We start from the raw sequence: 72,089 nt of genomic DNA on the forward strand, positions 1-72,089 counted from the left end.
TTCTCAATTTCTGCTTTTATGTTCACTAACTATAAAAAAAAAAAAGGAAATGTTAAAGTATTTTTTTATCTGATTTCACATCTTAACAACTATCAGATCATCGCAACCATCTGAGAAACATGTACTGCTCTGTCTACAGTAAAATTTTCAGTGGTAACTGTTATATTGCTGTATTTTAGAGATTCACAACAAGTAATTTCCTCAACTGCCCTAAGAGCTGTGGAATTTCTTCCTCTTTGTACAGTATATGTTCAGTTGGAAATGTTGTTATTGTAGTCACCATCATGGCTTTTACTGGGCTGTAACTTGAAATAATAACTCATAAATAACATTTGGATTCAGTTCTATACCATGTTCATTATCTTTGCCATACTTTCTTGGCTCAGAAGTGTTATTTGAACCAGGATAAAGGCCCATGGTTTAGGTGCACAGAAAGTAATTTAGCTATGAGAAGACAGAGTTTATACAATGTCTAATTGCATTTCTCTTAGAAAAACTACACATACTTTGAAAATGAACTTCAAACATGTTCTGGTTTTCCATGAAAATTAAATTATTCACTTGAACTTATTTCTGTATCTCGTTAACAAAAAAAATCAAAATCTTTTGGCTGTCATTTGCTATGAAATGAAAACTACTTCTGTTTGAGACTAAGCTCACGTGATCTGATCTTGAACTGTGAGGCACTTTGTGCAAATGAGATTGCTTTGAATGAATTCAAATCCATTCTCTCCAAAGTCCCACTGGGGAAATAAATGTTTGCAATACATTTTTGTGAGGCTTTCCCAGTTCTTTTACTTGCTTGGTTGAATTTTCATTAATTGTTCAGTGTCTGAATGAGACTCCTGGGCAAGTATACATTTTTATTTTATTTTATTTTATTTATTTTATTTTTCTCCATTAGAAGTTTTCTTGCTCAGTTTCTCTTTAAAATTGTTTTATATATATATACATATATATGTATATTTGTCCTAACTGTAGGAATTTTCTGTGTCCTTTACAGAAACCCATAACAAATTGGAAAGCTGAATAACAGTACGCCTTCATTCTCAGGTCCAGAGGTCCAGTAAAATTTTCCCTGCTCTGGTAAGGCTTCTGCCTAGAAATTTCCACAAGAGCTGCCTAACACAGGTTTTCAAAGGTCTATGCTCATCATTGTGCTTATTGAAGCTTAAAAGAGCAAAAAGACGCCTACGGTGTGGTATGCATTTACTTTGTTATAGGCATTAATGAACTTTCTGAAAGTGTTTTCTTTGCAGTCCTCCATACGGAGCTCACGGGTGCCAGTAGAACCCTGGAGGTTGGTGATGCAGTAGGCAAAGCTATGCTGTGAACCACATCACTTGTTCCATGTGTTCGCTGAGGTTCTAGCAAAGTGTTGAAGAACTGACTAAGATGTGCAGTGAACCTTTTTCAGGTTGAATTCCACCAAACTCATAACGCTTTGTTTGCTAGTTTTCTGCAAAGGTCTGAGTTTCCATTTACGCACCTGATAAAGACAATAAGGTGCAGTCTATAAAAATAAAAGGAAGAGGTATCAACCTAAATATTCCTTTGCTCTTGTTTAAACACTGCCAAAGTCATTTAATATTTCCATGCCGATCAAGCTAGAGAGAACGTGAAATGATTTGAGCTCAAAGGCTAAGATACTGAGATACTGTTTTCTAAATAAGGAGTCCTAGTCTCCAACCTCTGCTTTAGCACCACGTATTTTCTTCATTGTTTATGTGAAATAGAGAAATAATCCTTAAAGCACCCAGTCTTCTCTCCAGATGAATATAACAATTGGAAAAGTGTAGTAATAGTTTCTCTTAGCTCTCTCTGTGGTCTGGGACTGTTCTAGTGGAATTTCTAAACCTTGATCTTTTTAAGTTTGAAGAGGAGTTGTGTTTCTATTTTTGGAAGGTTATATTTTTAGTTGAATGCTGCAACAAGTCTTTTGTGATTTCAGTGCCAAAGAAGAAGATTTTGGGGGACAGGAATATCGTCCATGTGATCTGCTTGTTATTTGATGGTGGAATTTTATCAAGGGGTTCCCAGGAATCCTCTAAGAGCTGTGCCGAATTTGAATGGGTTTTCTGCTTGTGTGCATCTGCCTCATTAGTTTGCCAACAGTCCTGAAATTCTTGGGAGGACATTCATCAACAGTATAAACCAATTTATGGCAGCAGAGTTACAGTAGGAAGAGATTGGGTCTCCTGCCAACGACCTGTTCTGTCACCAAACTGTCACCAATATGTTGATTTTACCAAATTATTTGCCTTTTGCTCAACTAGGATATCTGTTTTGTCTCAAGAAAAGCAAGGAATTACTCAAAGTAAGCAGAGCCTGTAATGTTCAAATATTATGCAGACATATTTAGATACAAACCATGGTACAACTGTACCTGTACTGTCATGATGGGACCTGCACATAGCCCCCTTGTCCCTGTGCCCGGGAGAAGAGCCCAAGCAGCAATGCCCATGGGGCACTCCTACCAGAGTAGGTGCTTGGGGACCAGCACCTCGGGGAACAGTCCATAAGACCTTTGTTCAACGGGGCACTGCAGCCAGAATTTTCAGGGTGTGTATGGTTCCCTGAGACAGCAATTCAGCGACTTCTTGGAAAGGCTGGACCCTATTCTGTTCTCTAGGTAAAAAGCTGTTGCTAATCAAACCGTTTGAAGCATTTGAAGAATTATCATAATCTTCCTTATCCAGATGGAAAAAATCACGAAGCATGCAGATGAGTGTAGGAAAATCACCACCTGACACTCAGCTAATGAGTAACTGAGCTGGGAGTGGGGCACAGACATGTGGGTCTTTGCTCTGAACACGCATGTGTGCTTCAGTACACAGAATGGTGATAAGGGCACATATTTCCGTCTGAAGGAACAAGGGCTGCATCTTTCAGATCTCCTTTCAGAGAAGGGAGGAAACCTCAGCAGGCATCTGCCTTATCATATGTAGAAGGTAAATCAAACTAGTTTCTTTTTCCCAGTCTTGAGGGATGAGTCTTTGAGTACAGGATTCCCCACAACTGCCTCTAAAAAGTGCTCAGACTTCCTCCTTCTTTCTGTATGACCATGGCTGCACTGAAGAGCTCCCATCTTGCTGAACAGGATTGCAGAGCGGTTTCAGACATGCAAATGCAGCATCTGGGGAATACAGGAGGGCCAGTATGCTCCCATTGGATCTTTGGTAGATGTTCTTCCATGGCAGTTAATGATTATGTTCCTGCCTGAACTGGTGATCTGCAAGCAGCTTATTGCAGGAATTAAGGGCTCCAAACTGTAACTTAAAGTAAATGTTTGATACTGGAGCATTGGAGGGAAAAATAAAAATATTGTGAAGCTGTAGAAAAAGAACTTGCTCATCAGCACAACTCTCAGGGAGCCACCTATGACCTCCTAACAAGTTTTTTTTCAAGTTGTATGTGATTTAATTAAAAACAGTCCTGTTAAAAGCTGATAGATAAATGTTTCTTCCTAAATGACTACATTTTGAACAGTACCTAATTTCCTAGGATTTTTCCTAGACTCTAGTCTAACCTATATTCCCGGGCTTCTAGTAATTCTTCTTACCGGCTGTCAGAAATGAATCGGCTCTTAATTCCTGGAAACTAAAGCAGGACACAGCAGAGACCATGCTGTTCCAGTTCTTGATTTAATAGAATTCTTGGTTTTCTTTATGGACCCTTGGTGTCCCTGACTGAAGAGCCTTCTCTGTTCCTGCTTCTTAGAGTTCAATATCACATCTTGACCTGAAAGCCCCATTGTTGATATCCTTTGTAGGTAAATTAAAATATACTCAGCTGGGAAACCTGCTGGTTAACCCTCTTGTGAGACCTTTTTGTTCAGTGCTTTCATGCTCTCAAGTTGCATAGAAAATGTGCACTAGGTGATTGATAATATGAGATTGCAGCACTGTGAATTCAGGAAAGCACTTAGGCAAATGGTTATATTGATAGCAATGTGATTGCAGAAATGCTTAAATGAAACTCATGGCCATATGCTTTGCCGAACTGGAACAGCTAAATGAAGATATAAAACTTGGAAAACAGATATGCACAAACAGCCCCCCCAGACCTCCAGAACCATTGGTATCTTCATAATTCATGTGAATTTGTTATGTCTCAATATGCGCTCATAAAGCAGCATACTTAGCAATGTTAAGAGGGATGTTAGAATTACATTTCAAGAGCTTGTTTGCACACATGCAGACATGCATGATGTTGTTACAGTGAAATGGAGAGGATGAGATAGCTAAATACCAGGGTGTGTTTCAACAACGGTCAGTGAGAGTGGTGGCATTCAGAGATGAATGGTTCCAGGAGAGCCCTGTGTATGATTGATTTTGTGTCTTTTAAGTACTGACTAAGGAGAAGGGAACCATTCACTTGGTGCTTAGAGGGGTCTCCAGTGGGAGGGGAAATATTCAGGAAATTAAATAAATTTGTGGAAAATTCAAAACTACAAGTGACACTTCTCAGCCATCTCCTTATTACTGAAAAATAGCTTATAAGTACAGTAACAATATGAACTAAAAGTTTTCCTTTGGAAAATAGAGATTTAAGGTTATGATTAGATCTGTTGTAAGGAGAAGGCAAAATCTAATTCCATGTTAAGATTTCATATTAAGATTATGATTGAAAACTCTTCCCTGTAAGCACTTTTCCATGCTATTCTTTCATCTTTCTCTTATGATTTTGACATTTCTTGTTAGAATCCCATGAAATCTGTTTATATTAATATTAGAATTAATAATTCATAGTTCATTCCTGAAAAAGTTTCAGTGATCATAAATTTGATTCTCTCTTACAATTATTTTAATAAGTCTTTTCCGCATTTGGGAACATTTAATGACTTCATGTGGTGATTAAAGCAGAAATGATAGACAATGGGAAGGTTACATGAAGGTTCTAGAAATAATGATATGGAAAAAGAACAGAATAAAACTACTAAGTCATGCAACACGGACAAACGTATTGTCATTTTATTGCTGTTTTTCTTTTATTTAGAGAACATGCTGAGTAATACTGAACGAAAATATTATTAATTAACTAGCCATTCCTTGGCTACAATAACCATAGTAACTAATTTTAGCCCAAAGAGTTTCTACAATCTGCCTGTAATTATGTATGGGCCTGCTATTGGTAGATCGGTTAGCAAACAACGCAATGAGCTGATAAGAGCAGAGAATAAAGCATTGATTTTGAGTTTGAGCTTTACAACTAAGAGCAGCAGATGAAGGAAGCAGAGGGGCTTTAAGGTATGTCATCCAATTTATTGCATCCAAGTTACTGGAGACCTTTACTTCTCTACTGCATACAAGTCACGCAGTAGAACTTTTATAAATTAGAACTGTTATAAATTATAAATCCATGTTTTTGAAGTCTCAGGTCTTGGGGGAGACCATGAAAATGAAAAAGCTGAAATATAATGCTATGGTTGTTTGTGGATGGTGGGAAGAGTTTGATGACAAGGACTTTAATAATATTCTAGTTTTCAGAAAAATAACTGTCACTTGTTAGGGCTCCTAGTGGACCTGTATTCTGACAATGTTAAAGGAAACTCAGGAGAGGAACTGCTGGATTATCATTTGTTCATTATAAAGAAGAGGCCTTAAATATATACTTCCCAATATACAGTGTAGTTTCAGACTTTAAATATGGTATTCCCTGGGGAAGTAACAATAATCATAAAAATGGCTAGCAATTTTGATATCACTAGAGAAAATGTGAATAGCACTATGCTATTTAGAAAAGCTTTTTAAATATTTTAAATAATTATTTTTAATTAAGGAAAAGGACTTGTATCTAAGTATTGCCTTCACTATTCTGGGGATGGTTGATGTTTCAGTATTGCTTTTCCTCTCTATTCATTCCTGTGGCTGTGGGATTTCCAGGAATAGGGATGCTGGTGGGGTGATAGAATATATTTGTAGGAAATGAGAGGTGATGAAGTGCAACAGATTTAGTGTTATTTCACACACACGCACACACCACACACAACTTTTACTAAAGTATTTTTCTTTTGAGTTATCACTAAAACCCTTGAGTGTTTTCATATGCTAGTGCAATGCACACATATTCCTTCACTTTCTTACTTGAGCTAAAAAGAAGGTATCTCTCTGTATTTAAGGCTGTTTTATAAGGCTAAATGTTCATAACCGAAGGTAAAATGCAGTTGCTGCTGCCAATGTAGATTGATCTGGACACTGGAGACTAGTTTTCGTTAGTTTTATTGTTGGTGTGCAGTTCAACATTAATAGTACCATGTTGTTCTGTGTGTGGGGCTGAGCAGCTGGCTCTGCAGACAGCACACACCCCTTGGCACAGCACGCCGTGCTCCACTGTGCCTTGCAGAGAAGCGATACCGGGAACAACACAGGTTTTAAACAGCAGTTTGAGGCACTGACTCCACCTACATACTCTCTTTCATTTCAGTTGTGATTTCAGCAGCTTCCAGAGTACCTCCTGTGGTGGTTTCTTCTGCCTTGACTACCCAGCAATGTCTGTGAAATCCCACGGGTTTATAAGCACGCTATTTTCTTCCACTTGACAAATAAGTAACTTACCCTGGCTCCTATGGCTAGTCTTTGCCAAGTGTCACAAGTGTGATATGCTATTAGAGGTCATTAGCGTTTTTTTTGTTAACTACCTTTTTTCACAAACCAACATCCTCCTTTATAAAAGAGGAGGTAGTACGCATTTGTTCTAAAGAAGGAAATAAACCCTGCAGAATCAGACAAACAAACAAATAAACAAAAATGCACAGGGATTTGTTTTTAGTTTCTGGAGTTTCAGTAAAATGTAAGAAACTTCATAGTTACTCTCAAGTGAAAACTCTGATTTGTGAGTATTTAAAAGTGGTTTATAGCGAATAAAACACATTTCTCAGTGATTTCCCATGAGTGTAATAATGCAGTACTCTATGCTGTGTGAATTATCCTGAACAGGAGATTTATTTTTAACACCAGTATTAGGCGACATGTTTTAAAAACTAAAGAATGTATAAACATATATTAATTACAATTAATAATGTAATTTATAGAGTTTTCAAAGCTATTACTTTTGTTTTACTTATGCCAATGGTGTTACTCTGAGTCTAGATGGGCAAGAGGAAGTTCAGTGGTTTGGAAACCACCCTGATTGCCCTCTTCTGTCTGGTGACGGTGGTGGCCATTGTCCTCATTGCGCTGTTAGCATCAGGACAACCTGGAATCAAAACAACAGGTAAGTACTTGCCATTTGTATTACCAGATGAAAACTCTTCATCAGGAACTGCTCAGCTCTGCTTGCTGAGGTGATCATGAATCCCATGCAGCTCCAGGAGCTGCCTATTGGCATCATTTAAATCACCATTGAGTCAGACTTCTCAAAAAGCATTGACGTTCAAATGAAAAACAAACAAACAAACAAACAAAAAAAAAGCGGAAGCATTGCTCTGCTCTTCTTTTTAAAATCAACGTATTTCCTGTGGCTTTCAGTGTAACAGTTATATTCTAAATGGAGGCTTAAGGTGCTTTTGTCTGAGGCTCTAATTCAAGCTGCCTGGATGAGCAGTATTTCATGGGAAGGAGCATACATAAAGGCAGTTACACACCACCATTTAAAAAAAAAAAAACAAAGAAATCCTTCTGATTTTAATTCGGTGTAAATTTTTTACAAGAAGCGATGCATATTGAGTTATATGACTTACCAAAAATAGGATTACTCTATATCTTAAGAAATAAATTTATCAGTGTTGCCCATATGTGCAGAAATTGAAAGTGAAGCTCTCCTATCTTTATCTGGAATGTACAATGTTTCAAATGTAAGGTAAATCACAGTAGCAATATTTTAAATTCATTTGAGTCTATTTTAATGTCTAGAGTTTCCAGATGGTGTGAAATATTTAGCAGAAGCACTTAATGATTTAAAAGGTAATACAGATATTCCTAAATTTTGGAAATCCTGTTAATAACCCCTTATTTTATTTCTCTGGCAGGATTTACACCAGTATGTCCGGACATATTAGTAACAAAGAGAATTGACTGCATCCCAGATCAAGTAGCAACAAAGGTTTGAAAACATTATAGAAAAAATTACAAAATAGAATTTTTCACAAAAAGATTCATGTTTAATTATGAAAATTTACTTTTTCTCTACTATATGGTGGTTTTATAACTTTTTGTTGTTGTTTTTGTCTCTGAACATCTGAATGCTTTGCGGGGAATTTAACTCCTGTATAACTAATTTTAGCTCTTTGTCATAAGGTTTGATTTTTCTAGCCACTGTGGCAGTACACTGTGAAGGGTTGAAGACCACTGCCAATATACTTCCCAGCAGTTTGGCTTTATGATAAGTGGGAACAAAATTAGGCAAACAAGAAACAGTTAGAAAAATTCACTGTTTTCAACAATTTTGCCTAAGCAATTTATTTTTGTCTGGTGGTCAACTATTAGCATTTACAATAAAGCATATTTTAGAAATAGGTCAAGATGCACTTTACACAGATGAACATGATTTTTATAATGCAATGAACACTGCCAATTTCCTTTCAGAACTGATTTGAATTTCACTTTCTCTCTTTCTTGGTTGTTGTCTCTCATCTGAGCAAGCACAGTGTTTAGAAATGACCTTCTTGCTTAAGAATCCATGAGTTAAGTTTTCCAGCGAAAAATAGCATCTTAATTTTTTAGTCCTCTCACATTCAGAACATTTTTATGGTGGCTGTTATAGGAAGGCTATTATTGAGGCTATTATTGTTATTTTTATAATCATTATTATTATTAATTTTATCATGGATGTTCTTATTTTCTGATGGAATCTGATGGGTGCCTGCCATCTTTCTTTTCATCATGGGGTGCAGTTTATGAGAAAAGACAGAGAGTATATTATGATATGTGATACTTACGTCATTCACAGAGGTATAAAAAATGATTAATCAACTGTTTCAATCTCTCAGTGAATTCCCAATCCAATTCCAGAAAAGACAGTTGTTAATGCTACTGTCATGCCACAGTATGCATTATGATATATAGTTCAATAAAGTCCTGCAGGTTAACAGATTAGTAAAGGCTCAACTCACAGCACGTTCCTGTTCTCTTTTGGTTCCATGCCCCAGGAGCAAGCACGCCACGATAGATGTCATGCAGATCACTTTAATCTTTAATTACGACCTTTGAACCAGTCACCCCACATTAAGTGCTGCACTTATCACAACGGAGGAAAATAGTTTTGCTCTGGTTGCAACTGCAAGCCTTTTTGTAAATCTGACCTTGTCTTTTGCCCTTGGTGATTAGGAATAATTAAAAATAATCAAAATACAGTTACCAGAAAAAAATGGGGGGCCAGATGCAGATTTGAACACAGGGGTACTTGCTCTGGAATTAGAGGTAAAATAAATGATTCCTAAATCTGCACTTTCCTTAGTGAATACTGGGCAGCAGATTTCAGAGGATTAGAGTTAAGGATCACCTTTAATCTGTGCCCTGAGCAAAGCTGAAGAAAGCCTGACACAAGCCAGAGTCCCACCCCGGTGTCTCTTCATTCCTTTATAAATTTTCACCTGCAAGAATTGTTGTCCTTCTTTAGACTTATTCTAATACTGCAACCAGCAGAGCTTTAAACCTACAGGTATCTGCTTAGGAAAGAACTCTTCTGTAGTGGTTTCCATTAGTGGATTTCAGAATAACGAGCATCTGGGAACATTAGGCTTTCCCTAAACTCATGTAGCAGGTTAGTGTCTGTCTTGATTTCTTTATGCACTGACAATGTCCTAGATGAAACTAGGATTGCAGAATAGAAAAATAGAAGTATGGAAAGCAAGTAGATATTGATTAACCAGCCACAGGATTGCTGAAGATAGAAATCCTGAAAGAAAGTAGACATTTATTAACTATTCACTGCTGTGGAAAATTGTTGCAGAGTTTTATTAGACAAGGAAAAAAAAAACAACCTGTAAGCAGAGCTAGTATTGTCCAGTCCTAGATTGATACCTTTGGAAGCTTGAAGGGAGACTGTATAGCTTGTTGTTTCAAAACTATCTTGCTTGCACAGGTTTGTTTGGGTGCTCAGAAAAGAAAAGTTTTAGTTCAGCACATAGCTTAAATATTCTTTTAGTCTTTGGTGCTGAGTTCAATGTTCAGAAGCCACCTCGTTTTGTACCCCACCATAAAACTTCTCCCTGTATCCAGGATTTTTTTCTAATTAAGCTTTGACTTTCTTTCTGATTTTATTGCATATTGGTATCTATTATGCTGTTTTTATAGCTCAGAGGCTGCGATAACCTCCCATCTTTATTTATATTAATGATAACTTTTATAACAGTCTCAACAGTATCTTTGTTTGAACTCTGTTCCTTCCCCTGTGTCAGGTGTAACCAATCTTTTACTTCTGAATTTACTTCCTTATGCAGCAAGCTCAGGATGCCACAAAAATACAGGAATGTAGTTTACACAACTGCTAGAATAAGATCTAGCTAGAAGGCCATCACTGCACTGTAAAGTAACTGCAGAAGATATTCAACAGGTGTTCATGAGAAGTAGCTGGGAAAAAGAAAAGTGTATTTATGAAGTTGGAAAAGGAGATGCTTGAACTACCAGGCTTCAGGTTAATCTGTTGTTCAAGCTATTCTGTGTTGCAGGGGGTACCCACAGGTCTAGGAAGGGATAAGAAGATTGAGGTAATAACTCTGTTGCTATGTGTTTAGGATACTTCCCCTAACTATGAGGGAAATGAAGTAAATAAAGTTTCTTTGCTTTGAAGAATAAAGCTGCAATCTCTGCAGTCATGGAAGGGATGGGTGCTTCTTCTCATTTACTTTGAAATAGTTCATAACCTGGGAAGTAGGGAACTCTCATGGTGGGAGTTGAGAAGGTGGAAAATGAGCATGATGTTTTACACAGCCTTAGAAAGTGCATTGATTTGTGGATCATGGGGAAGAAATTGAGTTACTGTATCTCTCCTCCAACTGTGTTTTTGTTTGAAAACTAATGAAAATGAGAGCATACATGTTTTCTAATGTGAAGAGTTCGTGACAGAGAGACAGACATTTATCTGTGTGGTGAATCTTGGTTTATCTTGAGTGGTTTTGTGGAGATTTCTGTGCTCAGTCCAATCACTACGAAATAAATGCATAAAAATGTCTTGGGCCAGTGAATCTGTGAACTCCGTCTGTGCTTTCTTTGGCACTTGTATTATTTCTGCGCTGGACCTGGCTTAATTTTCTCTATTCAGAGACTGTATTTGACCTGTACTGACTAAATTGGGCTCTATAACCCCAAAAAGAGTGACATATGCACCAGCAGCAATAGTGATTTTTGCACATCTCCACCTATATCATGCTGCAGAATATTTTAAGTAAATATGGCACAAATATATATATATATTTGAGCACAAACAAACAGCTTCTGCTAGCACACAAGTGGAGAGAGAGGTCTTGAAGACCTATATGTTGGATTTGGGTGCCTGAGGTCACTCATGGACATGGCCCTTTGCCCTCAGTGGAGCTTCTTGTATCACTGCTGCCCTTCGCCCCAAGTAATTTGTTGTTATTTTAACATGAGAAAATGTGTGAACACTTATAGTGGTGTATTACTCAGATGTTATCTTCAAACATAAAACTCATGCAGGTGATCTGTGAATAAGTTAATTTATAACAGCAAAGCAAAGGTATTCTAGTTTATTGGAATGCTGAGAGGTAGTGTAAAGGTTGATGCCGCTACACTGAAATACATGCTTTGAACAATAGGTTTAATTGCTCAGTCGCTTGATTTTATTTTTTTTTTAAAGTTGATTTATCTCAATATAAGGTTCTGCAGAAGCAATCTTAACATTTCTGTAATTGGAGAATTATGTTAAAATATTTATCCTGTACCTGATTATCAATGGTGCATATGTGGATTTTTTCCAACCAGATGTTTACTAGACGTTAAGCCAACCATAAATTTTATCCAGTCTCCAGTGTCTGTTGGTTTGTCTATACCACATCTGTCACAGCTCAAAGGTTTCAATAGTTTTTTACAGGTTCATTTGTCTGTGGTTATTCTGGTTTTAAGAAAAAATAATGTCTAATAAGCATGTTTCTACTCTGAATACAGAAGAAAAAATGTTTATTCTGTTCCATTCAAATTGACAATAGATTTTCAGAGAAGGAGTTGGTCTGATTGCACATGTTACTAAGTTTTCTGATGTTTGGGACCAAATACGCTTCATGTGCATTTTAACTGTTTTAGTATAAAAAGATTTATTTGTGTAAAATCAATTAATTTGTGCCCTTCATGTGCTTGAATCAGAGCGTCTGCACCTTGCGTGGCTGCTGCTGGAGTCCCCAGAGTGATACCAGTGTGCCCTGGTGTTTTTTCTCTAGTAAACATGGGTACAAAGTGGATGGGTCCGTAAGATCAACTCAGACAGGTAAGCTGTGATCGGAGTTCCCCGGTTTTATGCACTTGTGGATATTTGATTTCACACAATAATGTTGCAACATGTGTTTTTCTCAAGGATTTGAGGCCACATTAACAAGGCTGCCATCACCTTCCCTCTTTGGAAATGATATCAACACCGTCCTCCTCACAGGAGAGTATCAGACATCAAATCGCTTCCGGTTCAAGGTTAATCTTTTTCTTATGCTGTTTTAAGGTTTATGTTTTGTGCAAGATTTTAGGCTGGCTGTTACTGTGCAGTAAGTTTAGGAAGGCTCAATTAATCCCTCTGATGCGCCCTCATGACTCTCACTGAGAAGAGCTCAGCTTTGCCTTTCTTTGTCCTCTCTGCTCTTACAATGCATAGGGTTAGCAGGGGTAGGCACAGTGGGTTTTCTGCTTGAAGCAATTATGGAAAAAATCAACTTTTATATTGACCTTACTTTATTACCTATTTTCCTCATTATAGGAAAAGATTTTGGGGGCAGATGTATTTATTTCCTTTTTATATATAGCCTGGCCATATCTCCCAATAACTTTGTCAGACATCTTTAGGTCTTCCAAAGCTTTCTGTTCTTCATGGTAAATTCAGCAGTTTGTGTAGTGAATGTGGGGTATCGATGGGTTCTGGGGTGAAGCAGGGCTCTTGTGGGAGACCTTCCTCTTGTGGTGGGTTTCCCTGGAAACCAGGGAAAAACAAGGTCAAGTATAGTAGGGAAACAGTTGAAAATGTGTGATGAAAGGGGGAAGAGAATAATGAAGGAAGATGGAGGAGACTGTGACAGGGGTGGGAATATGCTAAATCAGACCCTTGTGTTAATGCTGGAAAATGTTTAAATTAGACATTCGTTTTTAAAGGCCTTACACTTTTATTATTTAAATATGTGTAGATTACTGATCCTAAAACAAAAAGATTTGAAGTCCCCCATGAGCATGTGGGATCTTTCAGTGGATCCGCGGCCTCCAATTTAAACTACAGAGTGGAAGTGAAGCATAATCCCTTTGGTATTGTGGTGACCAGAGTGAGCAATGGAAAACTACTGTAAGTAACGCTGGTATTTTTTTTTCTGGGTAACACTGATGTTACTGGTTTTCTCTGAAAGTCCATGTTGCCGTATAAGTAAGGTATTCCCCAGACGCTGTGTGTAAAGTGCCCTCTTGGACTACTTCTGCTCTTTTGACTGATGGACATTATGCAAGGGCTCTTGTGAGGACTTTTGAAATAAATACTGTGATATGGAGAGATCTGTTGTAAAGGTTTTAGGTTTGGCTACCTGTTCTCTTTCCACCAGTACTATCTTTACAGCTATTTTGTTCCATCAACACAGGGAATCACTACTATCTGAAGACCTTCTCAGTTCTTCAAATGACATGTGAATACTCTTCATTGCATCTTTTATCTTAGTTGTTGCAATCATGCTGAATCTTTGAATCACCAAAACCAGGTTGCTCGTTAGACCTATGACACAAGAGTAGCTGTTGCAAGACAGTGATAAGTTGGTCATGTAATTCTGTAAAATATTTGACGTACTTATATATTGAAAGTTTTCATCCCATTTGTTTCCTAAGAATAAACAAACTTAGCTCTGAAGTAACCACATAGCTTTAAGAGGCATTAAAAGGGGAAGTGTCAGGATGAACATGCCTGTTAAATCAGTCAAAGAATGATTACCTGTCAGAGTTCTAGGATAGTTAAATTATTAGTGCTTCAAGTTTAATTAATTAGCAATTAGTTTTATGCTGTTATTAGTATTGTTTTCTTATATAGAATCCTCTATAATGATTGATTTGCAATTCTACGGAGCACAAAAGATGGACATGGTATTCAGTAGTCCGTGACTGATTAAGCAGGTATATGAAGGGAAATAAGCATTCTAGTTCAAAAGAACCATGTTGAAACAAGTTTTTCTATATCCCGCCCCCTTTTTTTCTTTAAGATAGAAAATGCAACCACTTTTATGAAATTTAATAAATTATAATGACGCTCGAGTCCGAGCTGATGAGTATCTCAAAGTAAGCCAGTGTTAGCATGAGCTAAGAGCAGCCCCTCAGATGTAAATCCTTGATAAAGTGAGTGCTTTTCCCTAACACTTAAACAAGCAACCAAAAGAGAAAGATTTTTTGGAAAGAGTGAGGATCACTGTCATTGCAAATCACTACAAAAATCCTAATCATCCAAATAATTATAGGCTTTCTCACCCCAAAGTATTAGAAAGCAAGCAGTTGGGCAAAATGGTGCTTGTAGTCATTAAAAATGGACAGAAGTATATGACATGAAGACTTGACCCTTTCAAACATAAATATTTTTAACTTTAAAAAAGAGAAATGGTAACATGGGAAATTAAAATTATAGCAAGCCTGAACTCCCCCCTTTCTGTCATTTGTGCAATGTTTATAACTGATAGTAAGCTGTATATTTACTTATTAGTTTTTAATGGTAATTTAATATTTTTTAATTAAAAATATTTTTAATATATTTTAATGATGGTAATATACTTATTCATGGTGATAAATACATTGTATAAATACATCTGAAGTGGTAAAGTCCCTGAAAATCAATGCAGTTGTGTTTGCATAAAGCTGAGAAAAAGTTGTCCTTCGGCTCCTTCTTCATATGAATATCATGATAAATGACACAGATATCACATGAAAATATAACTTTTAAAAATTTCTAATTGAAACTAGAGTGTGTAGATAAAAGCATATTACTTTGAAACTGTGTATGATGTTAAAACTTATTGATGTAGTTTGCTTTCTCAAAGTCATTTTCTCTGCTTTTGGTGAAAAACCGTGTTTCTGCATATCCTTGTAAGCTCTTGTTTTAATGAAGCTGAAGATAACCTTCAGATCTCAGGATCAGCTTCTTTACAATTGCTTTGTGATTTAAATCTGGGTTGACTCATAATTACATTCTACTTATGATTGTTTCATTTAAAAAATGAAAAGGTAAAGCTACTTCTGGGTAGGGGTCAATTTCCATCCATTTGCCAGGTGGAAATGTTCAAAGTCTTAGAGCAATAAAAGAAGAAAATGAATATGTTTATGATCAATATTAATAAAATTCAATCTTTTGATTGATTAAAGGACTATTGTCTGACAGTAGGAATTGCCTTGCATTTTACCCCTCTCTGCCTCAACACTGCTCAGATTTCCTCAGTTTCCTGAGCCCCTCTGTAGAAACAAGGAATAAACTTCGCTTTAGCTTAAGCCTTTAAAGCTCTCCTAATCTTCATTTGGGATATGAATTGTTTGTAATGAAAGGGATTGGTGAAAGATACAAAATTAAATTAACAGAAGAAACTTTATTAATGAAATTGACTTTTACTGAGCAGATTCACAATTCAGTGCAAAAGATGCAGGGTGGGAAGCGTTGGTGGAAGCGGTGATTGTGAAAGTATGTCCAAAAATGGAAGGGCCACTTGTATTAGAAGTTTCTATGGATCAATTGGTACTGCTCTTCTCATCCTATGTGCAAGGACATCTCTGTCTGCTGCAGCTGCACATTGTCCCCTTCCATGTGTGTCCCCTTTGGGCCTCTGGATGGAGACCTGAGCCTGCCTATCCATCTCTAGCTAAAAGGAGTAGAAACAATTATTCTACCAATTCTTGGTGAAATCTCTGTTTTTTTTCCTTAATTGTTTCATCAGGTTTGATACTACCATAGGACCACTGCAGTATGCTGACCAGTTTTTGCAGCTATCAATCAAGCTACCTAGCAGCAACATTTATGGGGTGGGAGAGCATGTGCATAAACAGTACCGACACGATGTCAACTGGAAAACCTGGCCCATGTTCAGCAGGGATATTGGCCCCTCTGGAGTAAGGACTTATTTTATTATTCTCTATTCTTTGCAAATGAATCCAAAACTGTTATGCAGTAGACATTAATAATACCCATTGAGTTTTTCCCCAAGAACTTCTCAGGCACTGTATTTATTACTAAAAGCTAGATAGTACGGATGAGAGTTCCCTAAGATAGCCTTTTGTAAATATTTTTATTTTTGTCTTGATGTGAAGTTGAAAATCAGTTTCTAAAGATATGAGTCTTCAGTTTCTACTGATAAGCAAAATAAATAACAATATGTCTTAATGCCTTGCTTTGTGCAGAGTTTGGTACATATGACACATGCTGCTTCAGTTAACAACATTGTAGTTTGGCAAATGATGGCAAAGTTCTCTTTAACAGCTGTCTCTTTATGAGATAAAATATGTCTGTCAGCAGTTATTTGTGTCTGTAGTCTGTTTCCAAAATGATTTCCAGGGCACCCATATTTTTGATAATTACAGAAGAATCTTACATCTGCACTGAGACTTCTCTAGACTTTGATCCAAGTTCTCCTTAACACTGGTGCGCACAGGCACATGGTGTTGGTCTGTCAGTTCCTCCCTGCAGTGATTTGCTCACAGAGTTATAATGAGTTTGTGTGGGTTAAAATCAGGTGAGATGCTGATTCAAACAACAGTAGTCATTTTCTGGTTGTGGTAAACAGTCAGATCTTATTGCTATACTCATTAATATACTTTGCTTTGACTAGGGAAATATTCGCTAAAGCTTGTAAGCAGGCAGTTGAGCTAATACTATGTGTCCTGGTTTCAGGTAGGACAGAGTTAATTTTCCTCCTAGTAGCTGGCAGGGTGCTATGTTTTGGATTAGGATGAGAAGAGCGCTGATAACATGCTGATGTTTTAATTGTTGTAGAGCAATGCTTACACCAAGCCAAGGACTTTTCAGCTTCTCGCTCTGTCCTGCTAGCGAGCAGGCTGGGGGTGCAGCAGGAGCTGGGAGGGGACAGACCCAGGACAGCTGACCCAAACTGGCCAAAGGGGTATTCCATACCATCTGACGTCATGCTGAACAATATATAGGGGTGGCTAGCTGGGGTGGGGGGGCCGGCTGCTCGGGGATAGGCTGGGCATCGGTCAACGGGTGGTGAGCAATTGCATTGTGCATCACTTTGTACACATTATTACTATTATTATTATTATTATTGTTATTATTTTCCCTGTCTTAATAAACTGTCCTTATCTCAACTCACAGGCTTCACTTTCCCGTTTCTCTCCCCCATCCCGGAGAGGGAGGGGGGAGGGTGAGCGAACGGCTGTGTGGTGTTTGGCTGCCAGCCGGGCTAAACCACAACACTATGAAAAAAACAAAACATTCAAAGCCCTACATGTCTAGTACAGAATCAACACATGGACATTGTGCAGAAAGAAATCAATATGGAGCATGAGTGAAGGAATTTTTGTTAATGTGAATATTTTTGTGTGTTTTTTATTGAAGTTCCTCGAGTAATTTATTTATAACTCACCAGTGAGCCTCCAACAGACACCGTTTGTCAGTGTTACCTCAGTATAAGAAAGCAACAATCCATATGATTTATTTTCAGAGAGCACTTCAGTATTTTGCTGAAATTTAAGCTATACTAACAGAAGCTAGGGGGAGAGACCACTATATGTAATTAGTTAATAATTTGGAATTAGGAACTCAGGGTTCAGGACCAAAATCTAAATTAGGTCAGATTTGTCTCACTATAAACAAGCTCTACTGTAGAAATCGTACCATTTATTTCCTATCTCTACTACATGTTCGGCTTATAAGCTGCCTCTTGTTAATGATTAGTACTTGCAAGTTTGAAGATAGTTCTTATCCAAATGGCTCTATTGAGTGTAGGCTGATTAGGTTAAACTTAACAGTGAACAAAATCAAGTTAGGGTAATTTCACATTGCTCAGGTTCTGTCCCTCTTCCATCATGTGTTCTGAGTTTTCAGTTGCAGGGGTGAAACACAGCTATGATGACAGCTGTGATCTTTTTATTTATTTATTTATTGTTGTTGTTGCTAGTAATAATGGAAAAAACAATATAATGGAAATAAAGAATACAGATGCTCTCTTACTTACATACACTAGATGTAAAAAATGGTTGTCTTGCAGGATTCATAGTAACATAGACGAGAGGTAAAAACTTGTACCACCTGTCAAGTTATATTGTCACTCGATGTGCACATATATTACACAGAAATAGTACTACAATGTATACAGACTTGCCCAAAGTTCCATCATATCTGCTTGTCTGTTATCTCTATATTTCAGGAAAGTTTAGTTTTAATTGAAAACATTCTCATAAAGGAGAAAAATGCCAGGCAATAGAAAACAAAACTTTAGGAAAAGTGTTGTGATTTTTCTTTCTGTTGTTTGCTATGTTTTGAAAAGTTTCAAGTTCTACATATGTTATATTTTGAAATATCCCCAAAACAGTGTTATTAGATTTTAACTCCTCTTCTCTCTATTTTTTTTAATTTTTTTTTTAATTTTTTCTCCTTGAAGTCAATGCATAACTTATATGGAGTCCAAACTTTCTTCCTGTGTTTGGAAGACAGCTCTGGAGCCTCTTTTGGTGTTTTCCTGATGAACAGCAATGCCATGGGTAAGAAAACTTTCCCTGTAACTCTAAGTATTGCAGCTAAGTATCTCTTTAAATGATACGCAGGACTGAGATCAAAACTGGGTTAATGTAAATATCCCTTTTAAAATCCTATTGCATATAAAATCCTAATGAATGTAGTCTTCAATTATCTGATGACAGTCATTGTAAGCATTTAATAGTTTAGCAAATATGCAATGTTAGCAGTGAGTGGCTCAGGATTACAAGCAGATTATGTTGGACACCTGAGTGTCAGAAACTTCTCTGAAGCCTTGCACAGCTCTGAGCAGATGTGCAGGATAGCAGAATCAGAGCGTAAACTTGGAGCGAGCATTACTTGAAAGCAAACACACTTTTGTCTTTGAAATGAACATGCATATATGTATGCTTTAAGAAAACTATTCATTTCTCTTGAGTCTGGAAAGTTGTACTGAAAAGTTAAAGAGAAAAGGTTGTGCCATTGGATTTTTTTTCTGATTCTTTTCTCTTTGTGGGATGTAAAGAAATGCAAACATGAACATCTAAGAGTCTTCTAAATACATTTCCCCTTCACTGCCAGTTCAAGTAATGGTTTTGAGTTCCTTAGGTATTTCTGTTTTGTGTTTTTGTTGTTGTTATTGTTGTTTGTTTTGTGTTTTTTATTTTTTCCTTAAAGTAAATTTTCTAGTCTTCAATATTTGTATGACAAAGTTATTTTATATTTAGCTGGTATTCAGAATTGGGTTTGTGCATTCTTCTCTGGCAGAGTTTGCGGTGCAGCCTGCTCCAGCAGTGACCTATAGAACCATTGGTGGCATCCTTGATTTCTATATCCTCTTGGGGAACACTCCAGAGCAAGTAGTCCAGGAGTACCTGAAGGTACCTTTATATAGAGAGACTACACAGGGAACAGATCCTTAAAAGTTTTTGTTTTGTTTTGTTTTATTTTATTATTTCCTTCTTTATGTCTTTGCTATGTTATCTATTAATTGAAAGTATGATTCACTATATATTTATCTGCGAATAACTGCTAGTATGTTGCTAATGTGACTGCTGCCATTAGTAATAGCTAGCTGGGGTTAAACTGGGGTGTAGATGTTTTAGCTGGCCTACAGGCAGCTGAAACCAGAGCACTATTGCTGGAGATACTGTTGCAGAGAGGATGCATCTGTTTGAGGCACAAGAAGTCTGTAGCTGCTAAGTTGATCAGCCTGTACACCCTGACTGATTTCCACAGTGAGCTAGAGGTGGTCTACACACAGCAATTTATGCTTCCGTGCTGAGGCTTACCCTTACTATAAGGACAAATTCTTGTTCATATGGCAGCATTATAGGGTTGATATTGTTCTTTCTGATACGTCATGATCTTCTGGTCATTAGGTATCACAGACACAATTTCTTGTGGTTCGATCAGGTTTCAGTGACACCTTAAACAACAAACAAGTGACAATGAACCCAACTTCATTGTCACAATGTATTTGTCTTTCTTAAAAGGAAACCTATATATATACATATATATAAATATAGTTGAAGGCAGATAAATATATATATATATATATATGAATGTTGCATTTGGAGTGCACTGCTCATTTTACACTCAAGCTTAGTGTATATTATTCAAATGGTTTGGGGCACTGAGGTGACACACACAGTGTCCGCTAATGGTGCCTAATAATTTCAATTTAACTAATAATTTTACTCTCAACTTGCAGCTTGTGGGACTGCCATTGTTGCCCTCCTACTGGAGCCTGGGCTTCCAGCTCAGCCGCTGGAATTACGGGTCCTTGGATGAAGTGAAGAATGTGGTGGAGAGGAACCGTCTGATTGACCTCCCTTATGTAAGTTCAGGGTTTGAGGAGGGCAACAACCCATCAAGGCAGAGTCCTGTGGGAGAAACTGCCCAGAGATTATGACTATGGTGTTCTACTGCTAGTTCATTTCACATCAGTTCAAATTAGTAAATTTCTAATAAAATATTCTAATAAAATATAAAAACTCAAGCTTTTATACTTTTAATGGCAGAGCCGTTATCAGAATCGGACACCAGGAGAGGCTTAATTACGATAAGTTTTATCTGCCCACTTTATTGTAATATCTTTTCAGTTATATTTTCAAACTATATCTACTTATTTTTTAGTGTTAGCTAGTGTGCTGAAATATTTTTTCAATGTACTGTGGACAGTTACGGAACCAGAGATTATTTTTCGTTGATAAGCAAAGGTAAGTAACAAATAAATTTTAATGAGATTCCAGATTATAGTAGCCTGATGGTGTACAAAAGATGAATACACCCTATTTTTAAGCTAAGTGTTGAGGAAGAAATGTTTGGATTTAAAGAGTAGCTCTAGAAGTCAGGCAACTGCAAAGAAATACTCACCCATCATGGGGATAGTAGAAAGGATGCCATTACACATTCATTTGAATTCTGATGTGAAATACAGATTCTTTAAGGCACAAAAGATGTGTCAGTACAATACATTTGGACTGTAAGTGTGAGATGAGATGCAGATATTGCAAATGGTCCTGACTGCGTATTTTCTGTCAGGCTGCAGTAAAGTCCCAAAAGTAAATTCACTTCAGGATGAGCAGGAATTGTCATAAGAAATTACATTGTAAAAATATACAAAAAAAAAAAAAAAGCCTTTACATGTTATATCTCATGTTTAAGCTGAACTCTCTTCTCTTCCAGGATGCTCAGATCACTGATATTGACTACATGGAGGAAAAGAAAGATTTTACATATGACAAAGTGAAGTTTAAAGATCTCCCTAATTTTGCATCTTATCTGCATAACTATGGAAAAAAATATATTATCATATTGGTAAGAATTTATTTATTTTTTCCCTGTAAATACTATCATTATAACTATATATCATGATACTTTGCATATTTTTATGCAATTATTACACTTCCTGCTTAACATTCCACTGTAACTCATGGTGTGTATCTTGGTTTCTTATTATTTTATTTTATTTTATTTTATTTTATTTTATTTTATTTTATTTATACTTTTTTAGGATCCTGCTATTAGCACAAAAAACCTATCTGATGGTAGTGAATATGGAAGCTACACCAGGGGACAGTCTAAACGAGTCTGGGTTAATGAATCAGATGGAATAACACCATTAATTGGAGAGGTAAACACATTTTTATGAAGTTTAAACATGGTCAGTTTGGCTTAATTTGGCCAGGGGGTTCATTTTAAACTCTCTCCTTCCAGTGAAATTACCAGCCAGTGAGAACCAAGTTTATAAGGTCCCACTTAGCATATGATTCGTTTCAACCCTTCTTGATTAATTTTTATACATTTTTTTACATTATGTGTGTCTATTTTTGGTACAATCCTGTTTTATATTAATACAGTTTTTAAGGAAAACTAAAACTACATGCCCTTTATAGTAGGGGAAAAAAGCACTTAACAGCCCTGCCAACCCATTGAAAACTTATGCAAGAAAAATGGTATTCTAATATGCCACTACTTCGTTTGATTTTATCAGGCATCTCACAATGATAAAAACAAAACAGATTGTATATATATATATATATATAATTATGAGATTTTATATATATATATATATATATATATATATATATATATATATAATTATGGACTTCAGTTAATGTAAATCTGGGATCTGTGGGCTCTGGTTGATGGTAGGCTCACCATGAGCCAGCAGTGCAACTTGGCAGTGAAGAGGGCAAACCGTATTCTGGGGTGCATTAAACGTGTTATAGCCTGCCTGTCAAAAGAGATGATTATCCCACCATATTTAGCATTGGTGCAGCCTCATCTGGAATACAGTTCTGGGCTCTACAATTTTAAAAGGATGTTAAGGTATTTGAATGCATCCAGAGAAGAACAAGAACTATGTTTAAAGGATGAAAGAAAATGGAAGGCATGTCCTTTGAGGAGGGGTTGAGGACACTGGATTTGTTAAGCTTGGATAAGAGAAGGTTGAGGTGTGACCTCACTGCTCTTTACAGCTCGTTGAGCAAGGGAAGTGGAGAGTTAGGTGTGCATCTTTTCTCCCTGGTGTCTACTGACAAGACACATGGGAATGCCTAAAAGCTGAATGAGGGGAGGTTCAGACTAGATATTAGGAAAAATCTCATTTACCATGAGGGTTGTGTGACACTGGAACAGGCTTCGTAGGGAGGTGGTTGATATGCCGTGCTGTCCATGTTTCAGAGTCATTTGGATGCACTTTGGGTCAGACACAAAGTAGTCTGACAGTTGGACTTCTTGATGACCTTTGTATGTCCCTTCCAACTGGAACTATTCTATTCTATTCTATTCTATTCTATTCTATTCTATTCTATTCTATTCTATTCTATTCTATTCACTTTGATACATATCCTCATATTCTGCCATGTACCAAAAAAGGCATTGAAGAGCAAGTGGAAGAGAGGGCTTAAAAGAGGAAAAAGGTAGAGAAAATCCTTTTTGGCAGAGAATTTTGGTTTTGTTCACATTTTTTTAATGTTTGGCCTAGGCCTGGTTCAAATTACTATTGGAAAACAAAACAGAACAACAACAAAATCAAGCAAAGGAATTTAATATAAATTTTCATCTTCTTCTAATACAATTAACAGTGTAATCAATTATTTCCTTTTTAATGTTATAGGTGTGGCCAGGGCAAACTGTGTTCCCAGACTACACCAACCCAGACTGCACCAGCTGGTGGGTGGAAGAATGCAGAATGTTTTATAACACAGTGCCGTACGATGGAATCTGGATTGTAAGTAATTCTGAACTTTCATTTTACGATAGATGTTTATCAAATTCAATTTGCATTGAATTTGAAAGGAAAGTTTACTGTTAGTAACCTGAAATCATTGCAGGATGTTCATGTCTTTTGCTGTTGGATTTGCAATTCAAATTTGATATCAATTCAAATTTGATATCAATTCAAATTTGATATTCAAACCTTCTTCCCCTTAGCCTTTTTCAGTTTTTCCTACTTCCTTTTACGTAAAAATAAAGAACTTTTCTGAAAGAAAGCAAGAATCTACTGAATATTTGGACATGCATTTTAGCAAGCTATAACAATTTTAAATTAACCTCTGTGGCAAAGTTATAGTCCTTTAGCTGCTACATGATCGAATATGTAGCTCTCACTTGTTTTGCTGACTGTGGTTCCATCAGGTCAGTCTTTGAAGTGCAGACTGCACAGCTGTCTCGCAGAGAGCAAACGATTTGAGTCAAGGAAACTGGTCACTAGACCAGTGCTACAGTGCTAAACTACAGTGCTTTCCATCCTGACTTTGCTCTCTTCTTCCATTTATGGTTCTTCAGTTACAGTGCTGCCAGGTGAAATATGCATGGAAGAAAGAGAGCTAAGTTGGAAAGCATAATGGTTTGGAAAATATTATAAAGGAGATGTTTAAGAACATCTAGTCAACTTGTGTATTTTGTCAGAAATCACATCACACGTTTGCTGGTTCTGCATTTCTTTTCAAACACACGCTCCCTACTCACGACATTAGCTTGACAAATGAGTGGAGTTGGTCACAGGAACAATGTATACGTGAGCACCTCCTGGAGCTTCTTTTTTCTGGAGGGATAAGATGTAGCTCTCACAAAATGATGCTCACCAGAATACAGAATTCCGCCCAACAGTGAGACCTGTATTAATACAGGAACAATCCAGTTCAGAATCCAAGTGGTACCACTCTTACCTAAATGTATGGTACTAGTACTAAGTATTCCTTAAAGGATAACAGAATAGAACATGTTAGGAATACATAGTTGAGGAAACTTTATTACAATCTGCATCTGTGTCTTACAGTCTGCATCTTACCTTTTCAGGACATGAATGAAATATCCAACTTTGTTCAAGGCTCAGATGAGGGTTGTGCACAAAATGACTTAAACTATCCTCCATTTACTCCCAGTAAGTCTATCTTCTTTAATCATAGAGAAAAATATTAAAAAGAATGAATTACAAATTACTGTGCGATTGCCTACAAGGATGCAAAGTGAATTTACTCTAGTTCTTATGGATGGTGTATGAACATTCCAATTGAGAGAAAATACAGGTATGCCTTGGCTTGATTCAAAAGCACAGTTCATATAAATCAAGAGAAAAAAATGTGTTTTTACCACTTTTCTAATGGTTACTGAATATTTTTGCTGCCTTAATTATCTCTGAAGATATATTGATGCTCTTTCACTCAGTAGTTTTACATTTGTACACAGCACTTACATGGAATTCATATTTGCTATTAAGTACTAACTTCAGGAAACTGTTTCCATCATATTGTCCACTAGTGATTCAGAAATTTAGGGTGTAGCTGTACGGTTCTTCTTTGCATGGGTAAACAGTCAGTTGCAGGACAAATGCAGCTGGACCAAGGTTGAATTGCAGTCAGTTTGAGCCAGTGCTTAGTGTGTCATTTTACTGTAAAATTTGGAAGTAAAAATGTTATTTTCTCTGACCTCAAACACAGATGAATTATTCAAATTAAACAAAAAGTGTTTCCATCTGTTCTAGATTGCAACTATTTAGCATCCCCAGTTCTAATTTAAGGTGGAAAATAGGCAAGGATTACCTGTTAGTTGACTGAAAGTTAAAACTTTAAGTAATGAACTAGCTTTTGGGAGTCTCTTCAGCATTCACAGGCCCCAGGTAGCTCACAGAGCAAATATGGGTCACTTGTGACCTCACAGGCATAGTCTGCTACCTTACAGTAAAGCGAATAGTCAATACAGGGAATGCAGAGTCTGCTTACACCATCTTGTTGCTCCCAGACATATGCTTGGGCTCACGATAAAGCTGACAGTGAGTCTACTTGTGTATAGGTTAATTAAGAGAGGTGCCAGCAGAAAGCACTGGCACTGAAGGGATTAACTGTGGTTACCATTTAATCACACCTAGGCAAAGATAAAGTGTTTGAGTTAACTATTTTATGCACTGAAGAAATTGATACACATTTTCCGTATGTCTACTAAATTCTACTCCCTTAGCAAAGCTGCATTTCAGGAGCTGTTTGCAGTAATGCATGATATTTTTTTTCCTATTTGTGTGTTGATGGTCATGTGGTATACAAAGCTCAAGAGCAGAAAACAGCACCGTTGGAGCAAAGTTGAATAAAACCAGCAGCCAACAAAATAATTGTGTTCCTGTAGTAGTAATAGTGATATTTGTTTAATGTAAACATAGTGAATTTGTTTAATGGAAACATTAAAGAAAAAAAGAAAGGCTTCAGTGTCATGAATGTGCACTAAATAAAAGGTTGGAATATTCAGAATCAAAACATGCTTTGAAACTAAAATCTATGTTCTTTTATTGAAGGTATTCTTGATAAACTCATGTTTTCCAAGACACTTTGTATGGATGCAGTGCAGAAGTGGGGCAAACACTATGATGTCCACAGTCTTTACGGATATTCCATGGCCATATCAACAAATGAGTAAGGAATGCATCCTAATATCTTTACAAAAACGTTTCAGGTTTGCATCGTCCAAAATAGCAACTTCTTAATGAACCTGATTTCTGGACAAATTTAGACTGTATTTAAGCCACTGCAAGAAAAGCAAAATCTACTAACTAAAGTTCTGGGTCAGGCATCAGTAGTCAAAGACTTACAGAAGGGTTATTCAAATTTAACATCTTGAACTTTGCTAAAGGATGCCTGTTTAACTGTAAAGGAGTCCAGGTCTCTGGGATGACCGATTATAGTAAATTAGTCAGTATAAATCTGCTTTATATAGAACTACTGAAGCCTCTGTTAACTTTATTCTGTTGCATAGCTCCAGTCTTGTTTCATTTTCAGGGTCATCAATACAGTGTTTCCTGGAAAACGAAGCTTCCTGATTTCGAGGTCTACTTTTGTGGGATCAGGAAAGCACACGGGACACTGGCTGGGAGATAATGCAGCAACATGGGAACACATAAAATGGGCGATACCTGGAATGCTGGAATTTAACCTCTTTGGAATTCCTTATGTATGAAATTCTAGTTTGTGACCTCCTTTCAAAACCAATGGAAAAACATTACCTTTTTACCTCTGTGATAATGGGTTGTCTAATCAAAGGCTATTTATATAACAATCTTAACTCTTCAGCTATGCCTTAATCCCCTTTAGGGATCTGATTTTAACATTTTTTTTTCCAATGACTGATTTTTGGTTTAGGCCATGTATTTTGGTTTCAGTGACTGTATGTGTATGGTGAGACATGCAGGTAACAGACATATGCCAAGCTACTTTTTACATCTAGTATTATTATATTCGTTAGTGATTCATGTGAAATACCGTGGTGTTTTCCTTTCCATTTTTGAATGAAATAGAAGCATCCATTTATAAGTGAAATGACCAAATTGTTCTTCAAGATTTAAATTTGTATGATTTGGCGTTGTTTTCCGAACATATGCCTATGAGTACCAAACAGGAAGGTAAGGGTTAGAAAGAAAAAAGAACGATGGACAGTGCTAGGAGCCAATCAGTTGACTGATTGTTTGATTTATTGATTGATTTTGTACAAAGCCTAGTTAAAGGAAGAAAGGTACAAATCTTTTCAATGGATTAGTCACCCTAGCAAAAAAAAAGAAGGATGAATTGATACGTCCCTTAAATGTTAAGTCTTGTGTAGAGATTAGAGGTGCAGTGTACTCTCTATGCAACACATTCTGCTTTTATTTAAAGATTGGAGCTGATATTTGTGGTTTCTTTGATGACACGACAGAAGAACTTTGCAGGCGGTGGATGCAAGTAGGAGCCTTTTATCCATTTTCCCGGAATCACAATGCTGAAGGATACATAGTAAGTTGTACCTTCTCTTAAAGCTGTTTTGGATTCCACTACCACATTTCCTTTGATAGTATCCCTAATGATCATTACCATCACTAGCAATTAGATAGCAGAGCAGTCTGGAACTGGCAGAACCTTGAGCTCTCTTTATGAAAACCTGCCTTCAAGAGGTTAAGAGGTTCTGCTTCAGAAGGGTTAGTTTTATGTACTAGAGGCTTCACGGATTTGGCAGCAGTTTCATCACCATTACTTGCCCCTTACAGTGAGGGCAAGCACTCGCTGCTCTGTGACCCATTAGCCTGATTCTCAGGAGCACCCTTTAGTGTGCACTGGCATGCGTGCCCAATGAAACCTGGGCTGACCCTGACGTGTCCTCCTTGCAGATGGACAAGGAGGGACTGGCAGTGCTAAGGGAGACTGGAGCAGGACCTCAAGTCTCACAGCCCAAAAGGCAGATACTGTGCAGATGCACACCACTGAATTTCAGCTCCTCGCAAACAGCAGCTACTTTCCGTGATTGGCAGGGTATTTCCCACACAATGAAAATAATCTAATATTTATTTTCAGCCTCAGGATCCAGCTGTGTTTGGAGCCGATTCAGTTTTGGTGAAAACCTCCAAACATTACTTGAACATTCGCTACACTTTGCTGCCCTACCTGTACACCCTCTTTTACAAAGCTCATACTCAAGGGGACACGGTTGTACGTCCAGTTTTGCACGAGTAAGTGTACCAAAGAGCCTTTGTGGTAATTTTATTAGGAATAAAAGATTCAGACGGCTTGAATGTTGATAGGAGCTATCCAAATAGGTATGTAATTTGTGAAAGTGCATGTTGGAATATATATAGAGAGAGACAACTTCTGAATTCATGAAATACCATTTTGGTGTAATCAGAAGAGTAATCAGAAACCATCTGTAATTTCTGTATATATGCATATATTATTGTCAGTCACTCTTAAGAGGTGCTATGAAATGTTACTGCCAGCTAATCAAATCACTCTGGGCCATGATCTGTATATTAGAATGTACATTTCCTTACCTGGAAACTTTTGAACACAACTAGGTCAAGAATACGTCAAGAAAAAGAAGGAATTTTCACCTGACACTTTTCAGTCATGATTCTAGGCAATCAGTACTTTGAAATACTAGGATTGCTGATGATGGTCTAGTTCTTCAAAACGAGTTAGTGCTCTGTCCTTCCCAATTCCTAGGTTCTACTCAGATGAAGCGACGTGGGGAGTTGATAGGCAGTTCCTGTGGGGTCCCGGGCTACTTATTTCTGCTGTCCTTGACCCGGTAGGTTTGGCTGTTTGTGTCTGTCTCATAACCACCTCATGGGGAAGGGGGACTCCTCAAGTCACTAGTTGCAACTCTTTTCTCTGGTGGGGGACTACAGCATAAAATGCTGAAGTTATGTTATTGCTGTTGTTCCTTTATTCCTCTGGTTAGAAACCACCTTCCTTTCTTTTTTTTTTTTTTTTTTTTTGAGCTTTTGTAGTTTGTTTGTCTGACAACTTTGTTATTCAGCTTGAAGATTATAGCTCCTCTGCTGTGTATGTATTTCCTCCTGAAATCACACTCCATCTCCCATTTTATGCTGAACAAGGTGAACCACAAAAATGGGATCTTCCTATTTCCCAGAGGAGCTCAGGAAATGTCCTCTGGTCCTATTCTGGTCTGAACTCTTCTGTATTGAGTAGACCTTAAGTGAAGTCATTTCACAAGAAAAATGCAGAATTACTTGTCTATTAGCAGTAACACAGTTTCTTCTCCAGGTGAAGTATGTTTTTTGCTAGATGATTGTACATATTATTCATTGCTACATCACATTACTGACTGTCTTTGGACTCCTTGCAAATGTACATTTGTTAGTCTTCTTCCCCTCCCCCTCCACCCCTTCACTTATTACTTCCAGTGAGAGAGCCCACAACATATTTTTGTCACTGTTGAAATGGAAAATCTTGCACTTTATGTATTAAATCCCCTATAATCTATTATATTTTCCATCTCCTGTTTTCCAGTCATCTGGGGAACCAGTCATCTGGTCTGATATACTGATTCAACCCATCTTTGCATCATCTCAGAATTTCACTCAAAATCAGAGCTTTTCTCATGTCATTTTTTCTTGTCTTACACATCACAAGAAAGTTTAGTCTATTAATTAACTTGATTTCAAATATGACAGTTGTTTCTTCATTCACGTTTCAGGGTGTGGATGTAATTCAAGCATATATTCCTGATGCAGTGTGGTATGAGTATGAAACGGTGAGTAAATGCCCAGGAGATTATGGGGTGATTGTCTAAAGGTCTATGTGATAGAATAAGATTGTCAGGCCTGCTTCAGTGACAGAGACCTGAAAGAAAGCCTGCAGGGAGGAAATGGTGAGACAAAGGATGAAGTATGGAGGGGGTAAGCGCATGAGTCAAAACCTCAAGGAAAGGACATGGAGGTGTGGAATATAGTGCAGGGGATGAGAATATGATTGAATGAATGAAATGAATGAATGAAAATGATTGAATAGAAACTTCAGCAAAGACATGCTTGAAGTAAAGTAAAACATTATGATGCATGAGTGTTTGGGATTTTTCTTTATTAATCTCATTTCTGCAAATAAGTTTCCCACTGCTGGGACCTCCCACTGTGAGGGCTTTCCTCACATCTGATGTCCCAACAGGAGCTGCTGTCTGTGCTGACTGACCCAAAACTCAGCGCTGAGAGGTGTTGGTTTATATAACATATTGATATGTGGCTATTTTATTTCTTGGGCCCAGTGTCACATAGATATTTACCTAAATTCAACCTCCTCTGAAAGGAAAAGTTAAAATGAATGCTGTCTTAAATCCTGAGTTTCATAACAGTGAATAATGCAACATACCCATTCTTTTACATCCCTGTCAATAAGGGGGCAAAAATACCCATAAGAAAACAATGGACCGATTTGTACCTGCCAGCAGACAAACTGGGGCTCCATTTGAGAGGAGGCTACATTTACCCCACCCAACAACCAGCTCCCACAACATCTGAAAGGTATGCTTCCAAACCAAATGCTTTCATCATTAGATTAGTATGAAGTGTAATTTCAAGAATGGGCTCAGGACTGTCAAGTTACAAATCAGTAGCAGCCGATCCAATTTAGCACTCTCACTTTGAGACTTGGGAACAACAGTGATCAACTCACTTCTGCTACTGTTTACATGATATAGGTAATGATTCATTAAATGTTTATTTGCATAACATTTTTTCAACTTGCCACGTATTTTAATCCATTTCCATGAAAATAAAGATGAACAAGGACTAATCTAAGACAACTCCCCAAACATTGTAACTCTTCCGATTACTGCATTCTTAGCATGAACAGGAAGGATTTGTTAAGACTGTCTCGGTAACTGTCTAGATACACGTAAGACAGAATGTCTTTCTTTTGATAGTCGCAAGAATCCAATGGGACTTATAATTGCCCTGGATGACAACAGTAAAGCTTATGGGGACTTGTTCTGGGATGACGGAGACTCTACAGGTGAGCTATCAATACTGAAATAAGTACAATAAACCAAACTTAAATATTCTTACAGCCTTCAATCCTCCAGCTCATTTTATGGAGCAAGAAGAGGCCATTGTGGACATTGTTACAACCTATTAATAGTTACTCATATATCATTACTTTTTCATCACTTTCAAGTGAAAAAAAATGTTATTTAGTTAGTCTTCCTTTTTTATTTTTTTCTATTATTTTCAACCCATGTTTTCACTGTAGCCACAAATATGTTAAGGTTTGGTACATTAGCATGCTGACTGTTAAACTGTGGTGTCAAGATTGATACATATTCTGGTATAGATCCAAATTAGTTTCAATGGGTGCAAGAATTCACATAATTAGTGTTGGACACTACAAACAGGTAGAAAATGAAAAAGTAGCGCTTTTTTTTTAAACTCTCTGGAGTTATTTAAATTACTTGTGAAAAAAGTAGAGATTCTGTCAACTCAAAGATACAGTATTGAAGCCAAAATATTTCATGCCATCTAATTCCCGCATCACACCGGTGCACGAGAATACAAGTAAGCATGTACAAGCTATATTTGTCATGTTGCCAACCTCGCGTTTGCAAAAGCAGCCAGGGAAGTTCTTTCCCCTGGGACAGTCACTATAATTATGCCAAAGCCTGTCAACTTCATCTCTGGTGGTGAACTGGCATTGATAATCCTTACCTCAACAGTTTTGTTCTGTCAAAAAAAAAAAAGATACAAACCTCTAGTTTACAGTCAAATTAATTTCTGTTTTCATGAAAATTAATGTATTTGGAATACATGCATGTCTAAGGAGATCAGTGGTAGTTCTAGAGCAATGGAAGAACCTTGGAAAAAATAGAAATAGAAATTTTAATCTTGAGGGGAAGGAAGTTTTGAAAAATGGAATACCTTGAACCATGGGATTTTCTATGGTATTTCTGAGGATTTAGGGAGGCATTCAGTTTCCATTAAAATAAAAGGATTTGGGGTACTTCAGTCCTTTAGGCTGCTTTTGCAGCCTTTGTCCTTTATTATGTATATTTTGAGAGAAGTCAGCAAGCAGGTTGAACATTAATTCTGAAACAATTGTTTTGAAGAACTTTTATAGAACACTCCATCTTGCATTATCATTCAGAGCTAAGGATTATGGTTTATGGTGGATGCCAGTTGATGCTGTTGCACTTCAGGCGGACCCAATCTTCTTTCTTTCATGTCCTATTGTGTCCGTAGACAGCTGTCCAAAAGAAAAGTACCTGAGCTTTCTTTTAGCTATACTGGAATAAAATGTAGGTGTGAACATAGCAAGAACTGCAGCAATAAGAATGCACAGCTAAAAATGAAGTCAGAGTAATACTACCACTGAGGTTAAAATATATATTTTGGGCATGTTCAATTTGTATTACTGAAGATTAGGCCCCAGTTCTGCAGATGGTTGCTCACAGAGGCAGTTTGATACACAAGAGATTTTCCCATGTGAATTAACGTGACTACTGTCCATCTGTAGGTGGTATCTGCATTGGTGCAGTCTTGCTCTGTCTTCTGAAAAAACAAACAAAAAACTCCTTCTAGATACTTAGGTGGTCTTTCTCTTTTTTTTTTTTTTTTTTTTTTTTTTTTTTTCTCCTTCCTAATTTATCCTCCAGTTACTAAATGCTACCTTTATCCTTGGTATAATAATTTTTCCACTCATCGGAAGCCCAAGGCTCTGACTCCACTTGCATGAAAGCAAGCATCTGTTGGGGTTCAGAACTGTATCCACTTTTCCTAAATTCATAAATGCTTTGTGCTGTGCTGGCGGTCACTGTCTTTGTAACAAAAGCAGCAGGAGAGAAGGTGTGATTATGCTTTGTTTTCCCTGCCTCAGCTGACACTGTGAGGTTCCACCCTGGGAGAAGGTCAGGACAGACAGCTGGAGGGGGCAAGGCTAGGGAACAGCTTGGCTTTCTTGACCGGAGCACCTCTGTCAGAGCCCTCAGATTCACTCACGTAGTAGCAACCTCGGTCAGGTATTTCCTACTGGGACATGTACATCAGAAATCTTAGCTCAAAAAATCTCTAGTTTGAAGGGTTTCTGCACCCCAGTGCTGCTAAAGAAGATGCTGGTGGAGCGTTTTGTGCAGTCTGTTAGGGAGACAGCTACAGAAAATGCCAGAAAGTAAGGTATTTGTGCTCCACAGGTAATGGGATGGCAATCCTAGAAAATCTGTTGGAATGAGAAAGACTTCATGCGTCGGACTTGTAGGACTCCCTTTTATTATTTTAACTGTGCCAATCATATCTCACAGAAAAACTTCCAAGCGTCTAGTTTTCTTTAGATTTTTGTGAAAGTTTGGGATGCTTTTAAGAAATAGAGCTGTGATTTGGCTGATTATTGCAGCAGTAAATATTGAAGGCCTTGGCTGGCTGCTGATATGACAGCCGTATGCACTGCTTTGTCAAGATCTAAAATAACTAAGCTGTTATTGTACTCTCTTCTGTTGAGAAACAAAACAATAAAACATCTTGTGATTGTATTTCCTGGCCAAAACTTACAGGTTACAGTCTTTTCAGAGAAAGAGTTTACAATTTGCTTGCATTTACATTTTCTCATATGTAAAAAAGTAACAGATTGCTGTAGTCAATTTCTGTATTTCATTTTTTTTTTCCTGGTGGTGTGTTGTTTCCTCTGTTATGTCTCCATGGCATACATTATTAGTATTACAGTCATTTTCTGCATGAAACACTTACTTTAAATATTTTGAAGGCTTCACTTTGAACCCTACTTTTGAACCCACTTTGAACTTTTGAGCATAGCAAGTCATATTACTTTGTCATACTCTTATCCTTGAGCTATAATAATTTATATCTAGTTTACATTCCTTCATTCCTATGGAAAGAGAGTTGTTGGCCAGCATATAATTTCTTGGTGTTATAGCAGATCTGCAGTGAGTAATCACTCACTTTGTAGCTTTGGTGGCCTACAAGCCGCCTACAAATTTCACTCTTCTGGGCAAATGTAGAAAAATAGGATACTGTAAGACAGCAGCAAGAACAATTACAAGTCTAGAAAATAGGCCTCATGGAAAAAGTTGTGTGATCTAAATAGAAAGATGAGAGGAAATACCAAATACTATAGAGATATTGAAGGTGATCAACACTTTTGCAATGGCAAACAAACTCCCACTTGGATAATAAACAGAAATAGTGAATATTTCTATTGCTTCCTGTTAGAAATGGGAATCCTCTACAGCAATGGTTAAGATAATGAATCTTCAATTCTGAGCTATATGCAGGTTTTTAAAGAATACAAAATAAGAGTCAGGTCTTCAGAACAAGGTGAAACCAACAGTAATTTGTACATAATTTGTTCCAAACATCTTCTGAATGACTTTATGATAATTAGTAATTGATTGGTGACACAGTCTTGGTTCATATGCATTCTTTTCTGCACTGTAAGTGTATCTTGTTTCTTTTCCTTACAGGTACACTTAACAATAAAAGCTACATTTACTATGAGTTTAACGTTTCTGCTGTAAGTATTCTCTTTTAAATGATTATATATTCATCTGTTACTTTATCAAAAAGTATTGTCAAAGGGCATTCTTTTCTCCCTCCTTATTCTCCCATAATATTTACTGAGAAGTAAAGTGTTTGAAAAAAGTCACAGTGGAGTCATTTCAAAAATAATGTAATTTAAATGGAATGAAAGTATTTTAGTTGTCTTTTCTTCCCCTAATTAATTTTAATATCCAAAGAATTCTTAATTCCCTTCACTTCATAAACTCAGCAGCAATGTTTATTGAGTGAGAGAACTATAAAGCATCAGAGGCAGTTAAAACAGTGCCAGGAAGGAGAGGGATATAGTGTTTGTGATTCTGAAAAATTGTGAAATTGAAAAAAAAAAAAAAAAAACAAAAACAAATCTGGGATACTGAAAAAGTGTAGCTTAATGTCTCCAAAAAAGGGAGAAGACCTACATCCTGTTTGAACCTACAACATCTGCTTCATGATTAATTTTCTATTCCGTTTTTGTCCAGAGATATCATATGACCAGGATGTCAAGTAATATGCTAAAATATTATTTTGTATAATGATAATAATATCTGTGAAAGGTATTCTTTCCCTTGCTATGGTAAAACAACAAGGCAACAAGTGAGAGAAGATGCATAGGCACAATGCGTAGGGTGGAAACACAGGAAACAGAAGTGAGAACCATGCCTCTATATATACCTATCTATCTATTACATATATGATTTACATTTAGTCTTATAGAATCATAGAATCATTTGTAGATAAGAAACTTTAGTTACTCTTGGAGTTTGAAAGTTCTTGTAGCCAAAAGCATCAGGTTCGTCCTGTAACAAAGAAGAAAGAATTATGATGATAACAACAAGCAGGACAATAATTAATATGTTAGAAAACAGTATTGGCTTTCTTATATACCACCCCGTGGAGAGCTAATGAGAAAAATAAATTGGTAAGTCAGGAGAACCTTGCGCCATTATTTTTTTTTTTTTTTTTGTAATAAGCTGATGACTACCTTATTTTTTCAGAATATTCTACAAATGCAATGTCATAAACAAATGGTTATGTCGATCCAAACAACCTGAAATTTGAAGAAATCAAAATACTGGGGTGCTCCAGGAAATAACACAACTTACTGTCTCTCAGAACAATGTTCCACAAACTTCTTTACATAATATCACCTTACTATCCTTCAGATAAGGTAATTATAAACAGTCAAATGGAAAGCATTGGAATTGCATCAATTGGATTTTATACATTGCAAAGGATAGTCCTCCATACTAATACTGTTTCATCAGAATACATTGTGTACCTGAATACAAGTGCAATTACATTAAACTAAGCTGTATAGGAAGAGCATCTAAGTTTTTGCTCTCAGACCATCAAAATGACATGATGTTTAGTTGTGCACTTATTCCCACAACAACATTTGATGTGTCAGAGGAATACCTTTGTGATTTGGTTTGATGTTGAAGGAGGGTAAAAAAATTCTTACACCTTGCCAGTGAGCATTTGTTTATTGATTTTTATTTATTTATTTTTAAACAAAAATCAAATGCCCTTTTGAACCTCCTGTATCAGTTTGTACAGCATTTTTCACAGCATGAGTAGTGGTAATCAGCAACACAGTGCATTTATGTGCTAAGTAAGTGAATCTGCTGCTGCTAGTGGGGAGCTTTCATAGAAGTGCTTTTGCGCACACTAACGATAGCGCTGAAATTGCTTTGAACTTGTTTTGAACATGCATTGTATACACTCTTTAATTATTACATGCACTGTGTTACCTGTTATCTCAGTAAATGACTCGAGATCAAAATATTTTAACTTTTTCTGACCTCTTGCAATCATATTTCAAAAGGTGAGAGAGCTGTGCCCCTGTCATTATTCATGTGTGCTTCCAGAGAAAACCATGAGATCGGCTCCATTTTTTAAATAAAATTTTTTTTTTCAGGTTCATCTTCTTATTTTCACGTGTTCATTTGTAAGAATTTCAGCTGTGTGCATTTATAAAAGTAAGATGATATCAAATGTCACGGGACAGTTTTTTTTGTGAGATGCCATGTAGTAAAATGCATTGTTCCTGAGGAATGGCTTCTCTACTAACTGAAGGAAAGATTGATCTGATGTAGGATTTAATAAGTATTTATTGTGTAATATTTGTAGGTTGTTCATATAACAGGACTTCAGCTTGAACTGGGAAAATCCTACACACTGCCAATGGACTCAACAATCAAGTATCAATGAAAGGTTTGATTGTTATCCCAATCAGGATCCAACAAAAGAAAAATGTGAACAACTTGGCTGTGTCTGGGAGGTAAGCAAAAATGATTTCTCTAAATGGTCGTGACAGAAACATTTCCAGAATCATAGCTTTCTCTCTGTTATGGTTACAGTGGAAAAAGTAGTCAGGCAGATTTGTCAGACATAATTAGCATGGGGCACTGCCATCAACTGACCTGTACTAGCAATTTTTATTTACTTCACTGATACTAAGGTAGTTAGCAACAATGTAAGTTCTTTCAAAGTGTATCAGAAGTTGAGGAAAAATGTGGTATTCTTTGCAAGATGGTAAGAAATAATAACAGACTTGGAAAAAAAAAGAACAGAATAGAATAGAATAGAATATCAGCATCTTTAACTACTGCCTCTTCTGCTTCACTGGCACCTGTAAGACTCACCCCTTTTGTCTCACCTTCATAGTCACTGAAGCACATTTTAAGTAAAAATAAATAATAATAATAATAAAATCCTTTAGATTGTTTGAGAAGAAATCCCTGAATCCCCTGGATATTATAACTCATATGCAAACTAAATTGTCCATATCTCTGTTGATACTTATGTCAGTCATTATGGGTTGGATACATACAATTCTTTATTACACAGTTTCATTGATGGATATCTTATGACTACAAACATGCAGGAGCACTCTACCCTGGCGGGGTTGATCTTTAAAAGGTGTCTCCAGCTGAATTACTCCCTGCTCTCTAAATCTAAATTCTAGAGCCTGGACATATCTACTAAGTATGAAGACCAAATTGTCTGTTAGCTGTTCCTGAAACAGCAACAGCTGAATTGGGTGGATGAAGTTCCCTGAATCTATTGCATTCTTAGGAAGATTTTTTTTTTTTTTTTTTTTGCAATTTTGGATATTTGGAAATGTCTTTTCATGTGAAATCAAATTCTGGTCGTGTTATGGGCTGTGTATGTTTTAAAACACTTGCTCAAGTTGAAAGGTGCTTAGATTTTGATGACAGATGAATAAATATTCATTAGCAGCTCAGATGTGAGGAGCAGGCATAGTTTCATTAGAACAACTAGGCAGAATTAATAAGAAGTATGCAGAGGTGGAAGGCTAATGCATTAACCTACGTCAGCTCATCTAATCTCAGAATAACTAGTCTGAGTGTTTCTGTTGAATTATAGCAGGAAACCGAAAGTAATTTTGACCTTGCTGTCAGGAGATCTTTGATACATAGGATGTAATTCTCAGTGGATATTTTAGGGATAATTTATATGACTAAAGAGATACGCAATCCAATGGAAAGGCCTGGTCTGCTGTTGCCTGAATATCTAATGTGGTTTTGGCACATCCTCGTGAAGGCTGGTGGAGACTAGGGGGCAATGGGATTAGGAGGGAGGAACTTCTGAGAATTTCAGTAGGCCAAGACTCAGCCATGTTTCAGGATTCAGCAGAAGATCACAGATACAGGGAATTTAAATCCATCTTCATTGTGCATGGGCTCAATTTCCTGACTGAATTATTTGATTATATCTGAATTTTAGTGTAGAGATCACTGGGTTCTGCATTGCTTCTTTGTTGTTCAGTAGTTGTATTAATTTTTCCCCACGTTTCTCCATTTGACAGCTACCTGATAAAAATGGGAGCTTTGGATCTCATGCTGATAGCATGAAATACAATAGGCAAGCATCACTCACTAACCTGCAACCTATTGTCATTTGCAGCAGTCACCATCAAACCCAGATAGTCCATCCTGCTATTACAACTCCGACAACGCTTACTCTGTTGATGGAGTAGAATACTCCTCATCAGGTTTGGTAGCCAACCTGACCGTAAACAGCATCAATGCCAGAGCTAATGAGAATTACACTGCACCAATTGGTACACTGCGCTTGGAGGTTAAATATCATAGCAACCACATGCTGCAATTTAAGGTAATTTCAGTCAAGAGGTTTGTAGTTTGTAATGTCCCATTGTTCAAAATAGTTCTGTTTGCATAAATTACATAAATGTTAAGGTTTTGTAGAGTAGGCCATGCTGGGTTTTTTTGTTTTTTTTTTTTTTTTTGTTTGTTTTGTTTTGTGTGTTTTTTTTTTTTTTTTTCTCTATAAGTTTGTTCTAGAATTTACAATGAAGTTATATGAATTGAAGTTATACTGTCAATGTATATGTGTAATGTCAGCCAGGAACTCTGCAGCTAAAGACATTTTTTAGTATACAGGTAAATTATGCTGTATGTAAGCATAATTGTGATTGTAATTTTTATTTTTGCATTAATTCTTCCACCTGTGTTCTAAATTTTTTAATGCCCTGCCTTTTAGACTGTCACTTCTTATTGTGCATTTAATAAGACTGAAATAAATGTGATGATGTGATGCACAAAATGTAAGACATCAAGAAGTAAGTTGTGTGAGCTTACAGAATAAAGAAAACTTAAAAAGGAATCTCTTTTTTTTGAGTTGTCTAAAAAAAATAAAATGACTAAAAGATTAGTCAGAAAGGTATTTACCACACACATATATGTCTATATTTAAAATAATTAAAACATGTAAAATACCAATAAAATTTCAAATATATACTTTGAATTAACAGATTTAAATAATTAACCAGACATTAATGATCCGCATTTCAGTCCTTAAGTGTTTTTGTTTTTTTACATCCCAAATACTGTGAAAGAATTGGAGCAAAAATATGTGTTGAAAGAAAATACTCAGCTTGGCAAAAGTATTCAATAATTTACTGTTTTAATTTTAACTAGTTCTCAATTCCTATACCGTAAGTAAGATTTCAAACAACTCATTGAAATGAATTCATTTTCATTTTTCTTTCATAGATTTATGATTACCAGAATGCACGATATGAGGTTCCTATATCATTAAATCTCCCAAGCTCCCCAGCGAATACAGTCGAGGACCTACTCTATGAAGTATCAGTTCAGAGAAAACCATTTGGTATACAGGTTCGACGCAAAAGCACAGGGACAGTCATGTAAGCCACAATCAATCTATTTTATTTCATTTATTTTTGCTAGCTTTTTTCATCCCAAACCATTTTTTTGGTATTTTTCAAATACCTCAAGACTAGTTTTTTTTTTTTATCCTTCCCACAAAATGGCACTGTCTGCTAACTGCCAGGTGCAGCTCTATCAGAGATGGCCTCACCATTGCACTGTATGAGAGCACTGACCAGGGAAAGGATGGAGAAGGTACCATAAGCAACATCATTTTCTCACATTTACAGCTTTTCCCCCTGTCACTTTGTAGTCCGACATTTGCTCAGTGCAGAACAGAAGAAATAAATTTTCAGCCTAAAAGAAGTGTCTTCCAGTGAAACGTGGCACTAAAGACTGCTATATTCTTTAAATTTACATTTCTTTATATTTATATATTTTTAAATATTCTTATTTTTATTTTCTTCCTACTTTAGCTGGGATTCACAGCTGCCTACCTTCACATTCAGCGACATGTTCATTCAGATTTCTACCCGTTTGGCATCCCAATATATATATGGATTTGGGGAAACAGAGCACACCATGTTTCGACGCAACATGAGCTGGCACACCTGGGGAATGTTCACAAGGGACCAGGCTCCTACTGTAAGTAGAAATGAACCTCATGTGCAGAGATATTCAACAGTACTTTAAAGCCCGGTGGATGTCTGCTGGTACTGGACACATTTATTGGCTATGAACTTATTTACTGAGGCTTATAATTTGGACGGTGTTTCAATGGCAGTGGTCTTCTCTAAGCCTATTTTTGCTTTGTGACCAGCAAACCCAAACGTATGGAGCTCAGGCTCTAAGTCTGATGAGTATGGCTTAGAAATCACAGCCCAGTGCTCCTTTTTTATGCTTCCCAACAAATTATTCTGAAAGACTGAAATGTATCGGGCCAAATCCCATGGTTTTGGGATTCAATTAGAGCTTAGAGGGGTAAATCAGGAATCTTATGTCTGTGCATATATGAGTGTTATTTCCTACAAGATAACACAATGTTGGCAATTTTCAGGGAATGACCAGTGAAATAGTGGCAGTTTGTTACATCTATAACTTCAGGTGCAGATTTCAATATATTGAAATATATTGAAAAATAACATCATCTCCTGATCATATAGATAGATGTCTGCTACAGCTGGAAAAAAGAGAAAATTTTGTCCTGGGAAAGCTCTTTCTCATTAGCGAGTTTAAAAGCAGTAGTACCTTTGCTTTCCTTCATGCTTGATCACTCTGAACAAGACAGACTCCAGTTGTCAAGCTGAAATTGATTTTCTGTAGGTGTGTATGTTATAAGTGTATACTTTTGAAGCTTTTTGTTGTAGATTTGGAAGTTGTGTGTCTCATCTTTTACTAATTCTTTTTAAATAGATGTAAACAGGTCATTGCTTATGATGTTTCAGCTTTAGAAAGTGTTTTATCTTGTTTGCAGTATAAGTTGAATTCCTACGGTTATCAGCCATTTTACATGGCTCTTGAAGAAGATGGCAACGCCCATGGAGTTCTCTTGCTTAACAGCAATGCAATGGGTAAGAAAATCTTCATTTTATTTTGTCAACGTGTTTTATTTTTATGTTCAGTGGTTTGCAAGAGCTGCTAATCCAGGCATCCTTTTTTCATTTCACTTTCCCCATTTCTAGATGTGACGTTCCAGCCAACCCCTGCCCTGACATACCGCACCATTGGAGGAATTCTGGACTTTTACATGGTTTTGGGCCCAACACCAGAACTTGTTGTTCAGGAGTACACTGCAGTAGGATTCTTACCCTATTACAAACTAGCACTCTTTGGTGGACTGGTTGGTTGGTTGGTTTTCACCTATTCACCACAAATACTCTCCCTTACTTCTAGCTGATTGGACGACCAGTGATGCCACCCTACTGGTCCTTGGGATTCCAGTTGTGCCGCTATGGATACAGGAACGACACTGAAATTTCCCAGCTGGTGGAGGAAATGAAGGCGGCTAACATTCCCTATGTACGCTGGTAGCACTTAACATTTGAGTTCGTGCCTGAACTTCTGGCTTCAGAGTATCAGTTACGACCCTTTAAACACACACAAGGAAAGAAAAAAGAAAAAAAAAAAAAAAAAAAAGGCACCCCACTACTATGGTAGAGAAGAGCAAACTCTGTTTTATGCTATAGCTGAACATCTCTGCCTAGGTCATGTTAAATGTGGTTTTTAGGCTGCTCTATATTATCTTTTAATCATTCATAATAAAGAAGCACTCAGATGTCTCTCACCATGCTGACTATGAAGGAGCGGTGATAAACAGGAAAAACAAGGAGGAAAGAAATAATGCAGCGTCATTTCAATTGGATCTTGCTCTATGTCAAGTCAGCTGTGTTTTGGCACAGTCTGTTTTTGGGAAAGGAGCAAAACCACATAGGTCAAACAAAGTTATAGAATAGAATAGTTCAGTTGGAAGTGACCTTCAAAGATCATCTAGTCCAACTGCTCGACCACTTCAGAGTTAAACAAAAGCTAAAACATATTAACGAGGGCAATGCCCAATTGCCTCTTGAACACTGACAGCCCTGGGATATCAAACACCTCTCTAGGAAGCCTGCTGTCAACCAGCTCCCCCAGATCCCTTTCTGCTGAGCTGCTCTCTAGCCACTGTCTCCCAGTCTGTACCTGTGTCTGGCATTACTCTGTCGCAATAGTTTAAATTGATTGTTACTTCTTAGCAGATGTTCTATAAATATGTATTTGAGGGGAAAAAAAGAAAAAAAGAAAAAAAAAGGGAATAAAAAGAAAATGATTTTTTTCTTCATTGCTTTTGTGAATTGCAGGATGTCCAATATGTAGATATTGACCATATGGAACGGCAACTGGACTTCACTCTTGGCGCACGCTTTGAGGGATTACCGGCTCTAATTAACAAAATAAAAGCAGAAGGAATGAGATTCATCATTATCCTGGTCAGTTTGGCATACTTTTTGTCATTGCAGAATTCAGAATATATTTAACAGCATTTCTAAACTTATTTTTTCAGCATAAAGCAAAAGTTTGTCACATTTCATTTTAGGATCCAACGATCTCTGGAAACGAAACTGATTATCTTACTTTCTCGAGAGGTGTAGCCGACGATGTCTTCATCAAGTGGCCGAATACCAATGACATTATATATTCCAAGGTACTATTCTTAACAAGTGTATGACCATAGAGGTATGCCATATCCAAGTGAGTATCATGTCAGCCTAGACTTCAGTGCTATCCATAGGCACAGTCTGCTAACATTATGTTCATGCCTGAATGTAAATGATACATTGAATAAATACTGCAAACTGAATTGTCTTCAGTTTATGCTGTCATTCATATATGTAGCAGTAAAGAATTGTCATATCCTTCTGTTGCCGGTGCTCAGTTATATTCAGCGCGGTTTAATTATTTCAAAATGTTCTTTGTCCTATAGGTCTGGCCGTTTCTTCCAATGTTGAAGTCAATGAGTCACTTCCCGAGCAAACCCAAATACAGGTAAATATTGGTACGGTTTGGCTGTTGTCTCAAATATAGAGGGAGACGTACATCATTTAAGAAAAAATAGCAGCGAACTAGTTGATAAAATCTCACGTCAGAAATAAGATGCAGAAAATGGCCAGCCTTCCTAACAAAGTCAGAACAGAAAACAAGTAATTATTTTTTGTTTTAGAAAATTCCAGCATTTTATCAGTGGGATGCTTCCAGTGCTCTATCTTTTCTATTTTCCTATTTTTACAGCTCTATGGAGCACATGCAGCTTTCCCAGACTTCTTCCGCAATTCCACAGTGGAGTGGTGGAAGAGAGAAATCCTGGAGTTCTACAACAACCCCCGTAACAACTCAAAAAGTGTGAAGTTTGATGGCCTGTGGATTGTAAGTGTAGAAATGCATCTGATTTGTGGTGTGAATGTGTGTCAAGCACGTGTGGAGCTGCAGACTGAGATTGCAGCTGCAAGGGTTTCTCAAGGGCATCTACAATACTGCTTATTTGTAATTTAGAATTGAGTGTATTTTGTATGATTGAAGAAAAATACAATCAAGTTTTGCTCTATGTTTTTAGGACATGAATGAACCGGCAGCTTTTTATAATGGCGCCATTGGTGGTTGTAGAGATGACCTCCTTAATAAGCCACCATATATTCCTCGTAAGTCTGATGAGTCCATAAAATGGTGTTAGGTCATTCTCACTACTATGAAATTTCTTACATATAGGTACATGTGGCATGAATTCCTATAGTTAGGTATATTAAACCACAACTAAACTCCTAACTGAAAGTGTCCCTTCTTTTCCAAGAATATAAGCACACTTAAATCATATATTTTTTAGAATGAGCAGTAACGGCACTTCTAAAAACTAAAGTTATTTGTAGTTATGTGACTACATATGGATTTTGATACCTATTTTATATGTAGGTGCTTTGTTTTAGACATGGTAGAGAATGTAGTTCTCTCTTCTGCAATTCTCTCTGATGAATAATGCGATTAACTGAAAATGCAAAAAATATTCTTGTGTCTCCTCTCATTAGCATTTATCTATACAGTAAAAATACCTGAAACACTTGGCTAGCATTTATCTATACATAAAAATAACTGACATTCCTAACTAGGCTTTACTTAAGTGCTGGTATGAGGTAGTACAACTCAGGAACTATTTATTAATGTTCATCATTCATCGCTCTGCTATTCTGCTATTAGAGTAGTCCTGTTGCTTACTGTGGTCTTCGGTTGTTATAAATAGTTTCTCAGGAAACATCCGGAATTTAATATTCAGACATAGGCCTTCACCAGCACATGCAACACCCAACCCAATTTATGTTTATATGGATGATAGGACAGGGTTTACAAAGATTTGCAATATCTGCTGAATTAGGATATACCCTGTTTATTATTTTGAGCCGCTCCAGTAAGAGCATCTATAACAGAGCTATTAACACACTTAGAAACCCAGATGCCTGTACAGGACTAATGGAGCTATCCCATTTGATAAAGTTGGAAACGCTCTTTTCTAATAAGTCATAGATGACAGTATAGATGCCTAAAAGAGAGTGAACACAAAAGAAATCATGACAATTAACAAAGATTAACTGCAGTTGTTATTGAAAATTCCTCATTAAAAAGCATGTACTCTTTTTTCTTCTTCCCTTCTCATTAGATTTGGGATCCCGGCCAGATGGTTTAATTGTCAAAACTCCATGCATGGAAGGTCAGCAGTATCTTCCGGACGGTACCCCAGTTAGACACTATGATGTCCACAGTCTTTATGGATGGTCACAAACAAAACCTACCCACGAGTAAGTGAGATTTGCATACTTTCTTGCTATCTCCAAAATGTGTTGCCAAGAATAGTTGGTGTCCGTATTCTTATGGCCCAAACCTGCCTGAGTCTCTTTTAGATGTCTGCGAAATCTTCCTTTTCATCCTAGTAGTGCTGATTCTGCCGTTCTGTTCAAAGTGGAGTTTGGTGTTCAGAGCACCAATGCTCCAGGTTTTGCAGTAGGCAGTATTTCAGTCACGTTCCTGCTCAGCTTGCGCTGTGATCTCGCGTGTGGTGCAAGCAGGGTGGTAGGAACCTGAGCAAGGACGTGCAGGAGAAGGCATGGTGGGTGTGTGCAGGTCGGAGCTGAAGCTGAGCTTCCACTGTTGCAGTGCAATAAAGGCATACTGCTGTTGGAGCCAAGAAAAAAAAAAAAAAAAAAAAAAAAAAACCTATCTCAAGCATGTCTACACCTGCAGCAGCATCACTCACTGTCTCAGGACAGGCAGGCAAAGCCTTTATTTTGAGTGTGGCAGCTTTAAAATCACTGACCCAGAGCAGATGCAATTTTCAAGGTACCTTTTAACGGCAATTTACCCAAGTCTGATATTAAAGAAAGTTACTCTTCACCTAGCTGCAGAGCAAGTCTTTGTATAGCAGTTCTAAGGGTTTCATCCATACACATTTTAAGTTGTGCAAGCCCAACTGCTGACCTGTATTATGAAATAAGGTGGTCACGGTGCTATTTCTCATATGGTTTAATTGGGATGTAATAACTCGCCACCAATCGTTGTCCTGTCCCAGTGTGTTCACACATAACACGTTGCCTTTTCAGCAGAGGTTTCTATTAAGAGTCAGCCAGCAAGGCCGTCCTGGGGCGATGCTCAGCATTGTAAATGGGAGCAGTCAATCAAAAGGCATCGCTCTGCTATTCTGTTACAAGGCAGAAACAGAGAACAGGTCTGAACATTTGGATCAGCTGTTGTTAACAGTAATTACTCAATGACAGTCTCACCTAATTACTGCAATTAAAATATAAAACACGTGTTTTTTGTTTCTAGCTAGTGCTAGAATAGCCTCTTTTACTTCTAGCATTGATATTGTATTAGCCTTACACATGTAGTGAGGGAAAATGAATACAGTTTTTTTAAGAATGTTAATTTAAGAAGGGCTCTATTATCTTGGGTATTCAAAATTACTTGAATATGGGTAAAGAGAGAAAACAATTACTTTTAAAACACACATTCTGTTATAAGGCTTTCCTTTTAGGAATTTATTTTCTCAGTTCCAAGACAGATGTCATTACCTGTTTCTTAGTGAATAGGATCCCCGCTGACTTTAGATAGCGTCTGATCTAACGATAGTATATTTGTGCTGTTTCATTTCCAATTCAATGAGTAAGCAAGGAACAGCGTTTCCTTATAGTCTTAATGATCTTAAAGCCCTTGGTAACTTTGATGTTGCCATAAGACAAGAAAATACCAAGGCTATTTGATTTTTTGACTGAGTGGATGCTACTGCCAGCAGCGTGCATGGCAGTGCTGTCGGTCAAGGCACACATGAATCTGCTGGCAGGACAGGGAGGAAAGTCTGATACCTCTGCTGTCAGCCAAATCACATGCAATTTGGATATTGTAAATAGACAATAATTTAACACTCGGAGCAATATTGCTGTCATTCCTGTGCATCGGGTGTGAACTGAAATGTAGTGAAATATTTTCTTCTCTGTTGAGAGGTACTGTAACAGAAATGAGTACGATAAATTACACAGCCTATACAGATATTCTCACAGTTGAAACAAACAGAACACTGTTGTTTAAAAAAAAAAAAAAAGAAAGAAAGAAAGAAAGAGAGAGATCACAACTAAGAGATCTCTCTAATTAGATCTCTCTCTGATACTCCTGACTGAAGGAGTTATTGTGACACAGAAGATGTGTAGTAATAATAACTTATTCTGAGACTAAACCATCCAAACAAGAAGATTGTTTGCATGCAAAAGCCACAATATGGAAAATAAACAAACAAAAAAAAACAACACTGTAATGGAACAGTAAGCAGCAATTTTTTTCCTAATTTGATACAATTTCAGTTGTCTATTAATTAGACAGAGGAACCTTCTTTGTATCGGCTCAAGGCTATTCTTTTGTACCAAGGCTTTTGCAGAGATGTGAAAGCCAGAACCTTTAAGAGTGAATCTAGGAACCATTTTGAGGTAAAGGTTTGGAGGGCTTGGTGACACGAAGAGTTGGTTTTCAGGGATACAGCTTTGACTCAGTCCTGAAGCAGAGAGATGGCACCCCAAGTCAGGAAAACACTCAGGCCCTGCTCATCCCTGGGCGGTTCTGTGGGCAACATACGCTTTCATTGGATTTCAAATTTTAGCAGGACCTTCCAAAGATTGTTGAAAGAGGGTAAACGAAGCAGCGGCTGAAAATGTTTGATAATACATTACAAAGAAATAAAAGGTACTAGAAAACTTACCGTTTGTCTTGGAAGAAATAATTACAGCACATTAGTCTAGTTTAATTACAACGGTAATTTAAGTGACTTGTGTATTTTTGCTGTAATTATAGCATCACTAAAGCTGCAAATCCTGTCGGAAAAAAAAATAAGTAGTGCCTTATTGAAGCAGCTGTTTAGGCAATTATGGTGGAGCTAGCACTGGAGAGCAGTGCAATTCAATCAGTGCAGCTTTCTAACTAGTATTGCAGTTCAGTATTTTGCCGTACTGATTCACAGTGTGTGTGCACGCCTGCAAAGGGATTCTTCGAAGAAACCAGGGCAGTTGTGCATCCACACTAGGCACACAGCATAGACCAGCAGCGGCAAGGTGTGAGTGTCCTCTGCGGGACAATTAGGAGCATAGATTCCTCTCAGCTCCACTTTTTTTTTTTTTTTTTTCTTTTTCTTTTTTTTCATAAAGCCTATTTGTTACCTTTGGAGGTATTTTGTGGCAATTGCCAAGGCTTTATTTAAGGAAATGAATCATTTTTCTTTATCTTATTTGTGGAACGGACCTAGCCGGTGAATTGTTTTTCCATTCAGCTCTTTTAGAGCCACACCTTGAGAGTTCCTCTCCTTAGTTATCAGCAAGCCACTGTCTCCCCTCCCAGCAGCAATGAATGAAGCCATCTGGGTTCTGTGCTAGAGCCCCTGAAAAGCCCATGACAGTCCTAATCCGGTGCTTGCTGTTTCCCTTTAACTCCTGACCCCAAAGGCTTTAGGTGCTGGTGATGCACAGCAAGGCCATGAGCTGGGAATCTTGAAGGGTGCATTTGGTTTCTCCCTCCACATGGCTAGTCTACGCCATCTTGCCAGGAGCACTCTCTGGCTTCTAATGTTGGTCACTTCACATCAGATTCTTACCATGTTGGTGCTTCTGATGTGATTATGGGTCCATGGCTTGCTTTTTGCTCCGGTATCTTTCTGGCAACTGGAGTTATGTTGACAGATCTAGTATTCTAGACCCCTTTTTATCTTCTTGGTTTTAGTTTTCTTCAGATTATTTTCAGCTGGTTCTGCAAATTTTCGGATACTACAATAAAGGAATGATGTGCCATATACCACATTGCGTAGCCCAATAAAATGTGCAAGTTGGACTACATTCGTAATTTCCCTCAGCTGGAAGTCTGCATTTTAGCACCTCCTTGTTTTGCCGCAGGTTTGCTGGCACTTAATTCGGACTTTCTGCTTCTGTGCAAATCACTGTGCACTAGCATCAAAAGCACATTTGGACTGTATGGATCCATAGTAATGTGTACAACAAAATTTCTGCCCTTTATTAGGAAAGTATAAGACACTATATTTATTTTCAAAGAGGATCTTATGTAATAAGTTCTCATGTAATTTATTTCTTCATCTATTTTCAATGTCAGCGCTGTGCAGAGTGCCACAAAAGAGCGTGGGATCGTCATCACCCGCTCAACATATCCCAGCAGTGGAAGATGGGCTGGACATTGGCTGGGTGATAACAAGGCAGCTTGGGATCAGCTGGCTAAATCTATTATTGGTATGTAGAAGAAAGAAGGTCTCTGATCAGCATATTCTGTGCAGTAATTCCTTTTCCTTGACTTACCTGCTTTTAGAATTTGTTGGTTTTAACTGAAATACGCTCTTTGTTCAACAACCAGAATCCGTGGTCAATTCCTTTGTGACTTCTTATTTACTTCTCCCCTGGTTGTTGGGAGCTCCTTTATTCCCCTGGGACCAGCCACCTTCCCACCTTGTGTTCTGTCACCTCAGTTCTCATCATCTGCTGGTGCTGCTGTCCGACATATCTTTGTTGTTTCTGACAAATCATCTCCCAACTCTTTCTGTAGAAGAAAAACATGAGAAATTAGAGAAATTGTGAAACTTTTTTTTTTTTTTTTCTCTCATTCAGCACTATAATATATATTATCTAGCACAACCATTAGCATATGAAAGGGGGAAGAAAAACAGCTGGTAACAATGAATTATTTCTCCTTTCAGGTATGATGGAGTTCAGCCTCTTTGGAATATCTTATGTAAGCTAACCAGTCATTATATTTTATTTAATTATCTTGACACTGTACAAGAATTTACAGTATTCCAACTGGATTGTTTGTCAACTTTCAGACAGGAGCTGATATCTGTGGCTTCTTTAATGACTCACAGTACGAGTTGTGTCTTCGCTGGATGCAGCTGGGTGCATTTTACCCATATTCAAGGAATCACAATGAGAAAGGAACAAGAGTGAGTTTCAGATTTTTAATGGTTGTTAATGGATAGACCTTTGCAATGCACATGTAGAGAACAGCTGGGGCATCACACAAGCCAGGCAGTGTCAAAAAAAGTACATTCCAAGCAAAAACGGACATGAAAAGAACACGTTTCCCTCTTCATCAAAAAAATAACAGTCTGTGTTTGTATGCTAGCTCTGCTGTAATCCTCCCCCCTCGCATGGGAGGTTTTATGCCTGCAGAGGGGCTGCTCTGGGATTTAGACCACTTGAAGGAAGCATATACTATGTTTGATTTGACTGAATCCAACTCCTACCTATTTTTCCCTTTAGGCCGTTTTGATTTACAGTCACTACACTAAAATACAGTGCTTTCATGGCAAATGCTGTTAAAGAAGCAAAACTGACCTTGGAGTTTGAAGTCCTAATTGTCCATAATTATTACCATAAAGGAGAAAACGGGACAGTGTAGTATGACTCTGGAATAAGAGTCAGGAATTTATGTACTTTACACATTTGCCACCATCAGATATCGTATTTCTTTTAGGAAGAAAGGAAAATAATTGCTTAAATGTAGGTCTGTGCTGGCCAAGGACTATATTGTAGAAAGCTGTAAAACTAGATAAGTGGAAAAAATAAAAACTGAAACAGCACGTAGATTCCAGTTAAAGCTTCAGGTCTAGCCGAGTAGTGCTATTTGTTGTGGCACATGTCTAATGAATCCGAGTCTTCTTTTCAAAAACTACGTGCTTATCTTGCCACGGCACACCTTTCGATAGGACTTCCAAAGCCTTTAAAAATGCAGATTCAGGGTTATCATGTTGCTTGCAGTCTTAGCCAATTTGCCAAGGTATTGTTCAATACATTTAGTAAAGACTGGAAGTGCTCCCTGACATCAGTCATTAGTGCTTTGGTCTTTTTTTGCAAGTCCTGAGTGCTGCCCTGCAGAAGAGAGGGATAATAAATTATGTACTCCAGGATGTGTAACGCCTTCAGGACAACTTGCAAGAAATATTTTTTACAGTACTCCCCACAGGTTTTTCTCATCTTCCTTCTTTCTAGATCCCCTCTTAGGGATGACAGTCATACCTACTGTTTTTACTGTCACTTAGTCCTTAACTGAAGAATAAGTAAATGGAGGTGCTCTAGTTTGGAGGCAGAGGAATTTGCAAGGGTCTACTGAAACTTTCACAGCTGTCTTGCCAGGCGGATTTTGATGCACATTTGGTAATTACCACTACTGCCACTACTACCGTTAGGTTTTATGAAGTCATGAGAAAAACATAAAACGAAAGAGATGCTAAATGTGAACTCTCTTGTGAACATCAGCATTATTTTTTTCCATAGCTGTTCTAAACACAGTAAGCCAGTTTGAGTAGCAACTGTCTCTCTTCTCTTTTAGAGGCAAGATCCTGTTTCCTGGAATGCAACATTTGAGGACATTTCCAGGAAGGTGCTGAATATAAGATACACTCTGTTACCCTATTTTTATACATTAATGTACCACGCCCATGCCCACGGCAGTACTGTGATCCGCCCCGTACTCCATGAGTAAGTGTGACTTCTTTGCTCCCCTTGTCAAGAATTTCAACTACAAATTCTGGAGTTAGAACCCTCCTAATGATGTTTTCCATTGTTTAGAGCATTTTTTCTGAAAAAAAAAAAAAAAAAAAAAAGTATGAAATTGAGAATATGAGCTTTCAATATCAAGTTTTACTTTCACAGAGAACAGAAGTTCTCTGTTTTATGCTATGCAAAACTGAACATTTGCTTAGCTAGAGTTAATGTATACATTTTAAAGCTCACCCTTACGCTCTTTAGGGATAAGCAACAATGATGTTTCATCAAATGCTAGACATATTGATGCTAGATATATGTAGAATTAAAAAGCAGATGTTGCAAAAACAGGTGGACAAAAACTTTAAGCAAAGAAGAGGGAGATAAATCTGCCATAAGTCACGACAGAGTTTTGCAGGGAAAAGCATATTTTATTTATTTATCTATTTATGTATTACTGGCCAAACTGATAGAATTGATCAAAAAAAAAGAAAAAAGTTATTGGTTGTACAAAGCCTTCTTTGTCCCTGGAAGGACAAAGGTTTAGCTCCTTTTATTATAAGATGTGCTCTAGTATATGTACGCTTGTCTTGGCTAAAGATCATTGAGCTGTTTACATGTATTGTCTTGATTTTTTTCAAACCACCTGCCCAAGGAAAAAGTGACACAGATGAGAAAATGATTCACAGTCTGACCACTACCTAATCTTAGTACTGCTGACATCTCCAACGCAAAACTGATCTTTTGAGTTTTGCGGTCTAAAAATCCTGACAATCAATTTGCCAAAGGAATGGCAAAAAAAGAAAACTAAGTAATAGCCTGCATTCCTGCAATGATTTTCACATTAGGATCTTTATGCATTCTTGGCAAGCAATAATTGATCTATTTAAAAGGAAGCAGATAAATAAAAGATACATTTTAATCACCTATCTCAGTTATTGTTAATACTAGAATAAATACAGATGAGGAAATAGCAGATACTAGGAATAGTAGATTGAATTACTGATGAAAACGTCTTAAAAGAACATTTTGGAAAAGCTCAGCACTCAATGTTTAATCAAGATGCTGTTAACTTGCAGGTTTGTGGAAGACAGAGCAACATGGGATGTATATGAACAATTCCTTTGGGGACCTGCACTGCTCATCAGCCCTGTAATGCAACCGGTATGTGCTTAAGCACCCAAGTGTATATGAAAGTATTAAAGCTACTTGAGCTAAACTTTCCTCTTTGCTTTAACTTCCCTAAAAAACGTATCTTTAATTCCAGAATGCTGTAACGGTGGATGCTTACATACCTGATGCCCGCTGGTATGATTACTACACAGTAAGTCATTTTCAAAATTGTATGTATTCCTTATAATGTTGTTCAGATAGTAGCAGGGTGTGCTGAGGTGTGAAACCACTATCTCCCTTTTACAAACTTGTGTTTATCCTCATTTCTTGGCATTATAACAACTACATCTTCTTAGCTGTTTTCTTATAAAAATCTTAAGAATCTTTTTTCTTACAAAAAAATCTTATAAAATTTTATTGTAATAATGTTTAAACAGCACCACAGCTGTACTACGTACTATGTACTTGAACTATGTACTCCTGCCTCCTTCTTTCCCCCCAGCTTTTATTGCAAAGCATGACATCGTATACTATGGAATATCCCTTTGGTCAGTCTGTGTCAGTTGTCTTGGCTGTGTCCCCTCCACAGCCTACAAACTGGCAGGGCAGCGGTGAGAAGCAGAAAAGTCTGTGACTCTGTATAAGCGCTGCTCAGCAACCACTAAAACACCAGTGTGTTATCAACACGATTTTCATCATAAATCTGAAATTTAGCACCACACAAGCTTCTTTGAAGAAAATTGACACTATCCCAACCAAAACTAGCACAAGAATGCTGGAATGGAGAAAGACAAACAGGGTTAGCTGCACCAGCCTTTCATGGAAGATAAGAAAAGACCAGTAAGAAGGAGTAGGCATTAAAAATCACTTCGTTGATCACACGTTTGTATTTCACCTGAATGGCCACTTTGATTCAGCTGCTCTCCCCTGAGGTTGATAAACACTTTTTCAGATGCATAGCTTTATGGTTTCTCTTATGTAGAGAGTGCAATGTAGAGCATTATGTAGTTACTCCTGTATTAACAGCAAGATTTGTAGAAACAACTCCTAAGGAATCTGGCCTAGCAAAAAAAAATAAATAATAATTTATTTATAATATATTTATTATTATTTTATATTATTATTATATATTTATATAATATATTTACTATTATTTATTATTATTATTATTATTTCATTCTAAAATAACTGTAAAGGGAGATCAATTCAACAGAAGACTTTTTTTTTTTTTTTTTCATAAATAGGGTGGAGATATTGGTATTAGGGGAAAGTCAGTAACTCTATCAGCTCCTTTGGACCATATCAATCTTCATATCCGAGGCGGTTACATCCTCGCATGGCAACAACCTGCTAATACAACTTTTTACAGGTACAATAAGAATAACTAGAATATTAAAATTTAGTTGTAATTATCATATTAATTGATAATATCATATTATTACCAGTCCTTAAAGAATACATTTATAGAAGCACCTGAGATTTGTGGATGCTTTTTCTCTTCGGTCTCCTCCTAATGGTCTCCTTTAAATGTAATACTGTGGGGTCAAGAAAATGAGTATCAGAGACCAGATGAATGGCAGACAATATTTCTAAAACAAGTTCTAATGCTTGGGAGAGAGGAAATGTGATTAGCTGAGGATACTAAGGAAAAAAAATATTCTGTTTTGTACAGCCGGAAAAACCCAATGGGACTTACTGTTGCTTTGAATGACACTCAGATGGCAGAAGGACAGCTTTATTGGGATGATGGGGTTCGCATTGGTACGTATAATGTTTTCTTGTCATCCTAAAAAAACCTTTCCAGCTGTGACGGTGGTAGAATACTGCAGCAGGGTGCCAAGAGAGGCTGTGGAGCCTCCATCTTTGGAAATATTCAAAGCCCAAATTAAAACAGAGAAACAAAAAACAATGAAATGAACTGGAAAGAGATGAAACAAATTACAGCAGTCCATGAACAGCAAATAATGCTCAGCAGCTAGCTAACCACTTTTTTGTCTGCGGTTCTAACAATAACATTGTTGTCAAAGTGGAAACGTGAAGCTATAAGAAACTGCAACCCTTCCCCATCACTTGGGAAAAAAAAAAAAGGCTTTTGTGGTTGCTTCTGCCTTAGAAGCCCTCAGTGTAGTGGGGGGTGTTTGAGCATTAGAGGCATGTGGATATGCCAGACTCTGCTGGCCAAAGCAAGCCCACTTCTGGAGGCCTTATCTGAGCATGCCCTCAGAGCCAAAAATTAAAGCTCCACATTAACAAAGTGATTTTTACTGATTGAGACCACAGAATGCTACGATTTATAGAATTAATATTTGGTATCAAAGAAATGGTGTCCTGGACCTAAGGCAGCAAATATAACAAAGACTTGTCCTCAAACCTATGGGAGTCATAACCATAGGAAACGTGGGAAGCTTTCACTAATTTCCTCAGCATTAGTAAATCTAAATTGTCTTCAGACAAGAGATATTTGCGTGCTGTTTATCCTTCCTATACAGAGCCTATTACCCTTGTAATAACAATAAGCCGTTACCTGAGATTACGACAAATAATGCAGAAAACTGTTATGTTGCACAGTGATGTGTAGGGAAGTCTGCTGTAGAGCAGAAAGGCAGTACCTTCAATGCCTGTTATCATCAGCACTACTTTCATTAGTTCATTAGAGTTCATTTAGTACTGAATAAGAGGATTGGTAAACTATACAACAGTGATTTCAAAGAAGCATCAACATATATAATAATCATGTGTAATTGGACAGTGAATAGAGGTAGAGGTAGGAAAAGCATTTCTTGCACAAATACAGTTATGCTCTCTTTATACAGAGAGAGACAAATATACAAATTTGGGTAGAGCATACATACACACTTCTTCAATTGAATGTTTTATAACATTTTGACTGAACAGCTAAACAGCAAACACATTTGATTGTATCCTTTCTTTCTAACAGACGCGTATGAAGATGGTGTATATCTGCTAACATCATTTACTGCTAAGCAGGTATGTAATGCTAGCTAACGGTTTCCGAATAATCAATTGAGGTGATCATTGTCACATTTTTAACTATTGGTATTTTAATTTGTCCCTTTCCAAAGTTTAGCTATTCCCCTTTCAGACTGATCCTGGATGACAGAGTAATTGTTATTCAGTAGGGTGAAGACTGTTGTGGGTCTCTAAAGGTTGCTTTAAAAACTTCTTTGGGATCCTAGCAGCATATATGAGTGCACACTAGAAGAACAAACTCGTTTGGCGTTCTTTGTACTCATATACATCAGAGTAACCTAGTTTGTTTCAGTGGGGTTATTCCACAGAGGTGTATATTCATTTTAAGGAGTTGGCCCAGACTGAAAGCTGCAGGACGGATGTTGGTGCACATCCTTTAGATGGAGATGATTTCTCACAGAGCACTGGGTTTAAACCTGGATCAGGCCTCACAGCAGCTGGGATATGAGGCATAACTGCTGTCCCAGTGATAGCAGGGAAGGTCTGTCCATGCAGCAATTAAAGACACAGCGGATTCCAGGATCTAGGTAGACTAACAATGTGAAGAAAACTGAAGCCTTCAACGTCTGGAAAATAAATAAGGACATACAGACATATTTTCTTTAAAATGCATGGGAAGTGAGGAAAGCAACTGAAAGGCTCAGGTAGACTTGTACCCGTGTAATGACTGCATCCTATTTCATGTTTATTTTTTTCTTTCAGAATGTTTTAGATATCACAGTTGTGCATCACGGTTACACTGATCCAAACAACTTAATGTTTACTGAAATTAAAGTCCTGGGCGTGAACACCAACGTTCAGCAGGTAGATGTATTGCAGGACGGTGGGATAATTCCGTCACCTCACACTGTGAGCTACAACAGCACCACCCAGGTGAGACGCTGTTTTTCGCATAATGCCACCTTCACAACTGAGTATGTCCATTTAAGCCTTTGGGGATTCAGCTCTCAGCTCTAATACCATATTTAGAGGATAGTTCAGCAGGACATATCATCATTAACTGACAGTCACTTTTAGAAGGTACTGTTTAATAGAGAGTAAATATTGTGCAGGGAGTGCGGTAGAGTTTTTAAGCACAGAAGTTACTGTAAAGGAACCCAGGCTGCTCCTGACTGTGAAGGTATGGTGGGTTTTGTTTTGTGCTGGTTTCTACTCTTCCTAATAGCTTACTCACAGCCTGCAATTTGAAGGAAGGAAAAGCAACAAATGTTTTTGTAGTCTCTACATGACCCTATTGTTGTCAGTTTTGTCTGACAACTTTATTTCCTACCTCTGTTTGCCAACACCATTTCTTCTTCTATCAAGTCAGATTTGAGCTGTAGGCAAGGCAGGACACACAGGGCCACTGCGTGTACAAGTCCAATTCCATGCCTCTGAAGTTATCAGCTAAGCTTCCCATCAACTTCAGAGTGCCAGGTTTTCCATCTGCACGGGTCATGTCTGTCCAGGGCATTTTTTCCCAGACAATAAAGTCAAGCACTGCTAAAGCCAACTGAGACAAATGTCTACAATTGTATCGCCACTCAGGACAGCACTCCAATGGAGCATCTTTCAAATGCAAACAGGACTGCTGGGGCACTCAGTCTCACCACTTTTCTGGTAGAGGGCCTAATCTCTTCAGCTATTGGGATCTTACTACCCTTTCTTTAAATTCAGTAGTTTGTTAAGTCTCAGTACTTTCTGTCTTTCAGTGGAAAGCCAAAATTATTTAGCTTTTGCATATAATGAAAGAGATGAATTAAAAAGAAGATTAGAAGAAGAAAGTAATATTGTAAAACAGAATGGACATATTTCATTCAGGTTTTTTTTTTTTTTTGGTTTGAAGAAAAAGAAATGGATATGCATAGCTGAATTGTAGTGTGTTCCAAGTTTTCCTGCATTTTATTTATATATTTATATCCATGTATGTGTATATTCCTCAGCACCAAAAGTTCCTCTGAATGAAGGGATGATAGCTTCTTGATCAGAAATAGAAAGCCTATGCTGTCTCAACTAACCAGTGATACATTATACTCTGATATTTTTTTAATTATATATTTATTATATATTTTATTTATATATTTAAAAAAATCCACTACACTCTGTTAAATGCAGAAAAAACAAACAAACAAACAATACAAGAGTGTATCCTCAATGTATAGTTACCATTTTTGTTTTTCCACAGGTCCTGAATATCACCCAGCTTCAACTTCAATTAGGCCAAACCTACACAGTGCAATGGAGTTAAAATTCCTTTCAAATAACTTTGGCCATATTGCTGAAATTTCTCTTTGTTTTAAAACAGGCTTGAAATGTTCATACTGCCATTTTGTACCCTAAAAATACTTTATTCTGTAAAAACATATAACTTACATTCAGTTGGTATCAAGGTATCATGTGTATAAACGTAGTTTAGTATTGTTGAAGGCTAACTACAAGCTCTCCATGTAATGCAAAACTTATGTTTTAAATACTATGGCACTTGTGTCATATTTCAAAACTGAAATCTGAATGTAAAATTCTATGTTTTCTTTAAGCAGAATCTCTGGCTGACTTCATGCTTGGTAAATTTTGCAAACCAAGATGCAGTTGGTGTTACCTGCATGAATTTGGGGCCATAATTCTGCCCATATTTAACTTCTATCATCTTAATTTTAACTCTGCCAATGTAAGTCACTATTATTAAGAAGTATTTAAAGACAGATAAATTAATGCTCTCAGATTATACTTTTAGCATGAAACAGTGTTTCCACTTGTTCATCTATAAAATATTAAGGTACTTGCAAAAGTCATTCAAAGTATTTTGTATGACTTCAGCCAGACATTTGTGTTCCCCAATGCTGAAGTCACAAAATTAAACTTGAAGTTTCAAGGTTAACTAATAAATATTGGTCTCTGAGTTTTTATTTCACTGAAGGAAATGTCGTATGTTTACTATAACAGTGATTCATGTTAACGACTTTCTGTATCCCAAGAGTGCAGCATGCAAACTAAACAGATTGGTAAAGCATGTTTACAATTAAATTTGATGGGAAAAAATGCTGTCAGAAGTAGTAGTAATCTCTACTGACTGTGCTTAAAAATCATTTAAAGGCTGCTTCTCTGCTTTAAAGGTTTGTAGTAGAACAGCCAAGTAGTTAACATCTCATAGGAAGATCAGTGTTCTAATAGGACTGAATTTGCTGAAATTTGCCTGTAAAGTAAGAAAATTGGAAATGCAAGGAAAAAAAATAATTCATTTAAGTATGAATTAACTATTTTGATGAATATTTTTGTCCAAAGGAACAAAGTACAATCTTGAGCTAGTGGTGACCAACTGCATAAGTAAGCAAATGCAAGGAAATTGCTTCAGAAAGGGGACGTGCAGGTTATTAAGCCTTCGACCCATCCCCTGTCAGGTTATGTGCTACCACTTGGTGCCTGCCCAACTGATGTGGGAAACATTAGGCACAGACAAAAGCTTCCAAGAGCTTATTTTCATCGTTTTTGGTATTACCATGTTTATTTGAGGAAATTCATCATTCGGTTTTCTTGGCTTTGTGAGGGCTTGTCAGAGCACAGCATGTTAGCTGAACTACTTGCATTTCGGCCAGAGGGAAAGGCTTTTACTGAATCCCCAAGATAATAATTCATCAGGAACTCATTCAGACTGAGAAATCACAGCTTCCAACAGGTGTTGGCTGCCTCAGGGAGGTGCTCCCCACTGTGTCTCTTCCCAAGGGCCGAGGCAATGAGCATTCCTTCCTGCAGTTTGAACACGCATGGGCAGCTGAGAAGGACACAGCCCACAGCTCACTTCTTAAATACTTGTGCAACATCACTGTTCTTAGCTGGAGACCAAGGAAGCTGTACACTGAACTTGGTGGCATTTTTCTGAGGCCAACAATAGCTCTTTGTGCAATGCTTCTCTCTGGGTCAGATGCGCACATGCTGTGAAACGGCTCCTGCTGCAGCAAGTCCCACTGATGCCCAGTGAGTCTTGTTGAGTACTGGGATAGTCTTCAACAGAATTAAGGGAGCACCAAAAACACACTACTTGTATTAAGGATAGGATTATGTGAGGGTCTCACCTCAACCAAATTGAGGAAATGGGTTTCTCAACCACACAAGAGCATTTGTGCTTTTATTAAAGGATGTTTTTCTGCTCTGTGCCAACATTTGCTTCCTTTTTGCATCTTTTCAGTTACTGCATGATCCAAAAATTACTAGTAAATTTCAAATCCATCATAAAAATACATCTTCTTTTCACTAGCATATGTATGTGTAGTTGTGTCTATTCAAGCTACAAAGCTCCTGCTACATGATACCTTTTTCTGGGTTTTTGAACATGTCCAACCTGTGACCAGGGTGGGTTCAGAGTCAGGTGAGGGCAAAAGCAATCCTCTGCTACATGTGCAGCTCCAAGTTTGTAAGGAAAAGTCTTTAGCATTTCTTGTCCTCAACTCAGGAATGATTACATGGGGCCAGACCATGTGGTTATAAACCCTATATCCATTATACACACAAAAGCCACAAAACCTCACAAAGCTGTAGAAAAACAGCAAGCACAAACGATTCTTTCCCCAGTTGGTTTCTGTCTACCACATGTTTTCATCTTAAAGGTCCATAAACTAGGTGTAGTCTGGACGTCCAAGTAAAATTCATTTTGTTTCTATAACTTTCTCCACTCTCCCTTTTTATTCCATTTTAACTGAGAATATAGAGCATCTTCTGGTGAGGAGTTCAGTAACGCAACTGCTCAGAAAGCAGTTGCAGACCCACCACCTCGCTTTACAGTAGGAACTGCCTCCTTCATTGTTCCATTTGGCAACACTGTCCCATTGAACCTGTCTAATTAACACTGTTTGGACTTGCTTTTCACTTTAAGGAAAAAAAAAAAAGTCTGCCTTGCTTTCATTGCACTTTTTTTTGTTTGTTTGTTTTTAATTAGTTAAATAAATAAATAAATATCAGTTTGATAAGTTAATGAATTAGTGAAAGAAGACTGTGAAAGCACACCTAGCAGTTGGCTGAGGCATCTCTTTCCCTGTCTCAGAAGCAGGGGTTCAGAACCTGTACGTACTGGCCCCACCTGCAGTCCTTCTCTGCCACAGTTCATCTGCAAGAGACCAACCCTGAGCAACAGTTGCTGATAAACAGGAGCTGTTTCTGCTTGAGTAGAAGAGTCATAAATCTTTTCTACTGAGATTGCTAGCGTTAATAAGTAGTCAGACTATAGATTGAAGTAATGCTGGACTGGGTAAGCTCATGCACAACTAATAGTCCATAAAGCAGTTAACAAAGAATATTTTCCCCTTTCTTTTCTCCCAGCAGATCGATTTTTGACTCGTTCTCTGAGTAGTTTGACTTTCTAGCACTTAAAAATATTACTTGTAGAATACCATAGCAACACCCTGAGGTTCGAGGTAATGCTGCTATCGCACCAAATTCCACTAGAAAATTCTTACTGAAGGCATAGTGTCTTCCCAGAAAGATATGAAGTTTTTCCATCAAAATCTTTCTTAGCTTTTTTGGCTGTTGTCCTGGGCATACTTAGAAAATAAATCCAGAGAAAACTGTACTTGCTAGAAGTCCTGTATTTGTTTGGTACATTAAAAATTTCAGCTACATATTTCCTAGTATCAGAATAACAGAGTTACATTATGAATAGCATATGAAGATGAAGTTTTGACTACCAAGAGAGAAGTAGTGTCAGAGACCCAAAAGACTGCTGGGAGTTAGGAGAATATTAAAACCACCACACAACATGCATCCTGGTCTGAAACCAGTACTGATCATGGCTAGAAGCAAGATATTGGGCAATATGGCTACATGGCTCCAGTAAGCACTTTTTACCACAGAACCACAGAATGGCCAAGGTAGGAAGGGACCTCTGAAGATCATTTAGATCCAACCCCCCCCTGCCAAGCAGGATCACACAGAGAACCCATTATATGGGTTATGCATATGTACGTTTTTAATTTATTTTATTTTATTTTATATTTTATTTTATTTTATATTTTATTTTATTTTATTTTATTTTATTTATTTTATTTTATATTTTATTTTATTTTATTTATTTTATTTTATTTTATTATTATTTGTTTGTTTATTACATCTGTTGGTATCTCCAGTGTGCAATGACAAACTCCCTGTTACATTAGAGGAAGCATATGCTTAATATATGTGTGTATATATATATATATATATATATATTTAAACTGTGAGTTGTAGTAAAGATTGTAGCTCTGTGTCCGCAGAAATGATTACCTCCTATATCAACTCCCAGCCACCACTGAGGTGCCCTTCTCCATGCCCCTCAGATACCTCCCTGCAAACCTCCACCCAGGGGAGAGCAGACCTGGCCCTGCACGAGTAGGCACAGCTTCTGGGTAAAGCACTGCTGCTGGGGTGTAAGGCGGGGTGGGGGGCTTTGTTGGGATTCCCTCTGGGCCCCTTGTGCCCTACTAAGAAACCTCTGTTTGTGGTCTTAGAAAGCGGAGAAACAGCAGAAGTGGGTTTTCATTTCACTCTTTCTCCTTCCTACTTCTAAAATAGCAAGTATGCTACACCTCTGTGCACTGTCTGTGTGATTTACGTCAGTAGTTTATCTCCGTGTTTTAAATATGGGTACATGGCTGTAGTAATGTGCAGTATTCAGCTCTAATTACCTTTCTAATGCTTTGAAAGTGGAAGAATCCAAGGATTCCTCAATAGTAAAACACATGAAGTGCAAGCCTGGAAATAGCTTGGAGCTTTCTTTCTAGAAAGCATAACGCAGTGAGCACTATTGGGATGACAGCTCAGTAAATTACATCCTTGCCAGACAAGTAGCTGGAGGACATTTTCAGAAGACAGCCCAGCAATAACCAGAGGGTAAGTTACCTTAAACAGATTCTGACTCAAAACCTTATGGAAACAATAGTAAAATACTGGTCTTTCCAGGACAATTTTGGGTCAAAACACCAGTCTCCAAGCTGCAAAGTCAGTTTCTGTAGTGTCACACCTGACGTTACTGCTTCTGGGAAGATGACAGAAGCTACAGATTTCAGCTATAGCATGTGCTACAGAAATAGTGGGTTTTATAATATTTTTATATTATAATTTTATAAATATTTCTGGTTCTTACAGATTAAATGTAGTCAGGATGCTTTTATTTTTGACTTTTTGCACTTATTTTAAAAGACGTCTCCTGGTCACAATGTGCAGAAAGTGAACGGATGGGCTGTCCAGGGGTGGAGTATCTCTGCCAAACACGAGCAGATATTGTAGTGCTAAAGAGACATTGATGCCCCTGATAATACTATTCTGTTAATGTAAAAGACAAAACAGCATCACGCTTGGCTGTGCTTGTTCTAATAAAGCTGCCACACATGCAGTGAGTTGGATTTTTCCTCAGTGTCTGGAAATAGCAGCTGGATGGCAACATCTGGCAACACGGCAGGAGCATGGTCAGGTTTTGAAAAGTGAGCGCTGTTTCACTATTCAAATGTCTTCACTCCTCCAGCATGAGCTGCTCATCTCTACTTCCCACATGGGAGGTAGAGTTCTTGCTTTCCTCATCCTTGTATTTTATTTATCATGAGGCGGTGAGAAAATGAGCTTGCTTGGATGTTTTAAAGCTTCTCCCATCAAATGTAGGGTTTTTTTTTTTTTTTGGTTGGTTTTTGTTTTTGTACTATCAGTTGATGAATTTGGGGGGTTTGTTCATCTAAAACAGGATATTTTGGTACAATATCTGAAGTTTGTACATTTGTCATTTTGCTGAAAATGCTAATATCTTGTAGTGTTCTGAGGATTAAGACAAGTTTGTTGGTGTTTTCACTCGTATTAGTAATATGCATATATTGCAATACCAATTGTTACAAATTTTTGAAAATAATGAATTGGAATTGAAATGTTAAAAATTAATCCAACGGGACATAACACTTCAGAGTGTCATATGTAGAAAGATTAAGTGTTTAAATTTACATTTGGTGCATGCTATATAGAATTCTTTAGTGAGTTTGTAGACAATTATACATATACATGATATGTTATTTAAGTTATTAACATTTTATATTCTCTTGTGTAAAATATTTTTTGATTTTACTTATTATATGGTTATTCTCAAATTCAGAGTCTTTTTAGCTGAATTTTTAGTGCAGATGAGGCATTATGCACATAATAATAATTATGTAATAAGCAATTTAGAAATGCTCTCTGACCAGTGGTTCCCTTTTAATAATTTCATGAGACCTTTCAGGTGGATATAGTGCACAATTTACTCCCACTGATAGAAACCCTGTATTCAGGGTCAGGCCATAAAGCAGCTGATATTAACATATTCCTTTTTTTTATTATTATTATTTTAAATTGAAGCAATTTTCATTGAGAACTCAATGCAGAAAAGGCAAATAAAAGTGACATTCATGTGAAATGGCCAAAAACTCTTTGTTAAAAAACATTATTTTTCATAAATTGCCTCTTAAAAATACCACGGTGGTTTTTTTTGTTGTTGTTGTTTTCTTTTTTTTTTTTTTTTTTTAATAGAGTATAGGCAGTATAGAGTATAGGCAGTGTTGAACTCAGAGGGAATGTGACCAACAGTTTTTCATCAAGTATTCAGAAAGGCAAGTTTTGGAGAGGCAACAGGAACTCGGAAACTTTCAGTTCCTACCTCCGTAGCGGTCCTGAGGATTTTGTCCTGCTATGACCAATTTACAGTCCTTGACTTGATGGGCTGGGGACTGGGGATAACCAACTCTGATTTCCTCCTGACATGGCTTTATCATCCAGAAGCTCCCTCCAGCCCTGATTGGCTTCACTGTGTGTTCATAGGGATGGAGGAGAGTGGAGTCTGGAGGTGAGATCTTCCAGGTCCATGGCTTTCCTGGCTGCTTTGAGAAAGTTGGGCTGTAACAACACAGAAAATACTCAGCTGGGGCCAGACATGGGAGATGGAATTAAACCAAATGATGCAACATCCTTCCAATTTCCTATATTTATGGATTCTTCTTATACAAGGATACAAGGTGCCATGAAGACTTCAAATCACTTTGAAACAGCCAAATAAATAATAAGAAAATAATTTAAAAAAAAAAAAACACTCATCTGTTTCTATTATTTAGATAAAGTCTAGGACTGAGGAGTACAATCTTATGTTCTGAATCCAGAAGCACCGCTACCTAAAAATTACAGAACTTCAATAGCTTGTGTTATTTTCATGAATATGGATTTAATGGAGAGTAACACATTGTGACTTACTATTGTAATGTCTGAAATTAGGCCAGAAAATTGAAATTTGAGAGAGTTGGGCTCAGGAACCATTTTCATTCCCTCATGTTATTATTGCTTTCATTAATATATTATATTGGTTTTTATTTTTAAGATTCGTGAAAAAATAAATAGTATTTCTTAACAATAGTTAGATATATATTTAATAAGGGTTACGTTTAATGACACTTTCTGCCTCCTCTGAAAAGACTGCACAACTCAGTACATTCATGTGAAACAACAGCTGCAAACTCTCTTTTCTCCTCTCTGTTGTCTCCCATTTGACCTACACAATCCTTTGCTACATCCCGACATGTATCTTCTGTGCTGGGATGTTTGGATTAGGACAGACAGATAAACCAGCTCCAGGAGGAGCTGTCCTGTTAGAAAACACAGTTGGTCTTGTTTAATCATGACGCTTTTTTTTTATCATGTTGGGATCAATGCAGGCTACTCCCTCCGCAGCTGGTGCTTGGTGCCATCTCCAGGGCATGAGCGATGCCAAGGAGGGACTTGGGCAGCGTGAAGTGACCCAGACATTACCTGAGGGTAAAGCTAACAGAGCTAGGGAAAAGGTTTCCTCCTGCATTAATATCTCGATATAATAGCTCCTTGGCTAATAACATCGTAACGGTGCTTGCAACTCCTAGGGGAAAATAGTAACCCTCATTAAAATGATTCTCTAGGAACTTGCAGTGAATCCAGAAACTTTTGATCTGCAATTATTTTATTGTTTTGTTATTTTTTTTGTTTTATTTATTTTTTTACCATTTCTTGTGCCTTATCTCTGTGGCATAGAGAGGGTTGTGTACTTGCTGCACTCAATTCTTTTCTGCCTCTTGGCTTACGTCAGTTTCTTCTTGTTGGCTCCAGACGGTACCAGACTCTGAACTCCTCCGAGCCTCAGCTGAGGGTTGCAGAGATAGACATTTTTGTCTGTTTTCACTGATGATCCGCTATTTTACAGATGGAAAGCAAACTGTGGGAAGTGGGTGTTAGGGACAATGTCATCTGCTTTCACCATTTGAATCACCATTTCTCTGCCCGTTTCTGCTGCTTCAGTTGTGCCACCCTCTCCAACTGGAGACCCTTTGCTGGGAAGCAATGGACGAGCTTCTTTTTTCCTCCTCCTTTGCCATCAGGTTTATCCCTCCCTCTCTCCTTCTGACCACTCTTGTTTCCAATTCCTGATGGTCCCTCGCAGCCCCGCTCCCCACCCCCACCCCAGGCCCTCGCCTCATGCCCACCTCTGCATTTCCCTGCCTACATCTGCAGAGATGGAGAGAGGAAAACGCCAATGCTGCGGGTGCCTCGCATTGAGATGCATCAGCCAGCTCCATGCGCTGCTTGTTAGAAGCACTGGAGTCCAAAGGCTAAACCAGAGGTAGTCACTTTCTAACAGCAGGGCGTAAGTCAATCCCAAGTTTTTCTGACATTTCAAAATTCTGCATTTTCCCCATATTAAATAAAGAATAAAAAGAAAATAGAATTTTCTACACTGCATATATGAACTCTCAGATTAATTTCTTGTTATCCAATATTCCCCAATTCATTTTCGGTTGAAGCAAGCAGTGATGTTAAGGAGGCTTTTTTTTTTTTTTTTTTATTTTTCATTCCAGGCAGCTCTTGCTTCCTCTACAAGTTTTCATCTGATTCCTTTAATGAAATACCTCTCACAATTGAGCTAATCTCTTCTACAGCTCCTCCTTTTCTCATTTTCACTGCCAGCCTTTCCCTTCTGTTCACTCTATGCTGCTATCAGTCTTGAGAAAATGCTTTTAAGGGTTCTACCTATTCCATCTCTAACTTGAGAAAACGAAATATTTTCATGCCACCTCTACACACTGCAATTTTAAATGGATCTAATCAGTTCTGCCCTCTACCTTTTATAACTAGAAACATTTTCAAATAAAAATTGAGATATCCCATCCTTCCATGATAGCCTAATCTCTCACTCTTTCCATATAACATTTCAAGCAATAAAAAAAGTTTGCCTGACTTTCAGAATTTACCCACAGCACAAAAGCTTTTTCCAAGAGCTTTAATTGAAGCTAAACATCTGTTCAGGTTAACGTCTTATCTTCAGCTTGAATACAATAATTTCTTTTTTGTATTTTACTTCTGATTAGCTGTGTACCTTTGAACTCTGGGATAACTACCCGCCTCGTGTATCCTTGTCCCATTTCCCTGTAACTCTTGCATAACTAACTACACCTTATGTAAATAGAATTCTTCATAGGTTAAACAATTTTTTTCCTCTCATTTTTTTCCCCAACATCAGCATCACAAAAAAATACATAAGCCCCGAATCTATCTTCTATGTTGAAAACAGACTAGACTAGACCAGACTAGACCAGACTAGACTATAATAGGAGTAGTGCAGTTAGAAGAGCCCTACAGATACCAAGTCCAACTGCCTGACCACTTCAGGACTAACAATATTCCAGATTACATATGAAAAGTCTATTTGCCTGTGATGGATGTTGGCCAGCATACTCCACGGACTGCAGTCAGCTTGCCCAGATCCTTCATTTGGCCCCACTGATGAAATGAGAGGTCCAACTGGCACTGCCGGGCACTGGATTTCCTGGCAATTTTCACAAGGAAACATTTTTTTCATGTCGCTAAGCACCAACCCCTCTCCCAGTGTACCAATGTGCTCCTACACAATGATCGACACAGCAAGGTCCTGTTTTGCCCTCTGGGAACACAAAGCAGGAGGTATGCCACTGCCACATCCACCCAACTCTCCCATGGGCTGCTCTCCGGGGCAGAGATGAGGCAGCAGGCGGCTGCATGAGCTCCTCATGACCTTCTGGCATCAGCAAGCTTCGTCCCATGCTGGGACTGGGGCTTGCTCACAGGCACTCTTGCACGCATAGTGGCAATTAATCGTACGGCACATCTGCAGCACACCTGGCCACATGGCTGCCCGGGTGCTGACTGCAGACGTGGCCTTTCCTTCCACACACGGTGAGAACAATGCCCAGTTTCCGAATCCTGCGTCAGTAAAGGTTTCACTTATGCCTCATTTTTCTTGTAAAGGGCTGAGTCTCTTCCTGGATTTACCTCCCTCCTCCACTCAGAAATTCATTCCACATGGACAGGGCACTAGGGCAGGCGCAAGAGGGATCGCTCTTCTCAGTGGGAGCAGAGGGATGAAGCGTCCCACTACCTTCTGTGCTCCTTCTGTGGCCCCAGCTGACTCAGGAACCTCAAGATAACTAAATCAACAATAAAAACTAAAAAGAAAATGATGACAAATTGCATATTTTGATTGGCATTTTTTTTCAGAATTACACCTGCTTATGTCTTTCTTTTCCACCTCCCTCTGATCATGCAAACAATCTCTGGTGATGCAAGAGGGAAAAAAGTGACAGCCGCGTTGTTCTGGGTTTCAGCAGCCTTTGTATACAAATCTGCAGTGTGCTTCTCCTAGTGACAAGTGATGGGATGACTGCTATTGCAGAAAGGGCCTGTGCAGAAAAAAATAGCTCTTAAATTGCTCAAACAGAACTGCTGGAGCATGGAAACGTGCAAGTAATTTTGTCACTTAGTCTCCTAACTTCTGATGTAGGTACCAATCCCAAACTACCTGTCCAGAATTTATAGAGAGGTTCTGTCAACAAATTTAATTCTGTATCAGAATATACACATCATCAAATCCTCCCTTGTCTTAAACTGGAGACTCAAAAGAACATGTGGCTACACAAATAATTCAAGCAAAATAACATATTAACATAAAGCAAAAATTAAAATACACTTGCAGCATGGTCCGAAGTATTTTTTGGACATCAGCAATGCATGACTTAGAATATTTTAAACTACTAATTACCTCAGGTCTAAATGCTTGTATTCAGTGATTACTTACTTCAGGATAGACACAGGTAATGGAATCTTATTAATACATCTCCAAAAGAATTCAGAACAGAGAAATGTCTCTGTTTTCTTTGAACTTCTATATTTATAATATATGGGCTAGTAAATAGTTATCAGTCGCCTATTGCACAAGGTATCAAACTAAATACCATACAGATCTAAGCAATTTATAATTAATATGGCAATTGCAGATTTGGTGCACTTAAAGTTTTTTTTTTTTCCTTCTCTTTGTAAATGTCCTTTTTCACCACAAGTCCCACCCCAATTCTTTCAATATCATCTCCCAAGTGGAGACTATTTTCATACCTACTATGCACATAAAAATAAATAAAAAGCTGATTATAAAATTATTCATGAATCCTTCTACAGTGAGAATGGTGTCTCAAAAAATCAGGGAATAGAGTTGCACGTAAGGGCAAGAGACACAGAAGAATGAAATGATGTGAAACAAAACTACCGAATAGAGACTTGGTTCACAGTGTATTTTGACACCAAATTTATTACAGACACGGCTGCATATTTCATTTCAAAAAGTACACTGAATACAACAGGAGATACCACCATTTTTTCTGTACATATCTTCCCTCTTCCCCAGTTATGTGAATGTATATCAGCCTCCGAAATATTTGCAAGGACGATTTATTCCCTCTACATTTCTTCATTAATGCAGCATTAACGCTCAGAGACTTCAGAGTTTCCAAACATTGGAACAGGAACATGGTGAAAAATTCTTGCCACTGTAGCAACCCAACAGTCTGGGTGGCTTTGAGGACTATTGAGCACACGTTAATCTGATTTTCCCTCTACTGACTGGCAAATTAACAAATAAACAGTAACATTAACGAATGATGGTGAGAGACTTGGCATTACGGTGAGGTTATCATCATTATCATCAAGAGAAGCTGTGCCGGTTCCTCCACCAGGAGAGTTCCTGAGGATGCTCAGCTTGCTGTGGGCTTTTTTCATCTCAGCATATTCTGCCTGGCAGCACCTACTAAGTAAAGCACAAATAAATGGTTTTAATAAAATAATCTGAGATTAAATTATTTCTGAAAGTGAAGCACATTACCAAGATGATCATACATGAAGGAGGATCCTATTGAAACCAATATGTGGTTAATAATACTGCTGAGGAAGTAAGGCGAGACTTAGGATATTCTGGCTCTGCACAGTTCAGTTAAAACTTTTTTTTGAGCATCCTTATTCTGGTTGTGTTTTACAGGAAGAACTCAAGCGCCTGCTAGGTGATGTGCCATGTTCCACTGGGGCAACATGTCAGGTCCTCGTGCTCAGGGCAGTATTTTATAGTGTGCCCTAAATATGAGTCAAGTATACTAACGTTACTCAGGTACGGCAATGCTCAGTGACACCTCAGTTAAGGAAAACCTGCCTATATGACTGAAGGCTCCAAAAAGTGCAGGAGAGTGTAAGAAATGACGATATCCAATTAGACAATCTGCAATTATAAAAACACCCATAGTAAAAATATTTTGCCTGACCCAGTGATTTTTACACCTGAAGATATGCTTAGAAACGTGATTTAGCCAGGCTCATTCTACGAGAAGTCACGGGCTATGGTGAACAAGGCTGTGAGTATCTGCATGTTGCTTTATAACAGGCAGATTTTTTTGTTGTTTTTCTTTCAGAAGAAAAATGGGCTGTCTGATACTTTTTCTCCCAGCCATGCAGATGTGCAGGAAGAAAACAGGCCTGCCCACTGATCAGCATCCCGCATGGCTTCATTTACACCACAAGCCTGTGCTGCCAAAGCCTGGAAGGGCTGCGGGCAGGTACCGACAGCCCGGCTACTGCACAGAGGGTGAGGGGCTGTGCCCGTGTCATGCGCTGCTTCTCACCTGAATCTCTGGTGCCCGTGGGAGCTGATGTCACTGCACTGTCCTTTGCTGTCACTTGTACCAGCCGCAGAGCACTACACACAGCTCTTTGTCCTGGGAGGTGGCCAAACCAGCAAAGATGTAGAAGCTTCTGGTGGCTTTCTTGCAGCGTGGGTCTTCTGACCGCGGTAACTAATTGCCTCAAAAATAAACCATAGCACAGAGACATCGGGCTTATTAGAATAATTTATAGCAACATATATCCCATCTATGGGAGAAAACAAACATTCGCGTAGTTCAAACTAATGAGGCAATCTAAGTCTCGGTGCATTTTATTTTCCTTTGATGATTTCATTAAAAAGCTAATTTGCAAATAATTTAAAAATACGATGCATATATACATGCACACATACATCCCACATGGAGACACAAATCTCTCGGCATTATCTCTGTGCACAGCGATGCTGGTGCTGTGCACCTGGTACCCAGGTTGATGAGTGATGGGGGTGCAAATCTCTGCCCCTCACTGCTGCCCCGGCCCAGCATCCCACAGACCTCAGCAAGTTTGGATCCCCTGGGTTTAATGTAATGCCAGCTACACGCATGGCCAATACAAATGGATTTCTGTTTTCTCAGCATTTTGGGGATTTGGGGTTTCTCATAGTATAAAAGTCATGTAGAGCTGTACGGGAATTACACCAAAAATCCTACCAGAAGAAGATGCCCATGTCCTTTCTAGAAGGCAGCTCTTCCGACAGTTCCTCAGTGCTTGCTCTTCCTCACCTGTACACTGAAACATGGTTCCCTCAGATCAGCGCTTCCCTCACTGGATGTCTCCTACGCCACATCAGACCGACTTCCCACAAGCTGAAGTTTTTGATATTTCTTCAGACATTTTATGCTTTTGTAACTTTCAAGAAATAAGTCCTGCCACCAGCCAGTGCAGGCTTTTGCCGGCAGCACCACATGCATGACCAGAGTGATTATTTAAATACTCTCTCAGCACCTAGAAAATAGAACCATTCATTAATATCTTATGAGAAGAATTTTGGGTCAGGTTTTTTGCCTCTCATAATGCATTTTAATGCATTTCTTATTGAGTCTTCCATTACATCCTGGAGAGGTAATTCATACTTTCTTTCTATTCAATATTTCCTTGCAAGGGAAGAACAAAAGCTGGAATTATCCACCTACTGCTAGATAATTCCTAGGAGATTTTTTTTCATTTATTACTAATAGATGTTGGATAGTGAATATACTTTCCAGCAGACCATAAAGCATATTTATGAGAATACACATACGTATATGGGTCAAAAAGGAAATTATTTTTCCTTAAATAAAGGCAAGAAAAACAAAAAAAAGAGCTTTTCTTTTAATGACTACAGCTTGAAAATGTCAAACTTTGAGTCCATATATTTCCAACATAGATTGTGTGAAAGTTCCATTACATATTGGGTAATGAATCATAATGTTCTGGGTTTTGTTTTTGTTTTTGCTTTTTTTGTCATGTAGAAGCAAAACCCAGAGAGGAAATATTTCCAAGTGCTAGAAATGTGGATTTCATAGTCATGTGTAGCATATACCTATATAAAAAGTGTCTACGATGAAAAATATTTACTCACCGAGACATTCATCTACATATTCTACAAAACTGATTATGTCAGCTGGGAAATATTTAGTTACTAGACAAAAGATGCAATTTTTCCCTCTCTGGATACATATAATGAATATAATTAAAATAACACACTGTAATGTTAAGATACGAACAATACTATTT

At 37.7% G+C, this 72,089-nt stretch overlaps 1 protein-coding gene across 1 annotated transcript; it reads left to right on the forward strand.

Moving 5' to 3' along the window:
* The first annotated feature begins 7,091 nt into the window (after positions 1-7,091).
* On the forward strand, positions 7,092-57,612 carry SI (sucrase-isomaltase). Its single transcript, XM_050712521.1, is given in 51 exon segments — positions 7,092-7,215; positions 7,970-8,043; positions 12,261-12,381; positions 12,469-12,578; positions 13,280-13,431; positions 16,037-16,208; positions 18,716-18,815; positions 19,558-19,670; positions 20,504-20,629; positions 21,481-21,612; positions 21,809-21,928; positions 23,417-23,530; positions 24,601-24,685; positions 26,087-26,204; positions 26,568-26,739; positions 27,438-27,554; positions 28,110-28,264; positions 28,755-28,839; positions 29,752-29,808; positions 30,447-30,571; positions 30,973-31,061; positions 34,513-34,566; positions 35,584-35,658; positions 35,661-35,737; positions 35,739-35,756; positions 36,719-36,769; positions 36,771-36,869; positions 38,519-38,728; positions 39,628-39,782; positions 40,221-40,389; positions 41,219-41,315; positions 41,427-41,539; positions 41,638-41,763; positions 42,582-42,710; positions 42,818-42,925; positions 43,205-43,220; positions 43,223-43,266; positions 43,510-43,644; positions 43,832-43,916; positions 44,924-45,062; positions 48,901-49,034; positions 49,496-49,530; positions 49,622-49,738; positions 51,127-51,275; positions 52,361-52,445; positions 52,549-52,605; positions 53,639-53,763; positions 54,067-54,155; positions 55,333-55,382; positions 56,088-56,258; positions 57,550-57,612. Coding segments are annotated over 51 exon segments (5,436 nt in total).
* The last annotated feature ends 14,477 nt before the right edge of the window (positions 57,613-72,089 follow it).

This window comes from Cygnus atratus, chromosome 9 (genome assembly GCF_013377495.2).
Source record: "Cygnus atratus isolate AKBS03 ecotype Queensland, Australia chromosome 9, CAtr_DNAZoo_HiC_assembly, whole genome shotgun sequence".
NCBI lineage: Eukaryota > Metazoa > Chordata > Aves > Anseriformes > Anatidae > Cygnus > Cygnus atratus.